The 72089-nt window shown below is 36.7% G+C and overlaps 1 long non-coding RNA gene across 3 annotated transcripts; it reads right to left on the bottom strand.

Moving 5' to 3' along the window:
- Positions 1–59251: 59251 nt before the first annotated feature.
- Positions 59252–61767, bottom strand: LOC131646311 (uncharacterized). Of its 3 annotated transcripts, none has more exons than XR_009297410.1 (6): positions 61126–61767; positions 60904–61040; positions 60634–60680; positions 60401–60495; positions 59720–59838; positions 59252–59642 (listed from the first exon to the last, which is right to left on the bottom strand). It is a non-coding gene; the product is annotated as an uncharacterized LOC131646311 (long non-coding RNA). The 3 variants fall into 3 exon arrangements; XR_009297409.1 differs by having other exon boundaries at positions 59253–59642; positions 60401–60680; positions 61126–61235; positions 61386–61767; XR_009297408.1 differs by having other exon boundaries at positions 59253–59642; positions 60401–60680.
- Between the last annotated feature and the right edge of the window lie 10322 nt (positions 61768–72089).

Below are 72089 nucleotides of genomic sequence, written 5' to 3'. Positions count from 1 at the left end.
GACATGGAGGTTGTTGAATTTGGAGTTACAGACGAGCTGCAGCCATCTGGTTAGCTTCACTATGACCTGAGGAGTGTGCCTGGATGATTGGCTTGGCTTGAAACCTCCTGAATTACTCTATGGACCTCCAACTGCAACAGCTCCAAGTGAGAGGTGAAGATGATGATTCTTCACCTACAGAAGTGTTTCAGAGATCTGGATCACCTCTAAATGACTTCCCTAATGTGTTTGAATACTTAATTCCAAAGGAAGAGCTTTGGTTTGAAGAATCCGAGTCTTCTTGCCAAAGAACCTTTGAAAACCTTAAGTATGAAGAAAGAAGAGAGAAAGCAAGAATTTTGTTGCTTTGGTGTGTTTTCTGAATGAGAAAGAGGCCTCTATTTATAAGCAATTGGTTCAGAGCAATTGATCATAGTAAGCTTGCTTAGTGTAGTGAGTTTGGTTTCTTAGCCATGAAGGAATTCAAAGAATATTCCAAGTGCAATGATGAGCTCTTTGATACCACTCCCTAGCCATCGGTTTTGCTTGATCTTAGGGGACCAAATGGCTGCAGAAACGAGCTCCAATTGGTTGGGGGAAGATTCCTTTGATGAATCACCAATTTGTCATAAATTCAAAAATGCAATCATTACATAATCACATGCCTTTGTTTTTGGGAATCTTCTCTAATCCTTATGAAATGATGGAAATTGATGTATGGTATGGTTTCAGATGCATTAGAGGTCGTGTAGCATCACTTAGTGAAGCAAAATGCACAAAATTGCAAAGTTTCACATTGTACATGACCTATAATTTTACTTCATGAGGTCAACTTTGAACAAGCATAACTCCTAGCTCAAATTGAATTTGGAGAAGGTTGAACACAATTTGGAAAGCCCTAAACATCTACTTCAAATCATTAGTTTGGAGTTTCTTCAGAATCCTTTGGCAAATTTGTGAAAAATGAGGCCAAAGTTGGAAGAAAACTAGGTTAAAACACAGAAAAATTTCTAAGTGTTTATGACCTAAAACTCCAAAATTTCCAAAACTCTTAAATGATTGATCTTTTGAAAAAAGTTCCTTTGTAAGATGTTGTTTTATTTTGCAAGATCTACAACTTTCATGTTGGAAGTTTTTTGAGTTGTGTAGGTGAAATTTTGAGTTCTCACCATGCCTTAAAAAACCCTAATTCCCGACTTTTTGCTCATTGATGAATTTCTTTGAATTTCTTTGGTCAAATGACTTCATTATCCATATATTGATGATATTGATCCTTAAAAGTCATGGTTTGACCAAAAATTTCAAAAGTCAATGGTGATCCCATACAGTTGACTTTTTCCTGGTAAGGTGAGATTTTGGACTTTTGTGTAGAATCAAGATCTCCTCCTCAAATGAATGATGTAAATGGATTATATTGAGGTAGTAGAGACTCTTGAATCATGTCTTGGGTTTTGGATCCATGCCCTGATTAAAAGTCAATTATCTTGGTGAATTAGGTCAAAAACCCTAATTGTCGACCAGAGGACAATGATGACTGTAGACTTTGAACTGAGGTGTAATGTTCAGTGGATCTTGTCATATGAGCTATTTGAAGATGATTGATGTCTTTGAATGATCCCCTGGGGCTTTTTAGGGTTTCCCAAAGGTGATCCCTGATTTTAGTCCTTGATAGGCCCCAAACCCTAGTCTGTTGATCTGAGTAATTCTGTACTTAGATGACTGGGTGTCTAATCAATCATAGGTGAAATAATGAAGCTTTTGAGTCTTATGATTGTATTAGAGACTAATCCCTCTATTGATTGATCCTTTGCCTGAGTTTTCTTGTCTTTGAACACCCTCGATTGAATGCCAGACTGCCCTGGGTACTTACTTTGACTTGATGAAAATCCTGAAGATATGTCATCTCAGGGGGGTCAAAAATTAGGGTATGACAGAACCGTACCGTCCAAACTCTGAAACCAACAAATTAGCAGAAATAGCTTTAGCCCGATCTGACGCACCTTGGTATGCAGATTTCGTAAACTACCTAGCTGCTGGTGTGCTTCCTCCTGATCTAAGTTACCAACAGAAGAAGAAATTCTTCCATGACCTAAAACATTACTATTGGGACGACCCACTCCTGTTCAAAAGAGGCCCCGATGGAATCTTTAGACGTTGTGTACCCGAGGAAGAGATAAGAAGCATAATAACACACTGCCATTCTGCACCGTGTGGAGGACACCATAGCACATCTAGAACCTGCGCCAAAATCCTTCAATCTGGACTCTTCTGGCCCAACCTGTGGAAAGACGTTTATTTTGCTGTACTAAGCTTTGATAGATGCCAACGAACTGGAAACATTTCAAGACGCGATGAAATGCCTCAAAAAGGCATTCTAGAAGTAGAAATATTTGACGTCTGGGGAATAGACTTCATGGGACCGTTTCCGTCGTCGTTTGGAAATCAATATATACTCGTAGCCGTCGATTACGTTTCAAAATGGATAGAAGCTATTGCTTCTCCTACAAACGATACACGAGTAGTTATCAAACTTTTCAAAAACATCATCTTTCCTAGGTTCGGTGTGCCAAGATTGGTAATTAGCGATGGTGGTTCCCATTTCATTTCAAGAATACTTGAGAAACTCCTTCGAAAATATGGAGTGAATCATCGAATAGCCACACCATACCATCCACAAACAAGCGGACAAGTAGAAGTATCTAACCGCGAAATAAAACAAATATTGGAGAAAACTGTTGCTATATCTAGGAAAGATTGGTCAACCAAGCTAAATGAAGCTTTATGGGCTTATAGAACAGCTTTTAAAACTCCAATAGGAACTACCCCATTCAAACTCGTTTATGGAAAATCATGCCACCTACCGGTAGAGTTAGAACATAAAGCCTATTGGGCCATTAAGAACTTAAACCTAAACTACACTGCCGCTGGTGAGAAACGACTTCTAGACATAAACGAATTAGAAGAACTTAGACAAGACGCTTACGAAAACGCCAAAATCTATAAAGAGCGAACGAAAAAATGGCACGACAAGCGTATATCTAGGAAAAATTTTAGCATAGGCGATAAAGTACTTTTATTTAATTCTAGACTAAAATTATTTCCTGGTAAGTTACGATCTAGATGGTCTGGCCCTTTCGAAATAACTAACATATTTCCAAGTGGAGCGATAGAAATCAAAGGAGAAACCGTCAAACCTTTTGTCGTAAATGGGCAACGTCTTAAGTACTACCATCATCTCGAATACGATGAAAACATCGAAGTTTTTAAACTTGACGAACTGCCCGCTCTTTCGAAAAAATAGTTTTCTATTTTAAAAATCGTCGAGCTTACGACATTAAACAAAGCGCTTGGTGGGAGACAACCCACATTTATTTATTCTTTTTATTTTTATTTTATTTTATTTTTAATTTTTAACCTTTAATTTTCATTTAATTATTCTATTTTTAATTATTCTAAATTTTAATTTTCTTATTTTTTTCATACATCTTATAATAATTATTATAATTATAGCTGTTATCTTAATTCGAGAAAATACTTCCTTTTTATAATTATAATTATTATTATAACTTGTTACTTAATTTTATTTCATTTATTTTATTTAATTTTATTTTTAAAAATGAACACTAGCCTAGTTCTAACTTAATCTTAATATTTTCAACTTCTAGGTTTTTCATTTAACTACTAACTACGATGCAAGAAGTTGATAATATGGAAGTTGTGTTCCGTGGTAGAGGACAAGAAGCAAGATTTAATAAGCTGGCGGAAAGACACATGGATTTGACTTGCTATCCTCACCAACCAACTATGGTGAAACTTGGTATCGAAGAAGGCATCCTACACCTGCTTAACCAAATTGGTTGGACTGGTTCTCACTTGTTCCGCAAGTTTAGCACTTACCGGAAGCTCACTCTGGAATTCTTGAGCTCCCTGACCTATCTTCCAAACTGTGGACAAGGGGTGAGAAAAGGAGTTATTCTCTTTAGACTCTTTGGTATGGAGTTTAATTTCTGCATCCGAGATTTTGCTGAAATGTTAGAACTACCTCATGGATCAGATGCATACACCAAAGTAGCTGAAGACAATCTTGCTTACTGGGAGTTGGAAAAATACTGGGGCAAGATCACTGGAAACGACAACCCTGAAGAGAATGAATTTCAATCTGAGAACATCCATAACCCAGCCTTCAGATACTTCCATAAGATCCTTGCTCACTACATTTTTGGTAAACCCGATAATGTCACTGAAGTCTCTAGAGAAGAGTTGTTCATCATGTTTTGTACCTCTCAGAATCGCCCGGTCAATGCCATCGCATTCATGCTAACAAACTTCGAGCGCATCACGCATGACGAAGTTTCACCTATTAGGATCGGCGGATTTGTCACTATGATTGCTAATGCTATAGGAATGAGAGTACCTTTGCTTAGATTGACACCTCTTGGCTCCCACAATTCTATGGACATTCACTTCTGCTTTAACCGAGGTATCATCGGTAACCTTGGACCTGATCAGTTTGATTTACTCATTGATAACAAAGTTCTGGATCAGTTCACTTTACCGAGTCCTAGGACAAGTGTGCACAACCCTGCCAACTGGCTTTTCTATGATCAGATTCCTGAAAGAGAACCCTCACCTAAAACCCCTCAAGCCTATGAACATTTATATGAGGAAATGCATGTATCGGAATCTGAGCCTGACACTCCTCCTGGTTACTATGAACCTAATCCTGAAGATGAACCCATTCCTGATTACGAACCTCTTCCTGTTGACGAACCTATATCTGAGTATGAGCCTGAAACTCGTTCTAAAGATTCTGTTGATGATTACACTGTTGATATGACTGATGTCGAGCTCGAGCAACAACAACCCGCTACATCTACCGCATCGGTGAATCAAAGAATGCCTAATCTGAATACGCACGAGCAAGCCATCACTGCGCTACAACAAGATGTCCAACATGTGCGCAACGAGCTACACACTTTGCAAATGCAGTTCTTCGATTTTATCGACACCGTAAATGCTCAGTTCGACGAAGTTTTCAAACACATTCAGTCTAATGAGCATAACAATAGACGTGGCTAGATGTTACCGTATTAGATTATTAGATTTTATTTCTAGTTTTAGAAATTTTTATTCATAAGTTTAGATTTTCATTTTTCTGCATTTTACATTCTGCTTATGTTAACACTCAGTACCGGTTTAATTTTAAATGCGATATTCTTTTGATTACTGCTACTGTGTTATATTACACTGCTATTGACTGCTATATATACTTGCCTGGTTATCATTTTTTGCTGTTAATAGTATTAAAATTCGACACTGTTCTGAACTGATGGACAATTTATGGTATCTGTCAGCACTGTCTGGTCCCTTGCATGCGTGTACCACTTGCCTGCAACAGGAGACGCCCGTCTCCATCTGTGTGGGACCAGCAAAAATCATTCAGAGGACAGGAGACGCACGTCTCCATGCTTTGTCCCCTTGCAGACTGACTGCCTGAGACGCGCGTCTCCCATGGTCAGCAGTCTGCATTGTTGACCACGCTGCAGCACCAACATTACTCCCATTTTGAATTTTGAATTTGAATTTCAAAATTCATCTTTCAATCTTCTTCATTCTTCCCCTTATTTATTCCATTTAAACTCCATAAACCTCATTCATCCTCCATCATTCACCTCTTAATTCTCTATTCATTTCCCACTTCTCTACCCCATTTAAACTTCAAACACCACCATTAATCCATTTTAATTCTCCATTAACCACACCATTTTCAAACCTCACTACAAAACCACACCACCACCACTCTTCTTCTTCACAACTTTCATACCATTCTCTATTTTTTCTACACTACATTTCTATTTTTCATTTCCATACTCACCATGCCTCCACGTTCAATCATCCGTAGTGAGCGTCCTGAGAGACCAGCTCCCGACCTTTCAAATATTATCTTCCGAGATGACGACAATGATGCTCAACGAACAAAATACGTCGCTTTCTACGAACGTTCGGTTGTTCCCACAAAATTTGTGAACACCGAGTGTCTAGAAACTCTGGGTCTCATTGATGGTGTTACCCGTTTGCTCACTAAATCTAGCCTCCACCATCTTTGTACCGAACCCGTACCTACTTATGAGCCGCTCGTCTTAGAATTTTTGAGTTCTTTCAACTACGACACTCCCTCTAATCAACCACTCTCAACCGGTAGCATCCAATTTCGGATGTTCAACCGTGAATATGCTCTAGATCAAGATGTCGTAGCTTCATATTTGCATTTTAATCATGCACCAATTGCTCACCGCTCAATCTTTCAAGAACTCAATGGTCGATCTTGGGAGGATCTCGCTTTTGAATTTTGGTTCAATCTCACTAGAGAAAATCCTACCGGTTGGAGAGCTCTCCATGCTTCTCACATTCAAAACCCCGCTATACGTTATTTTCAACGTGTCTTGGGGCATACTATTTTTGCGAAATCTAACAACCACAAGGTAAACCAAAATGAACTATTTTTCCTCTACTGTGCGCTTAACAATATCCGTTTCAACGCCGCACCGTTTATGTTCCAACACATCCAAGACTTAGTCAACGCCCCCGCTACAAACCCATTCTTGCTTGGCGGAATTATTACTTCCTTGGCCTGTGCTTTAGGTCTTGGTGACGAGCTCCTCTCACTCTCACATCTCATGAAGCCTGCTCAGTCACTCGATCTCACCTACTGCCGTGACTCCCACTTGGTTTCACCCCGCCATGATGGCCGATACACTTTGGTCGTCAACAAAGTTCTTATTCCTTATGTCATCCTTCCATGCCCTGAAAGAATCAACATCCGTTATGTTCAACGTTGGAGGCTTATTGAAGACAACCCTCAAGATAACCAACACGAACATCCTAATGAACCTATGGATGCAAATGAAGAAGAACTCAACCAAGGGCAAGCTGATGTCAACCAACCTCCTCCAAACAACCCTCCGCCTATCACTCTTGAAGCCATGTATGCTGCTATTCAACGCCAAGATCAACTCGTTCAAGCTATGCAGACAAACCAAACTGAAACAATTAGGCTCATCCGAGAGATGCAACAGGAGCACCGTGACTATGCTATTAGGAACGAAAGTCAATACACTGAAATTGCTACATATTTGCATGATCTTGACATTCGTGTGAATGACTCTCCTCCTGATAGACGTCGTCGTGTTCGTACAAGAGGCGCGAGCAGTTCTCGCAACCGCAACAATGAGGAGTAGTTCTTATGCACTGAGGACATTGCATCATCTAAGTCTGGGGGAGTCATATTATTTCTATTTCCTTTAGTTTTATTTTTCCATTTCTATTTCCTTTAGTTTTATTTTTCCCTTCAGTTATTTTCCCTTCCTTGTAATGTTTTTCAAATTCAATAAAGAATATTTATGGAATTTAAGTCTTATATGTATAATTCCGTAGTTATTTCAATTTCTTCCATTTTCTTGAGCCATAACAAAAATTTTTGCTCCTAAACGATAAACGCAAACCCCACACGTTCGAGAAATACAAAGCTACTCAAACACTCAACGCATTGAAACTGAATATAGTCAATATCCTTATTGTCCCAACACTCTAAAACCCCCAAGTATGCGTAACCGATTTGAATACCCGTTATACCAAAACCATCGACTTTAAGTTTTGAAATAACCCTTAGTAGTTTATTCTAGCAGTCGGCACCGTCTTAGATACAAACTACGCAGAGAGTCGATGAATATAAGTGTATGATCCTCATAATAATTATGTGCTTAACCATAAGAAGAAATGTGCCTACTAAGTAAGGTGATCCTCACAAGATCATTTAACCTAACGGTCGCAAATCTCAAATACAAAGAATTTAAAAACTCATTGTCGATTGGTTCAGAAGTCGTCTGGTACTGAACTTGGTAGGAAGGACTATTGTCCGATTCCCCACAATCTACAAGTGAGTGCTAAGGAGTATACCACATATTGTGCCAGAACTCCATGAGAAGGATCATAGTCACTAACCGACTACTCTGCTATGTGCGTGTCAAGATAATGGGCTTAATGTGATTGCGCGCGAATGAAAAGGGTGAAACATGATGACGAGTCAAAAAGGTCGAGCTATAATGGCATGATTCGGATTGGTATGTATACTGGGAGTTATTTAGTGTTGTTACTATAAGTTTATTGCTAGAATCATTATCATTATTTTCAAATAAGAACACTATGTAGCTAAGTATGACCGAACGACGTGGTGGAAGTGTGTTTCATTTATCTTTATCTTATTATTTTGCTTGAGGACAAGCAAAGGTTCAAGTCTGGGGGAATTTGATAACACGATTTTATATCGTATATTTAGCATGAAATCCATAGATATTTATAGCATTTTCCGTTTATTATGTTAATTTATTATGATATTACGCGAGTATTTGCTTTGTTTCAGGTTTTACTATCTAATTACGACTATTTGCGAAAAGGAAAGAAAATAGAGCTTAAATGACCGATATTTATGCCTAAAAGACGAAAAAGGAGTGCTGAAGCGAAAGAGGGGTGCAATTAGAACCCAAAAGGCCCAAAGGAGACAGTTCAGCCCACTATGGAACCAAAGGCGCGTGGCCCAAACCTGCCCAGCAAGTGGAGACACACGTCTCCACGTCCTCTATGCCACGTCAGCAAAGGGAGACGCACGTCTCCATGTTCCTACATCTTCTCCACTTGAGACGCACGTCTCAAGTCAGTCAAGGCTGCTCCTAAAGAAACGGAGACGCACGTCTCCACGCCCAATCTGCAAAAAGTTCCTCTTTTCACGCAACGTCACAGCAAAACCTCTCCTATAAATAGGACCTGCTATCTCACTTCCAAAGAGTCCGATTTCCTGCCAACGAAGTGCTGCCGAAATTGTACCGCGAACCGTATTTCTTTATTCTGTTTTCATTCAAACACTTATTTTCTCACAACGATTTCTACACTGGAAATTGTTGTGAACTTTTTATAGATCTAGCCTTACGTTAGATTTATCGCTTTTATTTCCTTGTTTTATTTACTGCCATTCGAAGAACGATCCAGCCAACCTGTGGTGGAAGTTCAGTACTCGAAGATTCAATTACCATTTATTTAATTCAGGTTTTTATTTACCGCCTTTATTTATATTTATTTGCATGATATATTATATGCCAATTACTATGCCTATTATTGTGAACCGAACCGATTTATGCATGTTTAACCATATTAATATGTCTGGCTAAATTATTATGATATCGGTATGTAAAGTAAGTTAACCGTAGGGATCCGAAATAAATTGGCTTGATTATGTTTATTTAACTATCACCTGTTTTTGGTCTGTATGTCTAATTTAATTAGTAAGTCTTAAGACCAATAGAGCGAAAGTTTGAGGGGTTAGGACGGTCAAAGGTTAAAATCAATAGAGCGAAAGTTTGAGATCTTTAACTGGATAGTAGACATAGGACATTAGTTTTAAGGATGGCGAAAGCGTATTAAAACTAATTAGAACTTATTTATTTTCAAAAATTGTTTTTACACCCGACGGGATGGCGAAAGCGTACGTTAGGGATATTAGCATGTTCCGAGTCAACAGAGCGAAAGTTTGAGATTAGGAGATTTAAATAGATAACAACTTCATAAAACGGGCATTTTATTAATTAAGTTGTTTCCAAAAAGCTTTTCTAAAATCTAATGGGATGGCGAAAGCGTACATTAGGATTAGGACAGTAATCTAAATCAATAGAGCGAAAGTTTGAGACGAGGAATTTTAATCAATTGAATTAGTAAAGATTTTTAATTAAATTATGCAAAAGCCAATGGACCTTCGGATCACCTTAAGTTAAACGAAATACATACTGATATCTGTCTTTTATTATATTCTTAATTTTTCACTCACTTTCCCTTAAGAACAATCGAAATATTAGTAGCCCTAGCTTTACATAGTAACCTTAGATAACGGTAGATCGATTCATAGTCCCTGTGGATTCGATATCTTTTAAAACTACACGACACGACTGTGCACTTGCAGTTATCAGATTTATAGACACGTAAAGTCGCGATCAACCGACTCCCGAACCCAAATTTGGTTGCGAAGACCATCTTTGTCCATTTCACTTCATTTGAGGGTTTTATCAATATTTTCCCTTTCCCATTGGAATAAATAAAATTTGGTGGCAACTCTGTTCGATACAATTTCGTGGCGATGATTATTTGACCCGCGACACCGACATCTTTACAAAACCACTAGCTATCAAACCCTTCTTTCACATTCGTAGGGAACTTGGTGTCCTTGATATATCGGATAGGTTGCAACTATAAGTAGTTGCATTTTCTCTAATTATTATTATTATCTATGCTCTCACAAATATATTGAAGTGTTCATTCAAGATATGTGAGGGCATGTTTCTCTATCATTTCAACCCTAGATCCTCTTCATGATAATGTATCAACATGGTAAACTTGCTACTTGTTCATAAGTGTGTATGTTTTATGCATAAATTGTCTGTGACATACATACATTCATTGAATCTAACCAAATTTTGAGATTTGCAAAGCATAGGTCAACCTACTCCTTCTGTGAGTCGACCTATCACAAGAAATTTTTTAAAAATCTGAAGCCAATGTGTCAACGCATGACCTGCATAGGTCGACGCATCGTTCGCAGAATTTCAAAATTAGGTTACATTTAAAAAGGGGCTCAAGGTAAAATTCATTCTCTCTTATTTCTCCCTTGCCGTCGACCTCTTTACCAGAGAACCCTAAAATCTCCAACTAACACTCCATCAAACTCCTCTCAATCATTCATTAATGGCTTCCCACAAATCCTCAAGAAAGAGAGCAAGCAGAGGGGACTCCTCTTCTCAACCACAACCTGAACTGGAAGATGCTCTATCTCTAATTCCCGATGCACTTGTTGAATCATACTCATCCCACTTCAGCAAAAGGAAAGTCATTAAGATTTTCATGTTGTTTACGGGAACCCTACGTAGACTACATCTACAACAGATAATCGATTTGCTTGAAGTTCAAAAATTGGGTGCTTTTCTTGAATTGAATCATGATTACAATGGGGATTTAGTTAGGATTTTCTATAATGGGATGGAAGGACACTTCCATGGCAGTTCTTTCAATTTTCAGATGGGTATAACCACATACGCCATCACCGACAACACTTGGAAGCATGTCGGTTTGTTTCCGCTAAGTGAGAATGCGGTAACGATAACTGACACCAACGTGTTGACTCGGTTTGACCACAATGTCACATTGAACAACATGTTGAGGCGTGTAACACCCATAATTTCAGTTGATTAATTTAATTTGGATTTAAAATAAATAATTGGAACTTTAGAATTTAAATTGGATTTAATTGGAAAATGATGGAGTAAGAGCTATTGGGCTTATGGTGTGATGTTAGTAAAAGAGGGGTGCTAATTGGTTAGGCCTTTTACTAAGTTGTGATATTTCATTTTATTTTATTTTTCATAAAATAAGAAAAAGGAACCATTTGGGGAAAAAGGAAGAACACGTGAAAAGAGCAAGAGAAGAGGAAGAGACAAGAACGTGAAACCGGAAGGAGAGCATTCAAGAAATTCATCGAGGTAAGGGGGGGACTTTTCCTTTTAGTATCTCTTATGTGGTCTTAGGTGATAGGTAGATTGATGTATGGTTTGGTTCAATTAGATATTGGGATTGTTAGGTTAGGGTGTTAAAATTGGATTGAATTGATGATAATTGTGTGAACTATTTGGTTAATAATGAGTTTGGATAATGTTTTATGGTGTATAATTGAATGTATGATGATTATATGCCTGTATGTGATGTCTGGAATCGTTTTTGGGTGAAAAGGGAGTGAAATCGCAGGGTCTGTCGCAGACTTGGGGTTTGCTGAAATCGCAGGTCCGCTGAGCGGATGGGGGGTCCGCTGAGCGGAGGTCCCAACGTAGTTCGCTCCTGTTTGACGTCGCTTGAGGTCCGCTGAGCGGGGGTCTGAAGGATTTCGCTTCTGCCTTGCTCCGCTGAGCGAACCTTGCTGTGTGTGAATTTTCCAAACTTCAAAATAACGTATCTTTTGATCCGTGAATCATTTCTTAGTGCCGTTTTGGGCGTTGTGCAAGTAATTAAATGTTTTACATGATGAATGATGAATAATGGTATTAGCCGACTTTATTTTTTTAAAAACTCGATTTAATTACTTGATGAGAATTGAACATTGTGTGCATATGAGATAGGTATGACAATGTGTTTGATGTGATGATGAATTGGTTGTGACTTGTTATTATGATTGTGATGGATGCATGACTGTTTGAATGATGTTGAAAACATGTACATACTTATTCGGTGAAGTGGTGTCGAGATGAGTTGTTCATCGTGATTCGGTGGGTTTTAAGTATGTTATATGTGTTTCATTCATTCATATGCATTGATGTTGGATCCCGGTGATGTTTGGATCGTTGGTGGACATATTTCCCATTGTCTGGAAATTGTGTCGGTGGGCCGTATCTCGATGAGCCGTAGATCGGTTAGGTGGATTGATTCCACGGTTTATTGGTACCACATGCATAGTGTCAGTTGTGTCATATGCATTTTGTCATAATATGATTGTATGGATTTCTGCAGTATGTGTTGTAATCTATTATTGTGTGAATTAATGAATAATAGATGGGAATCTGAATATGTATAATTGGGTGAACGGTATATTATGATGCTTGTTGCTTATGAATTGCATAATATTTACTAATTGAGAATGAGACTCACCCTTACATGTTGTCATTTTCGGATTGAGGAGTAGCGGCATTAGTGCTTGGTGAGGATGACTCATAGAGTTTATCTGTTTATGTTGGGTCGTGTCGGTCATGCTCTGATCTGTAACACTGGGGAACAATAGTTATAGAGTTTTTATGAAATTAATCTACTTTATTGGTGTTGGATTATGATTCCATTGGATGTATTTGATAAATGTTTCTTATTCCGCTGTGTTAAACATAATTACGATTTGGTGAACCGTTTCCTAATGAAGCATGACTTGACCGTGATTGGTTTATTTATTTTATATAATTGTGGCACCCTTGTGTTTATGTTTTACTCTGATATAATTGTTTAAAAATTGCCGCGGGGTTTAGAAGGGTGTTACAAGGCGCCCTCATTCTGACCATATTGTTCAAAGAAATTTGTTCCCTCGGACGGCTACTACAGGTCTACTGAACATAGTTGATAGAATTCTGCAATGGATTGTGTCACGAATTATCCGACCTAAATAAGGTGGATACTCTCGTGTTGACCAACAAGAAGTGTATCTAGTTTGGTTGATCAAAAGCAGAATTCCAGTAAATTGGCCTCGTTTTATAGTAAATCGAATGTTTAAGTTAAAGGAATCCGGAAGAGGCACCACACTTGGATATACATCATTCATCCAATGGGTGCTTAATAGGGTAAATATTCCATCTCAACGGCTTCCCAAGAAGTCCGTCTCAATCGACCAAGAATTCACCAAGAAAACCTTGAACATGATGGGATTCTACTACAACCAAGCCATAGGTAACTACGGAGTTGTACTAAGGGGAAACAATCTTGATCTAAACCGAGAAGATGAGGATGATATGAATATTGATGAAGGGGAAGACAATGAAGGTGAAGATGAAGATGAAAATGTGGGTACTGGATATGCTGGCTCAAATGTTGCTAATTTGCTAGAGGCTATGCGTCTCCAACAAATTGAGAATCAAAATTTTATGAATGAGCGCCTTAGTACTTTGACCACCCGTGTCACTGAGCAAGGTGCCCAATTTACGGCCTATTCCACAATTCAAGAGCAACGGTACAACACATTAATTTTATGGTATGATTGATGCTCAAAGCAACCAACTCTCTTCATTCAAAAACGCCTTTGTGCAACACTACCCATTCTCCCAAGTTCATGCCGCTCAACCTCCACCTCCGGATCAAGAGAGAAATGAAGATGATGATGCCAAGTGTCCGCTTTTCATGCATGAATCGTTTGCATATTTTATGAACAATTTAAGTGTTTTTGTGTTCCTTATTTTATTGTTATGCTGAACAATTTTCTTCCGTACTATGTGTTTGCGTAAGAATATTATTTTGAGCTATGTGCTCATTGTGTGTTTGGCTATTTATGTTATTGTTGCCTTCTTAATTTTGTCATTAAGCATTGTTTTATATGAATGATTGCTTTGTGATTATGATTGCAAAAGGGCTTGGTAATGATCAACCTTGAATGATATTATCCCACCATGTATGTATAATATTGCTTGTCTCTTCTTGATTTTGTCAAAGGGGGAGAATGCATTAAATTAGCACACTACAGCAAACATATGCACCAAGACAGGGGGAGCAAGCATTCTGTTTTACGTAGTGCCTCGACAAAAATTCACAAGTTTTGCCATCATCAAAAAGGGGGAGTATGTGAGGACAATTGTGTAGTTTTCATGATGTCAAAACATTGTGAACTTGATACAACAAATGGATGCAACAAAGAAGAGCATTTTTGGCTACAAGACATCAATAGGTCGACTCACAAGTACAAAAGGTCGACCTACTGCAAACATTTGTGAAGGATTTCATGTAAATGCAGAATGCGTCGATGCATTGCCTCCTCAGGTCGACGCATGGCACTTTGGAGGAACCTCGGGTATGCGCACGGTGACCCTTCAGGTCGCGCATCCAATCTTGGTGACTCAAACATTCAGTATACGAACAGAATGTGTCGACGCATTGATATCTCAGGTCGACGCATGGCATTTTTGAGGAAACCTCGGGTATGCGCACGCCAACCCTTCAGATCAACGCAAGTGTCACACTCAGTTCAAATACAGGCGTAAAAATCTCAACAGGTCGACCTATACAGGGGAGCAGGTCGACCTATCGCTTCTTATACTGGTTTTTGCTGTGTTTTAATTGGCCTATGCAAAGGGTGTGGTATAAATATCCAGTTGATCATTCTTAATCATTTTACTAAGAAACGTGAAAGATATACTCAAGCTTCTTCTCATCTTCAACCTTTCGCTTATTGATCGAAAATCACACATAATTATCTTTTTCGATCGGAGTAAGGAACGTGTGTTGATAAGGTTCGACGATAGACATCTGTCTTGTTCGAGATTCGATGGTAGACATTTATCTTGTTCGAGTGAAGATTGTTGAAGGTGTTTCTTGTATAAAACCTTAGGGTTTTTCCTTCTTCATCAAAGATTTGGTTTGAAGGTTTTTGACGATCGATTCACTTTGGTAATCAATTCAGCCGTGCATAAGGGATTGAGGGATTGAAGATCCGCTCAAAAAATTTGCTACAACCGGAAGATTGAAAAAGGAACGATTGGGGTCTTGATCGGTGAAGATCATTGACATTGACTTTATTCAACTTGAATCAAGGGGAGGATCGAATTGTATTCAGTTTTACTGCATGTGTGTAGTTGGTGATTGGTAAATTCTATCCTTGTTAAACATTTTGCAATCAAATAAAACTTTCCTAATTTCAATTGAAATTAGGGACAGACGTACTCCTGCGAGGACGATAGAGGAACTGCCTTAACAAATCTCGTGTTCTTTATCGTTCTTACTTTTATCTTGTTTCTATTCGTTTTGTTAAATTTCCATTGTTGAGCAAAAATCAAGGTTTGGTAAATATCGATCACCAAGTGTTCGACAAAATTACTCAATCAATTCTTGTTCAAATTTTGGTATAAACGTTCATTGTGAGTAATGTTCTATTAAGCGTGTAATTGACTCAATTGATAAATTCGTTAAAACGTAATTCATAATTCGCCATTTTTCACCTGTTCGGTTTGGTGCACATATCCGTTCCCCGATAACTCGATCGTTCGGAGACGATTAAGTGATTCAGGGAAGTCACGTTTCAAAAGCTAAAATTTTTTTAAGTCGGAAAAAGGTGGTCTATTCACCCCCCTTTAGACCATTCCTATCGTTTAACAAGGTGAAGTTAGTTGAAGGTTCAACAGTGAGACCTACTATTTTCATGGTGATTGCTTCAGAAGAAAATTTCAAATTACTATTGGGTCGAGAGTGGATCCATGGAGTAGGAGTTGTTCCATCAACATTACACCAGAGGGTTGCAATATGGAGAGAAGATGGAATTGTAGAAAATGTGGAGGCTGATCAGAGTTATTATAAAGTTGATGCTAATAGAGTGAGTCGAAAACACTTTGAACAGCATTTGGTTAATGTCGGTCCCTGTTGAAGAGCAGAGGAAATGTATTCTTCTGACGAAAGTGTGTCTCAATATCTGAATTTAGACCCCAATTATGGTTTTATTTGGAATAAAGATGATCCAAATGAACAAATGAATGCTGAGAGTCCGCCTACTAGGTGGACAATGATTAATGACAATAACTGCTGAGACAATTCATTTGGCTCGTATTACTGCTTATTTAGCCGAGAATAAATTGAAAGCGGCTTTGGAAGCCGATTTAGATGAAAATATGGCTTTAGAGGCCATGCTTACCAACGAAGATACTCAATCTAACAAAAAATTAGATTCAGAGTTTGAAAGGTTTGATGAGATTTATGATGACGAACCCCTTGAGTTTGAAAAGGATCCAGACGAACCTCATAGAAGGATGCAAGCTCAAGACCCTCTCGAGGAGATCGACTTGGGAGGAAATTCACTTCGACGACCAATTTATGTTAGTGCAAAAATGAATGTCGAAATGAAGATTAAATTGACTAAGCTTCTCAAGGAAAACAAAGATTGTTTTGATGAGATGCCTGGTTTGAGTCGAACTGTGGTAGAGCATCAATTGCCATTGAAAATGGGGTAAAATCCAATGAAACAAGCTCCAAGAAGATTCGCCCCAGAAGTCATGGAGAAAATCAAAGTGGAGATTGAACGAATTTTAAAAAGCAAATTCATTCGAACTGCAAGGTATGTCGAACGGTTATCTAATATTGTACCTGTCATTAAGAAAAATGGGACACTTCGGGTATGTATAGATTTCAGGGAACTGAATCGTGCCATTCCCAAAGATGAATATCCCATGCCTGTGGCTGAAATGCTAGTTGATTCAGCTGCAGGTTTTCAATATTTGAGTATGTTAGATGGTTATTCAGGATATAACCAAATTTTTATTGCTGAAGAGGACGTACCTAAAATAGCATTTAGATGTCCAGGTGCTTTAGGTACTTATGAATGGGTGGTAATGCCGTTTGGTTTAAAAAATGCTGGTGCCACTTATCAAAGGGCGATGAATTTGATGTTTCATGATTTCATAGAGAATTTTTTGCAGGTTTATATTGATGACATAGTAATAAATTCGTCCTCTGAAAATGAACATTTGAACCATCTTCGACAGTCCTTTGAAAGGATGAGAAAGTATGGTTTGACAATGAATCCTTTAAAATGTGCTTTTGGTGTTCATGCAGGGGATTTCCTTGGTTTCGTGGTGCATAAAAAGGGCATTGAATTAAACCAAAATAATCCCAATGAAATTTTGGAGTTGCAAGCGCCAGGTACAAAGAAGCAGTTACAATCATTGTTGGGGAAGGTCAATTTCTTGAGAAGATTTATCTTAAATTTGAGTGGAAAGACGAAGCTCTTTTCGTCGTTGCTCAAACTCAAGAATGATGATGTATTCAAATAAGAAGAAGAACATCAACAGGCGTTTATTCAAATCAAGGCATACTTGACGAAACCTCCTATTTTAATACCCCCAAATAGAAATAAGAGCATGAAATTGTACATAGATGCGTCCGATTCGATAATAGGGAGACTGTTGGCCCAAGAAGATGATCATGGCATCGAAAGAGCTATTTATTATCTAATTTGAATCTTAGTGGATGCAGAAACTAGATATTCTGATATTGAAAAACTATGTTTATGTTTGTACTACTCATGTAATAAGTTAAAGCAATATATGAAGCCTGTTGATGTATATGTCTCGTCTCATTATGATATTATTAAGCATATGTTGTCTAAACCTATTTTGCATAGCAGAATTGGAAAATGGGCGCTGGCTTTAACTGAATTCTCTTTAACATATGTTCCTTTGAAAGCTATGAAAGGAGAAATAGTAACTGATTTCATAGTTAATCATGGGTTTATTGATGTATCAATGAATATGGTCACTCAGACTATGTGGCAATTATATTTTGATGGATCCAGTCATAAAAATGGTTCAGGTATTTGTGTTTTAATCATATCTCCCCAAGGCATACCTTCAACATTTAATTACAAATTAGTAAACCCTGTTCTAATAACGAGGTAGAATATGAAGCTTTGCTTACTGGTTTGAGACCTCTTTTGGACTTAGGGGCATCTGAAGTCCAAATTAAAGGGGACTCTGAGCTTTTTATTCGACAGATTACAAAAGAGTATAAATATATTAACGAAAATTTAATCATTTACTATGCTCTTGTAATCCAATTATTAGAGAAATTTCACGTAGTGCATATAAATCATGTGCCTAGGATTGAAACCAGTGCAGCAAATGAGCTAGCACAAATCGCGTCAGGATATAGAGTTTCTAAAGATCGATTGGGAGAGTTCATTGAAATCAAAGAAAAAGAAGTCGAACATCACTACCCTACTTTGTCAATAGCAAAAATTGGGGGGGCAGGGAACGTGAAAGTAAAAACGAAGTTTTAGATTTGGAAACTTATGAAATAGGTTAAATTTTTGAAATTTTTGCCATTGACAATATGACAGATGCTGATTGGCGAAAACCATTGGTACAGTACTTAAACAATCCAGTTGGGGTGACTGACCGGAAGATTAAGTATAGGGCTTTGAGTTATGTCATATTGGGGAATGAATTATATAAGAAGACAGTTGAAGGTGTCTTAATGAAATGTTTAAGTGAAGCTGAAGCATTTATAGCTGTATCCGAAGTACATAGTGGTGGTAGTGGAGCACACCAATTAGGCCATAAGATGAAATGGCTTTTGTTTCGACGAGGGTTATATTGGTCATCAATGTTAAAAGATTGTATTGAATTTGCAAAGGGTTGCCAAGAATGCGAGAAGTTTTCAAGTATTTAACATGTACCTGCTAGTGAATTACATACAATAGTTAAACCTTGGCCATTTCGAGGCTGGGCTTTAGATTTAATAGGAGAAATAAAGCCTGCTTCGTCTAAACAGCAGAAGTATATTTTCGTTGGGATAGATTATTTTACGAAATGGATAGAGGCTATTCCATTAGTGAGTGTTAATCAAGAAAGTGTAATTGATTTCATATAGAAATTTATAATTTTTAGGTATGGGATACCAGAGACCATTACTACCGACCAAGGATCATTTTTCACTGGTCGAAAAATGAAAGAGTTTGCAAGAGAAACAGGTTTCAAATTGTTGACTTCGACCCCATACTATGCCCAGGCCAATGGACAAGTCGAAGCTGCTAATAAAATTATTATAAATTTGATAAAGAAGCATGTGGGAAGAAAGCCAAAGAACTGGCATCAAACACTCGACCAAATTTTATGGGCTTGTCGAACTTCCCCAAAGGAGGCAACAAATACTACTCCATTTCGTCTAACTTTTGGACATGATGCAGTCTTCCCTGTTGAAATTTGTCTGCAATCAGCGAGTATTCAAAGAAAACATGATATGGATATAGATGAGTATTGGAATTTGATGTTAGATGAGTTAGTTGATTTATACGAAGAAAGGTTAATAGCCTTGGACAAACTGATAAAGCAAAAAGAGAAAGTGGCGAATGCTTATAATAAGAAAGTGAAGAAAAAAATGTTTGCTTTAAATGACTATGTTTGGAATGTCATTTTACCTATGGATCAAAAAGACAAGTCTTTAGGAAAATGGTCACCTAATTGGGAAGGACCATTCAAAATAGTGCAAATCTTCACAAATAATGCATATGAAATTGAGGAGTTAAGTGAAGATCGTCGAATCCTGAGGATAAACGGTAAGTATTTGAAGAAATATAAACCGATACTTCAGGAGGTAACAATTGAAATTTAACAAAAGGAAAATATAATTGCCAATGGCTCGATAGCCAAATAGTACATTTACATATCCTAAAACAAAGCCACAGTTTACAAAGCTAAAAAATTGGAAATTCATTCTTAAATCCTTTATAGGCATTAGACTCAAAGTCAAGTTTTTGGTTGAGTCGAGCCAAGCTTTGCTTCAAAAAGGAAATATCTTTCTTTAGCATTAAAGCCTTTTCGCCATGGCCGATACCCTTCAAAGCTTCTTTGTTGATAGTTTCAGATGAAGGGATATCTTCAGACAGAGCCAGACGTGCTTTCTTTTCCTCAAGAGCGAGAATTTTTTGGCGAAGTTCTGCAATCTGGGCTTGGTAGTCAGAGATTTCATCATTTATAGGCTTTTCTTTCTCAGAAAATTTTTGGATCTTATCTTGAAATTTTCTAAACCCTTTTTTCAGAAGCTGCACTGAAATCCAACTCTCTATCCATTTCAAGAGCCTTGTTCTTCATTTGTAAGTCAGCATTTTTGCGCGTGACCAAGTCTCGCCAAATTTGGTTGAAGTAAGCTTCAAACCTAAAGAAGTATTGGGCTACATGATTGGGAATTGTCTCTTTGAGTATTTGGTCCAACATTTTTCTTATTTCGCCACCAAGAGAGTCAGATTCTTCTAAAACAAGGAGAAACTCAGGTTCATGAATATGACCACGAAGGTCACAGATTAAAGAAACTATTGACGCATCAATTTTGTAAATACAAGGTCACATTCACAAAGAAGTTTTTGATCCATGGCAAACTCCACAAGCAAACAAACAACAAGGCTTAAGCAAAAGAACTCAAGGAAATGCTAGGTTGGCTAGTCAAGACAAATCAGGTCGACCTGCAATATATCTAGGTCGACTCAAAACTAAGAAAACAAGAAAGTTTCAGAAATACCACAAGTAGGTCGACCTAACCACACTCCCAGGTCGACCTAAACTGAAGAGTTTTTGTCATATCACTGTTAGGTCGACCCACTCACATCCACAGGTCGACCTAATCTGAAGAATTCTTCAAAAAGTTGAATTAACTGATTCTAGGTCGACCTAACCTAGCAATAGGTCAACTCAACTGGCAACAAATTCATTCTGACTCATTCTTACCTCTGTTAGGACGACCTAAGCACCAAGGTAGGTCGACCTATTTGCTAAAAACTTCCCAAATCATGTGTTCACTCTGCTCCAACATACCAGCAACTCACATATATTATCCAAGGTTCAATTATTGCATACAACACCAACGACTGAAAGATACACAAAGGCTTCTCATCTTCGTTCTTCGTCATCTCCAACACAATTACACATAATCATTCTTGCGTTGAGGGTTAGTGATCGAGTTCGATAACGTCCATGGAACGGAATTGAAGATTCCTAGTGGGTGAAGATTTGTGGGGTTTTTGGTGAATAAAATCCGAGGGTTTTGTCCTCCAAGATAGGTGTTTCTTGGGGGTTTTTATCAAGAGGTTTCATCGAGGATCCATCTGAGTGTGAAGATTGAAGAACAAGGGTTCAAGGTAATTCAAGACACTGCAGAAAAGGGATCAAGTGAAGCTCTTGGATCACCTTGATCTGAATCATGATTAAGGGGAAGAAGATTCAAAGGATCGACAAATTCGGTTTATTGTTTATCGCTTTGTTTTCTTCTTTGTATATACTACTTTCAACATTAATGGAAGATTTCCCAATTTCAATTTGGAATTGGGGGCAGACGTAGTCGTAGCGAGGACGATCGACGAACTGCCTGAACAAATATCGTGTTCTTGTCGCTTTTATCTTTTCATTTACGTTCTGTTCATATTTGGTCATAATTGCAAAATTGATTAACGATTCAAGTGTTAAAATTGTGAATTAAGGTTCTACATAAACATCACAATTCACCACATCTTGAATCATCATCTATTTGAACATTATCACCAAGTGTTTGTCTTTTTGCTTATTCCATTATTACTGCATTGCAAATCAAAGCTTGTCAATTTAGAAGTTAATTGATTTTCAGCTGTGAAACGTATTGATTCGATAACATATCACTTCATCGTTAATCTCATTTATCTTGTGGTTTTGTCACATATACGACCCTTGCAATAACGGTCCGGTATAGACGCAAGTCGATTCAGAACCGCTTTCGCTTTAGTTCGAAATAATTCCGAAAAACTCTGTGAGATCTATTCACCCCCCTCTAGATCCTCAGGCCAGCGTCTAACAAGTGGTATCAGAGCTCTGGTTTATTCCGTGCTACGTGAAACACTTATTGGAAAGATGGCTTCTGGACCTAAAGGGGCTCACAATAGAGCTCCAGTTTTCAACGGTGAAAACTATGGCTATTGGAAGGATTGTATGTGTGTCCACATCAATGCAATTGATAGGAACATCTGGACAGCTATTGTCAATGGTCCCTTTCAGATCACCATGACAAATGCAGCTGGTGCAGTTGTTCCAAAACCAGAAAATACTTGGGATGCTGAAGATGAAAAGAGATATGCATACGATTGGAAAGCGAGAAACAATCTAATCTCAGCTCTAGGAGTTGATGAATACTATCGCGTTTCCCATTGTAGATCCGCTAAAGCTATGTGGGACACATTGCAAGTTGCCCACGAGGGAACGGATGATGTCAAACTAGCTATTTCCAATGCAGTTGCTACTAACAAAATCTTAAGATGCTTGAACAGGGAATGGCAACCCAAGGTTACAGCAATAAAGGAAGCAAATGATCTAAACACCTTAGACATTACCACTCTTTTTGGTAAACTAGAGGAACATGAACAACACCTTAAATGCCTTGACATGCATGAGAAAAGGGCAAAGAAAGAAAAGAACATGGAGAAAGAGGTAGAGAAGAAGTCAATAGCTCTAAAAGCTTCAAGCTCCAAGACCTCAAGACAAGAGCTAGAGGATAGTGATACAAGTGATGACGAAGACTCCGTTGATGAGGAAATGGGACTGTTTGTGCGAAGATACAACAAATATCTAAAGAAAAATGGAGCAAAACATTCTGACAAAGGCTTGATCAACTATAGAAAGCAAGCAAACAAGTTCAAACAAGATGACGACAACAAAAGAAAAATCAAAGGCCCTTGCTTTAATTGTGGGAAAGCCGGTCACTACAAACCGGATTGTCCATTCCTTAAGAAGGAAAAAGAGAAGAACCAAAGCAAAGGTCATAACAAATCTAAGAGAGCCTACATAGCATGGGAAAGTGATTCATCTAGTGAAAGCTCATCAAGCGATGAAGAAAAATCAGCAAACCTATGTTTTATGGCTCATCAACACAAGAAAAAGAAAGCTGTAAGTCATCTTGAACCTGAACTCGTAGATAAGGTATCTCATTCTCAACTAAAACTTGCTTTTGAAAAATTACATAGAGATGCAATTAAAGCTTTCAAACGTTTGGCCTCAAATAAGAAAATCTTTTCATATCTTGAATCAAAAGTTGAGAAAACCGAAAAGGATATGGAAGCTTTAAAACAATCTATGCTAGACATTCAAAAGGATAAAGTTGAAATAGATCCTACATCATGGTTTGGTTGTGAGACATGTCACATTTGGCAAAAAGAAGTAAGAGATCTAAAAGCCAAGTTAGACAAGGCTCTACAACCAAAAGTGACTTTTGCGGTTGATCCAAATAAGTTCAAAAGATCGTATACTCCTTTATATAGTAAATACACTTTTGTACCAAAAGTATCAACTAGCAAAACAGCATATTCTCATCATATTACCTGTCATTATTGTTGCAAAAAGGGTCATACCATTGAAAAATGCAAATTTAGGAGGATTTTAGTTCCTAAAGGAGTATTTCAATGGTTGCCTAAGTGCAACAACTTCTATACTCACCACCTAGGACCCAATGAAGATTGGGGACCTTCTATTCTAAATTAATTTTGTAGGAAAAGTGTCTTGACATCGCCGAAAGGTGGTGGTTCCTTGATAGCTGATGCTCAAGACACATAAAGGGAGACATATCACTTTTTGGTATGTCATCTATGAAGAACTATTCTTGGCAAAGGAAATGTAGGTGACCTGGCCACCACTAATGTATAAGATACATCACAAATACAAGTTAACCCGAAAAACACAAAGGACGCATTACTTGATGTGCAATTGGCAAGTTGCATTGCAAGGAAATATAAACCTATTCTAAGCAGAATAATGTTTGGGACCCTGTCCCGCATCCGGGAGAACATCAAGTAATCGATACTAGATGAGTTTTTCGCAAAATCAAGCAATCAAGTTGTGAAACATTCTATCAGGACAATTCATCATCAAATCTAGGAGTATGGCACACTGACAAGAGGATTCCACACAATGATGACAAAACACCTACATATTGAGAAAACGGTAACATGTTTATTGTTCACTTCCAAAAATTTTATTGATACTATAATATGCTATCAATTAACATGCTTATAGTGACTTCATATATGTTTATCTATATATCTCAATTACATATATGTGTCTATCATCTCCATTCATAACATATCATGTTTTGGGCATACAAGCAAGTAACTAAGCATAAATGCATCATATAGTAACATCCCTAAGGCATTTCAAACATTTGAAGCAACTTAGGTCGACCTAACCTGCATCTGAGTCGACCTACAGAAGAAAACTTTCAGCAGAAACCAAAAATGCCCAGTTACGTCGACCTACCCTCTTTTTAGGTCGACCTAATCTGCAATTTTTTAAAGGCTTCTCTTTTAGGTTGACCCAGCCTTCATTTAGGTCGACCTACTGCTTCAAAAATTCCCAAATTTGGGTCTGTTGGTCGACCCGACCCATACACATCATTCATAATCTTTCCTCTTTTCATTCCCACTCATTCTCATATCATTGTCTACGGCCAACCCTAATTCCTCAAGTTCAAAGAGTGTCAAAAATCATCCCTCTCACACAAATCATCAACAACCATGCCTCCAAAATCAAGAAAGGGAAAGGAAATTGCCTCTGGTTCATCATCTCAACCGGTAAGTGCTCTTGTTCATCCTGATTGTAGGGAAAATTTTGAGAAATGGCAGATGAAAAGAAAAATTGTTAAGCAATATACCTATGATCCAAATCTTGTCGAAAACATGCATATCCCCGATGTCGCTGCTTTGATTGAACATCAAAATATTCATCCCTTAGTGCAATGTGATACTCCGTACTGTGAAAATACCGTCAGGGCTTTCTATGCAGGATTTACAAAAGGGGATGGTTGTAATTTCCGATTCAAAATGGGCTCTAGGTCGCATGTTGTTGACAAACGGGCTTGGATTAGTATCTTTGGTCTCAAAATTGTAGGTGATGAATTCTGTATGGAAGACGGGGATGTACCGGGAAACTATGACCATGTGGCCTACATGAAGTCTATCCTCAAAGACCCTTCCGTGTTTGAAAGACCTAATGAAACAATAACAGCCGGTCACCTGAAGCGAGATCCTAGGCTCCTAAATTGGGTCATCTCAAGAATCATTCAACCAAGAGCAGGAGGGTACTCAAGAATTGAAAGGAATGAAGTTGTGCTCATATATCTGCTGCAAAACAGAACGCGTATACATTGGCCTTACTTCCAAGCTGCTAAGTTTCATGAGGTCCAACAGAAAACTACAGCCCTGTGTTATGGATCAATCATTCAAACAATTGTCAATCTTTTCGGCATGCGGCTTGATCACTTACACTACATCAGCATACACCAATCTCAAGAATTCTCACAAACCACCTTGACTATTATGGGATACCATTGGAATCCAGTTAGGAAAACCTACTATCTCATTCAAAAGGGAACAAAGAAGGTTATTTACAATTATGATGATCCCACGGAGTTTGGAAACAATGCAGGAAATGAAGAAGAAGGACTTGATCAAGACAATGCAAATGATGATGATCACCACATGGAAGATGTTGCACAAGATACGGATGCAAATTGGAGATATGTTCCTTCACAAAAAGAGGATATCCCTTGGGGATACACGGCTCCGCCTCCGCCGGATCAAACCAACATCATTTCCATGTTAGAGAATATGCAACTCCTACAACAACAACACTTCGACACACAACAGCTCCAATACCAACAAATGCAACAGCTCCAACAAGATCGCTATGAAGAACAACAACGACAATATCAATCGTTGTACAACTTAGTTCAAGACCACAAAAGCGATTTTGAGACTTTTGCCTCCAACTCGACTCTAAGACAGAATCAGTTTGAGGAAACGGCATTGCATCGTCATGCCAACATAAGTCAAAGCTTCAATACTCTAAACCACTCTGTGCTTGATCTGTTGGAACAAGTTGAAGAAGACCGTCCTCAAACATTTCAAAGAGGAAGAGGAAGACGGGGAAGGCGTTAGGATGCATATCTTTTCATTCCATCATATCATTACATCTCATTCCATCATTGTCATGAATATTTACTAAAGATTTCTAAGTACTTAGTTTAGTTTTCTTTTAAATTTGTCTGAATATTATGTGTGCTTAGTTAAGTTTTTTTTTTGGATATTATGTCACCTCTACTTGCTTCTGTTAACGATTATGTGTGCTACGTTCCTGCCTTATCTATTTTATACTTTCTCTTGTTTCTATTACTCGTGCATTTCTTTTTTTTTGATGTTGTCAAAGGGGGAGATAGATGCTGAGAGTACGGGGAATAGATGCTGAGAGTACGGGGGAGCTTAGTTATGGATGCTGAGAGTATGGGGGAGCAATCACTACTTGTTCTCCTAGAGATGTCACTGATTGTTTGCCATCATGAGATGTCATTGAGTGTTTGCCATCATCAAAAAGGGGGAGAATGTAAATACAAGGTCACATTCACAAAGAAGTTTTTGATCCATGGCAAACTCCACAAGCAAACAAACAACAAGGCTTAAGCAAAAGAACTCAAGGAAATGCTAGGTTGGCTAGTCAAGACAAATCAGGTCGACCTGCAATATATCTAGGTCGACTCAAAACTAAGAAAACAAGAAAGTTTCAGAAATACCACAAGTAGGTCGACCTAACCACACTCCCAGTCCCAGGTCGACCTAAACTGAAGAGTTTTTGTCATATCACTGTTAGGTCGACCCACTCACATCCACAGGTCGACCTAATCTGAAGAATTCTTCAAAAAGCTGAATTAACTAATTCTAGGTCGACCTAACCTAGCAATAGGTCGACTCAACTGGCAACAAATTCATTCTGACTCATTCTTACCTCTGTTAGGTCGACCTAAGCACTAATGTAGGTCTACCTATCAGCTAAAAACTTCCCAAATCATGTGTTCACTCTGCTCCAACATACCAGCAACTCACATATATTATCCAAGGTTCAATTATTGCATACAACACCAACGACTGAAAGATACACAAAGGCTTCTCATCTTCGTTCTTCGTCATCTCCAACACAATTACACATAATCATTCTTGCGTTGAGGGTTAGTGATCGAGTTCGATAACGTCCATGGAACGGAATTGAAGATTCCTAGTGGGTGAAGATTTGTGGGGTTTTTGGTGAATAAAATCCGAGGGTTTTGTCCTCCAAGATAGGTATTTCTTGGGGGTTTTTATCAAGAGGTTTCATCGAGGATCCATCTGAGTGTGAAGATTGAAGAACAAGGGTTCAAGGTAATCCAAGACACTGTAGAAAAGGGATCAAGTGAAGCTCTTGGATCACCTTGATCTGACTCAAGATTAAGGGGGAAGAAGATTCAAAGGATCGACAAATTCGGTTTATTGTTTATCGCTTTGTTTTCTTCTTTGTATATACTACTTTCAACATTAATGGAAGATTTCCCAATTTCAATTTGGAATTGGGGGCAGACGTAGTCGTAGCGAGGACGATCGACGAACTGCCTGAACAAATATCGTGTTCTTGTCGCTTTTATCTTTTCATTTACGTTCTGTTCATATTTGGTCATAATTGCAAAATTGATTAACGATTCAAGTGTTAAAATTGTGAATTAAGGTTCTGCATAAACATCACAATTCACCACATCTTGAATCATCATCAATTTGAACATTATCACCAAGTGTTTGTCTTTTTGCTTATTCCATTATTACTGCATTGCAAATCAAAGCTTGTCAATTTAGAAGTTAATTGATTTTCAGCTGTGAAACGTATTGATTCGATAACATATCACTTCATCGTTAATCTCATTTATCTTGTGGTTTTGTCACATATACGACCCTTGCAATAACGGTCCAGAATAGACGCAAGTCGATTCAGAACCGCTTTCGCTTTAGTTCGAAATAATTCCGAAAAACTCTGTGAGATCTATTCACCCCCCCCCCCTCTAGATCCTCAGGCCAGCGTCTAACAAATTTCATATTCAGGGATAAGAGTCTGAATAGCAGTTTCTTGAACCAAAGAAGTATCCCTAAGCATTTGAAGTCGCAACATAGCCTCTAAAGGGTTGGTCTTTTTCGAGTACAAAATATCTTCTTGACTAAGAGGATTGTCAGAGGTATTTTCTTAAGGATGATTGATGGGATGATTTTGAAATTTGGTTTTGAGGGATGTGTCGACTGTGACACGAGTTGGTTGGATATCAGCATGGGTTTTAGATGGCGAAAGAATTGGTGGATTTTGGGCAGAACTTTGAAGGTTCGCTTCTGGGTTAGTTTGGTTCACTGGAGGGTCGATGGTAACAGTTGGCGCCGGCGTAGGTCGAGGTGGAGAATTATTGGAAGTAGTACCACTCCCGAAAGCATTTGTTTTTTGTGGACTTGGAAGAGAGTTGGTTGGACTTTTGATGGTTGCTTCGTCTTTTAGAGGAGAGTCGTCAACAATCACCAAGGGTTTTTGTTTAAAGAGTAACTCATGTATAAGATAAACATTTGTCAAAAGAAGACCAAAACAATAATGAGATGATTATACCTCAACATGTGCCTCTGTTGGTTTTTTGACTCCTTTGGGAGGAGGTTTCTTGGTGTTTTTCGTAATGGTCTTCTTCTTTTATGACGGTGTTGGAGGATCGGAGAAAATTTCACTTTCGACAGGTTGTGGAGGTTGGGTCTCCTCTGGTTCATCTTTCACAATCAACTGAGAAAATAGAGTTTCTTCTTTAAGTATAGGAAAGATAAGGAAATAAGAGCCATTTGAGGGAAACATACCTTTCGTCTTGTAGTTTGTTTTTTAGGGGTAGGTCCAGTAGTAGTCGAAGCCGCTTGACGTTTTTGCCCCTGAAATGAACATTAGTCATTAAAAGATAAACGAGGATGAGTAATGTCAGTAAGTAGCCAAATACCTGTTTAATGGTAAGGTCTTCGGTTTCGTTGACAGGTTCGTCACCAGAGAGATCTAAAAAGGATCAATGATATATGTGAACAAATAAGGAAAGTCAATATGATAAATATGGGTAAGGAGAATAAATATACCTTTGAAGAGTTGATCCTCCAAAATGTCATAGGCAGTATTTAATCATTCATATAAGTTGGTGTCGAAAAGGGAAAAATAAATGTTCCACCACATTTCAAAATCTTTTGTCGTAAAATAAGAGTTTTGAAAAGTAAAATTGGGAAGTTCCAAACTTTGCCTGCTCAGAAATTTGTGGCAGTCGATATGGTTCTCAGCTGTAAACTTTCGACCAGACAACATATATCAGTAGCTCGACTATAAAAACTCTTTGGTAACATTTGGCTCAGGCCAAATTGTCTGGAGACTAAGTTTGGTTGATAACTAGTGAACCCATAACATTTGCCCGTTGCTTCAATACGGTCTGACAAAAGTGTAGGAGTTAAAAATGCAGCCCAAACACCATTCAATTGGGCACGCAATGTGGGGGTATCACCGGGTAAGATAGATCTAAACCAAGTGGGTCCAAAGCACCTATTGGAAAAAGGGGCCATGGACGAAAGAAAGACTTTGCATTCTGCAAAAAGTTTTATAAATTTGAAGAAATCGGTGCGGTTTGAATCGTATTGAGGAGTTTGAAGAGATAATTTCACGCCTTCGATTTTTCTATCATGAAGGACCTCAAGGATGGCTGGAGAAACAGTGAAACCCAAAGCATGTTCAAACGTGGCATTTAGCCTGCGTTGCAGAAGCCAATAAGGACCAGACAATGAGAGTTGTTTTGGAGTCTCAATGAGTCGTTTAATTCTAAGGAAGATACTATACTCTATACTCTATACTCTATACTATTATTTTATTGTTGATTGTTGATTGTTGATTTTTGATGTTTTTAGGTTATGATGTCAAGAGAGATTGATGAATTAGATAAGATTATTGTTTTGTAGTGATTCGGTTTCGCGAATGGCAAGAGACCTGTTAGATTTGTTCTCCATGAAAACCTGGAGGTGTTCTTGGTCTCTTGCCGCGACGATTGCTTCTGTTTTGGCATTGGCTTCTGTAGTTCATTTGTTCTTGTTTCCGTTGACGCCGTCTTTAGATTATTTTAAGTTAGCTTCAAATTCATGTGTTTCGAGTAATGCATCGGTGGAGTTGTTTAGTAAGCGTGGTTGGGATGAACCTGCGATTGATTTGAAGATTCGGTTCCCGGGTGATTTGCACGGTTCGGTTGCTTATAAGGGTGCACCGTGGAAGGATGAGATTGGTCGGTGGCTTGCAGGTTGTGATTCTGTTACAAAGGAAATCAACGTTTCTGAGGTGAGACAAGTGATTTTCCAAGTTGTTATTTTAGAAATTTATGGTGAAGTTTTATGATTGTTATTGGCATTGAGTTAATTTGTGGTTACCAAAAGTGAAATTTCTCGGCTTTGTAACATGAATGGTTACAGATAATAGGTGGAAATGAGTGCAAAAATGACTGTAGTGGTCTGGGAGTTTGTAATCAAGAGTTGGGACAATGTCGATGCTTTCATGGTTATGCTGGTTAGTTCTGTTCCCTCCTACATTCATTTTATTGACTAGGTACATAATGCTTGATCAGAAGATGCAAATAGTAGAAGATAACTCATTTGTTAAAACTTGTAGTTCTAGCTTTCACATATAGTTTATCATCTCTCTTAATACATCGGTGATCATATCTACTATTTTTCCCAAGGGCTGATTTGAAAAACTTGAGAACCTTAAATCTACTATCATATCTACTATTTCTTCAAGAGGAACTCAACTAAAGCATGGTAATCTCTTGGGGGATCTCTTCTGTGTGAAACTGGTAAACAAAATACGCAGGATCTTGAAACTGGGAGTGTATTAATATTATAGATTTTATCTTGCCACTTAGGTAGATTTAGCTGTCCTGATAGTGTTTTTATTTGTTTAGATACAATGCATTGCTAGCAATAATGATTGGCACTGTCTAAGTTTTCCCACACTCACTTTTTTATTGTGGTGAATATGCAATATGAATGTAACTATTGCTGTACACAACCTATACAATTTATTAAAATTCCTAGTGAACTGTGTTGCAGGTTCTGAAGCCATGTTTGCAGATCTTTGCTACTTTTCTGTACGATCAGTGCAGGTAAAGTCGTACTAGTATTTATCAAAGTATCGTGCTTCTTTCATATCTATTATTTCCTGTGTACTAATATGTGATACTGATGGTGCTACTTTGCATCTTACGTTTATCTTTCTTGTTTTGCCATGCCTGCTATTGGGTTATTTGGGTCAAGCTGCATACCTTATGGAAAACCATGCTGATATTGGTCAGGCCTTTTGGTCATCTGTTCCGAATAATAGACTGTGGAGTTTAGGGTTAGTTTGATTATTCTGCTTAAGAGAAAAAGTGGGTCTGGCGGATTGGATTATTCTCGACGAGGTGACCGATTGGAATTTGAATCTCTTCCACGGAGTCTTCGTGTTTAATGCCCGGTGACTTGGGTGTAAGGTTGACCGGAAAAAGAATGAGAGATGAGGAATATATAAAGGAGATTTGTGAATTTGGATTATGTGCCAAGTGCCATCACCAATCTGAGGCGTTGGTGGTAGTTGGATCGAGATCAGACAGTTTAGATTTCAATTTTGGTATTATAGTTTTACAAAAAATGTCAAAACCGAATTTGAAATATTGACAATCCAATCTTGATACAATAGTCACTAATGCAACGAATGAGTGAGAGTTCCGACTAAAGACCGTCCAAATTCAAGAGTTATGACTCTTATTTATGAGCCAGGAACTAAGAATTGAGCTGCAAAACCTGCCTTGAGAAAGAGAGCACAATATTGATTTTTGGCAATTGTATAATAGTTCTGATGTGTTTTCTTTCCATTCTCTTATTGTTAGGAATTGTAAGAGTAATTTCATGGTCAATATTCAAATATAGTTTTAAGTTACATCATTGAAAAAGCTAACACCTTTTATCTGAAATAGAAAAACATAACAAATTACATTTGTTTCTATTATGCAGAGAACAATGAAGCTCATCTTGCTTTGGGGACTACCCTGTTTCATAGCGGAATGTGCATACAAGATATGATCAGCTTTGAAGGTACAATAACGCTAATAATGTTTTTATTTTATTTTTATTTTTATTTTTATAATAATTGAAAATGATGGTGTACATTAACTTTGGTTGTTGGTTGTAGATGTATTGAAGGAGTTTACTTCTAAGAAATGCGGTAAACTTGGGAAATTGCTTAAGGAAAGTGGTAATCATGGGGTTCAGATGAAACACAAAGATTCTAGAGCACCGAAGCTAACCGTCAAGCATGGCGTAAAATTATATATGAAGAAAGTGTTATGACTTAGTTAAAATATAATTTTTATGTGTATGATTTTATAATACTTGAAATATTATGACTGTCCATGATTTTGTATACTTTTTGGTTAATATTAAAAATATTTTGACTTAGTTAAAATATGATTTCTATGCGTATGATTTTATAGTATTTACAATATTATGACTGAAAATAAAATATAACTAAATGGTGTTTATGAAATAGGGTGTAAATAGATATAATTGTTCATTTATAAATGGCGTATTTACACCCGATTTTTACTAAAATAGGGGGTAATTAAGAACATATTTACACCTAATTTTTATTAAAATAGGGTGTAATTAAAACATAATTAAGCTCAATTACACCCGATTTTTATTAAAAAATGGTGTACTTAAAACGTAATTAAGCCCAATTACACCCGATTTTTATTAAAATAGGGTGTAATTAAAATGTAATTAAGCCCAATTACACCCGATTTTTATTAAAACATGGTGTAATTAAAACGTAATTACGCTCAATTACACCCGATTTTTATTAAAACAGGGTGTAATTAAAAACGTAATTACGCTCAGTTACACCCGATTTTTATTAAAACAGGGTGTAATTAAAAACGTAATTACGCCCAATTACACCCGATTTTTATTAAAACAGCGTGTAGTTAAAAACGTAATTACGCCCAATTACACCCGATTTTTATTAAAACAGGGTGTAATTAAAAACGTAATTACACCCGATTTTTGATAAAACAGGGTGTAATTAAAAAAGTAATTACGCCCAATTACACCCGATTTTTGTTAAAAATAACGGGTGTAAATTCGTTAGACATTTCTCACCCTGTGGATATACACCCGATTTTTATTAAAAATAATGGGTGTAAATTTAATAAAAAACGGGCGTAAATTAACATTTTTGTACTAGTGTCATTAAATATTTTTATTTTTTATTGAAAATCAGAGTAAATAAAATTAAAAAAGGAATTATTAATTAATTTTTTGATAAAATAAAATTAATATATATCAAATACATTAATATATCTATAACATTTCCTATTAAAAACATAGTTATTAATTATTCTTTTGTTAAAAACAGAATAAATATATATCATATATTTTAAGAACAGGAATATTAATTATAGGGTTAATGAACTTTTTGGTCCCTTTAAATATTGCATATTTCGTTTTTAGTCCCTTCAAAATTTTCCTTTAAGAAATCGTCCCTTCAAATTTTTTTGTCTAAACTATTGGTCCCTAACGTCAAATTTGCTAGAGTTTAGCTACGATTTTAGCCACCGATTAGCTACGAAATTTGACGTTAGGGACCAATAGTTTAAACGAAAATTTTTGAAGGGACCCTTTCTTAAAGGAAAATTTTGGAGGGACTAAAAACGAAATCTGCAATATTTAGAGGGACCAAAAAATTCATTAACCCTTAATTATATATGTTAAAAACAGAAATATATGGATATACTTTAAAAACTGAATAATTTTTTATATATGTTAAAAACAGAGTTATAATTATAATACTTTATATTTAAAAATTGTATTTATATACCTTAAAAAAATTGGATAAAAAAAGAATAAATATAGATTATATATTTATAAACAGAATGTTAATTATATATGTTAAAAACAGAATTATAATTATATACCTTAAAAACAGAATTATTTTTCTTTGCTGAGATTTGATCTCCTCCTCTTTGTAATCGCTTTGTTTAGAACTTTTTATTCTATTAATATATCTCTTGATTACAAAAAAAAAAAAAAAAATGTTAAAAACGGAATTATAATGAAATATACTTTCTACTAAAAAACAGAATTATTAATTATTTTCTGGTTAAAAGAAGAATTAATATACAATATATATTTTTAAAATAGAATCTTATTTATATATGTTATAAACAGAATTATAATTATATACTTGAAAAACAGAATAATTTTCCTATATGTTAAAAATATAATTATAATTATAATATTTTCAATAAAATTACATAATAATCGTTTATACATGTTAAAAAAAGAATAAATATTATAATTTTTTTTAATAAAACACAGAATAATAAAAAACTAAAAATATAAAATAAAATAAAATTTTCCCTTTTTACTAAACCACAATTTAATGTATATTTCTATTAACATATATATTTTTATTATGTTTTTTAATATCTAAATAAATGTATATATATATATATATATATATATATATATATATATATATATATATATATATATATATATATATATATATATATATATATATATATATATATATATAAAAAGGGGATACATGGTACGGTAATCAATTAAATATTTTATCCAATATTTTATATTTTTATCAAATTGACTCATTAATTTTACTCATAGATAATTTTTTTTTCCAACTCCTATATAAAGGATGTTCGTCTCCTCTTCACTTCACCCATTTTTTAAAACTTATATTTTCTTAGAAATTTATCTCTCTATTTTATCTCTTTCTCTCTCTAGAAATATTTTTATTTTACTTAAAGTTGTCATAGTGCTTTTAAGTAAAATCTTGACTGTGAGGAAGATTATGTAAGTGATCGTGTTGTTTTAGTTGATTCTTGAGAGTGCGGTTCTATTGAGAGTGCGGTTCTATTGTGGAACATAGATTTTACGAGAAAATGGAGTTTGTCGTAAAATCTATGTTCCTGGTTTATTAAGCTTTGCCAGGAAATTTTTTGTTTTGGTTATTGAGATCAGCTTGAAAATCTCTAATAAGATTTGTTGCTTAGCTTGTGGTAAATGTTGTCTATGGTTGGGGATAAATGTGTAAAAATCTCAAGATCAGCTTGTATTAAGATTCGTGGGCATAACTTATAAAAGCTCAAAATTGTATAGTCTAATTAAAAGAAGACTTCTTGGGGACAGAACTCCCACCATATGCAATTTTTTAATATCTTATCATTTAAACCCATAATTCATATAAAATAAAAATGCCAACGTGGAATTAAAAATGATAATTAAATAAAATATCAAGCCACTTGAACATTCACATCAGCACAACATAAAAAACTGTCACGTCACATATTTTTGTTGACCAAATCTGTTGAGGGCCCAAAATGAAAGAATCTTCAAATGGCAAGGATGGAATCTGCGTTTAAAATTCTGGTATGACAGACTCAGGATGTCACTCACGATGTCAACATAACCAGATTGTAAACTTCGTTGGTTCTATATGACACGCTGATAAACCTGATCTTGATGTTATACACGGTGTTATAAAGTCCACGACTGAACAAATAATACATTGCAGAAGATAAATAACACAGTGAATTGTTAACCCAGTTCGGTCTAACTACCTACTATGGGGGCTACCAAGCCAGAAAGAAGATTTCATTATCAGTTGTATTATTTTATGTAAACAACCTCTGGTTTACAGATAAACAACCTCTGGTTTACCTAGTCACTACCCAATGCAATCTTCATCTTAGAACTCCATCTAAGACAAAAGAACCTCTGCTCACTCCCTAGTGATACCTAACTGTTACAACCCTATAACAGCTATTTACATAATTAACAATAAACAATAACTTGATCTTGCTGCACAGCTTCAATCAAGACACAATACTCAACTCTTACCTACGGGTTTCGAGTGAGAACAATAACTTCTCTTACCTACAGGTTTCGAGAAGGACATGGCAGCCATCCCACAACCTGGGTGGTCTACCTTTACAAACCCTAATGACTACATCTTTTTAATACTTGGTTTGCTTAAAAACTAGGTTACAAAGGTTTCTATTTATATCCTATTACCAATTGGACTTGGGCTTACAATCGCAACACTACTAGTTGTTACAAATCAGCAGATATATGCTGCTAAAAGAAAGATCTTCAATCACAAGTTTCCTAATTTATCTCCTAAATTAGAAATGGCTGAATCTTCAATATTCTGATTTGATTCTTCAATATTCTGACTTGATTCTTTTGACCATTAAATTTGCACCCCATAGGATTAGATAATATTCCATAGAATATTCTGTATTTGTTGAGTATCAGACTGAATCTTCATTCCAGTTTTGCAGGCGCAATGTCATGAGTTGATGTCATGACATTCCATATAACATCTTGCTTTTGTACCTGTTTTATTCTTTTATATTTGCAAGACTTATACATTATATCATATTATGCTGCCATTATATTTTAGCCAAACATAGATGCCAATCAGCCAATAAAAACATCAACAATCTCCCCCTTTGGCTTATTTTGGCTAAAACTATACATACATTATATTGCAGCAAAACAAAACTTCAACTTTAAAGACAACAAAGAAGAACAGATCTTTTAGATTCCTCGAATTGGGCTCTTCTGTTCTTCAAGGTCTTCATAGTATCTTTGAACCACATCATAACATCTTCAGTCCGCACAGTCTTTAAATAATCCTTTGTTTCTTTTGACAGTTGTAGACTTCAGAATACATTTGGATGACTCTCCCCCTTTTTAGTCACAATATGACAAAGAGTTCTAATAATGTCATAACATTTGGATGCACATCACCATCAACTCCCTCTGTAAAGTACACACATTGTGGTGTATATAAGGAAGAAGATAGGGGAGGAATCCCTTGCTTCCCGTAACTCAGAATACAAATCACAATTGTATTCATAACTCAGATCACAAATCATAATTTCACAAGGTCCTTTAATGACCATACATAAAAACGAAAACTTTTTGGTGATCTCACATAAGAACTCAAGACAGAAACACATAGCATCCTCAACCCTCGTTTCTCTATTTCTGGCCAGAATTTGGCATAACAACTTATCACAAAACCAAACCAAGACACAACTTATTTGGATACAAACGAACCTCATACTGACCGAAAATTATACGAGATATGCTGAGACTGCAGGGCAGAGATGACACCATTATATAGCTACTTGAATTCTCAGAAATTAACTATGGTCTTGGTCTATGGTTAAAGATGTAATTAGGAAACATTCCCAAAAGAAATTACAATTTCCAAGTCAGTTTTTACTGTTTATTCTGGAAGGAGTTATCTTTAAACCCAACGCATGCATAGTCAGCAATTAAGCTTTACACCGGCCATTGATGCGTATAGATAGTATCAATAAAAATTTCCCTGTTTGACTCAGCAGATACTATGTCGTTAAACATGTCATGACATCCTGTCAGACATTGTCACCTTTTTACTACTCATGCACACAGACCAAACCTCTTCCACTAACCTTGAGAAAACCATCAAAAAACAATGACCTTCAAAAATGACTAATAACTCCCCTTGTCCAAGATAATCCGTGCTTCTTTAAGCAAAACTTGCACTAATGAATGGAAACATAAGACTCATCTTCATGTTTTCAAAAGCTCACTCTCTATTCAACCAACCAGTTCAACACACTCATTGTTGCACTCTTTCACCTATTATTCACAGATGCTCTTCGGACCCTCCTGAGGGATCTGATGATACAAGTATGCTTCACAAATTTAGATCAGCACATCTTCCCTTGACATGAACAATCACTATTCCTTCTGTAGACGATCACTTGACACTAAACATTCATCAACATCAGTAGAAGACTTCATCATGATAGTAGTAATGTATTGCCAGAACATACCACTAACACCTAGATCAGAATCTGCCAATTCTTATCCACATTATGTCAAAATTGCCACTTTAGCAATAATGTTGTTTTTTCAATCTTCATATATACAGTCGGCAGATAAGGCCATCTCTAGTTGTCATTCTTCAGATCACCACATTCAAAATTCTGAAGATGATGTTCCAACATCCCTTGGGACATCCAAACATAGTACATCTGCCTGAGAAAAACTTTTATGTTTGCAGCAATGTCGCACGCTCGCGAAAAATGAACAGAGTCGCCACCAATATATTTATCCCATAAGGGAAAGGAATATCAGAAAACCTAACAAAGGAAGGAACAGGGTCTTGCGACCAGAGAATCTAGGTGCGGGAGTCGGTTACGCGAGGGGAAGGTGTTAGCACCCCTCACGCCCATCGTACTCGATGGTATCCACCTATGTCTGTTTCTATCTAAAGGGTGTGTACTATGTCTATGTCTATATGCGAAATGAATGCAAAATGTAGGGAAAAGAAAGAATTGTACTCGCACGGGCCCTACCCCGCTGCCTACGTATCCTTTTCAGGAATCAGAGTTACCGTAGCTCGGCTAAAGATTTTCTGTTTGTTTTTGTGTTTTTTAATTGGGCGGAGTCAACGTTCGCACTCTTGCATAAGGGATCGACCTACGATGCGTACGAGTGGAAATGACATTGCCCTTAGGTGCCAACGAGGCAAAAGAAAAAGAAATGATTGGTTTGTGTCTTTTAGGATAGATGAGTGATGAACAGTTCCCAATACCGGGCCACTCACCACTTTCTCTACTTTGCTTTAGTCTGAACCATTATTGGATGTTTTATGCGTTTTTTGATTGTGTATTTTTTAAGGGAATTTACTTTTCGATTCGAATCACATAAAATGCATAATGATCGAGAAGCAGATTAAGGAATGAATCCTACTCACTTCCATCCCATTATGTAATGTTTGAGAAACAGATTAGAGAATGAATCTCACTCGCTTCTCTCCCATTAATTAATGTTTGAGAAACAAATTAGGGAATGAATCCCACTCGTTTCTCTCCCATTAAGTAGTGACCGAGAAACAGATTAGGGAATGGATCCCACTCGCTTCTATGTCACTAAGTGATTGAGAAATAGATTAGGGAATGAATCCCACTCATTTCTCTATCACTTGCTTAATGTGATTCGCATCTTCCGTTTATTAATGTTTTAAAGAGTTGAAAAGAAAAGAATGCAATAGGGAACTAATCCTAAATTCTAATCTAAGTTGTCTATACAAGTCTAAATCCTAATGTTAACATGGGGTAGATTCTATAAGAAGCATACAAGTGGTAACAAAATAGGCCAAAAATATGGCCAAAAACAAGTAACAAGATCACACAACAATTCTACAAAAAATAGCATGGACATGATACAAAAACATAAAGAAAACAATTCAAGCATTAATACAAAATTAAACTAAAACTACTATTTTTTATGAGTTTCTAATGAAAGTTTTAGTATTAAGGGAATTCTAATTCAAGTCTAAATTGCACTTAAAGAACCTAAATTCTAATAAACCTAAACTAGTATTTTTATTGTTTTTATGAAGGAGAAGTCGAAAGATTAATGTCAAAATTAACCTAAGATCTACTTATTTTTATGAGCCTTTTTATCTAAAAAATCTAGAAAGGAAAATACTAAAAAAGAGAATCAAATCTAATTACAAAAACATGAAAACAGGGGGGTTCAGTCTGAAAATAATGGTGTACACAGCAGATACGCAGGCCCAGATACATTGGCCCAAACAAAGTTTTTATTGTCAGTTTTTTTTTGAGAGAAATCCCTGGGCCAGGGGTGTGATACTGAATTGTGGTGTGCAGAAAGTAGTTCGTTTAGAGCCCAGGAGATTGAGGCCCAGAGTGGCGTTTTTGTTTGTTCAGATTTGTGTACCCAAAAAATCGCTGGGCCCTAGGGGAGGTGTGGACAGAATGCAGATTTTTGTTTCAGATTTTTGTGTGTCAAAAATGGTGGTGATGGGCCTATGGGGGTGTAGTAGCAATTTCGTAGACAAAGCCCAGCAACACTCAAACCAACTCAATTATTCAGATTTCACCCATTTTTTATTATTCAAATATATCATTATAGTTTCTAATCAATGACCAATTAATCACATCACTAATCAACTTAATCACACTAATCTTATGCCAATTTAATATGTTAATGAAATGCTAATATATTAAAATTAAGTAAATGATGAGAAAGAAAAGGGGATTAGGTTTACTTGAACATGGCGATTGGACTTCTTCTTCTCTCACGAACGCGCGGCGGCGGTGGCTCCTTCTCTCCGATCAAATCACCGGCCACCGTGGATCAAGAATACGAAACCGTCATCGTCATCTCGTCTCTCTACCTCTCTCGTCCTCAGTTCTCCGATCTATTTGCTTCCAATTCCTCGATTCTCTTTCGATTTCCCCTGTCTCTGTTGAATTCGCAAGTTGATGTTGAATCATTGTTGGCAATCCGAATGCTGAGCTGTGTTGTTGACCATTGAAGGAGCTTGTCAAGGCGGTGATGAATTGCAATGTTTGAGTTGTTGTTCCGTTTTCACAAGTTTGCGATTGTATGCAAGATTCACGGTGAGGCTCACGGGATAACGACGGTGTCGAAATATGGTGCTTATTGTTCGCGTGCAATTCGGTGAAGGACTGTGAAGATTGAATGAGTGTTGCGAAGATGAATGAAGGTTCAAGATTGATTCCCAAAATTGTTACCAATCCCGATTCAGTTATGAGGTCAGCTCCTTTTCAATTCTATTACCGATTCTCGTATTCTTTCTCTTCTCCTCTTCTGAATTGTTGCTGCGCTTCTGTTTTGTTGATTATGAAGATGATGGTGAGGTCCTGGAGATGATGAAAGGTGGAGAAGAGAGAAAGATAAAGATTGAAGATGGTGGAGATTGAAGGATGATGGTGGTGGGGAAGAAATTGTGGAGGAAGAGAGAATCGAGAGAGGTTGTGGAGATTGAGAGAAGGTGATTGAAGAATGGAGGAGTGAAGAAGATGGTGCGTGTGTTTGAAGACTGAAAGTGGTGGAGGGAGGTGAATGAGATGGTGTGTGAATGGCGGAGAGAGATGAATTTTTAGAGAAGTGGTGGAGAAGGTAGTTTACATAGAATGAGAGGGCTGAGAATTCTGAGAGCGAGATTGAGGTTAGCTCTCCTCTTCTGATTTTTCTGTTTTGAGTCGGTTGATGGTTAGAAATCAGTTTTGAGTCGGTTATGAATTCTGTTAGGTTATGGTTAGTAAGTGGTTAGGATTCTGTTATACTGCTCAATAATTCTGTTAGCGGCTGTTATGATTAGCGGTTAGGAGGTTACAAAGTTAGTTATGGATGTTTAGGAATCGGTTAGGACTGGCTGCAAGTTTAGGTTTGTTAGTTTCTGGACTTATATGAACTTGTATGCTGCTGACTCGTGACTGAAGTATATGGTTGTGCTGTCTTGTTTTTTTTCTTATTTTTCTGAACTGTTTCGTGACTGCCACGACTGGTTAGTGATATGCAGCAGGTTGTTTTGTATGTGGATTCAATGGTTTTGACTTTTGTTTTTATTTGCGTTGCTGAACCGATGCGGTTTATTCTGAAATGCAGCCCGGTTTTCCTTTCCGTTGTAATGTATGGCTGGATTTTGGATGCTGCATGTTTAATTTATGAATGGGATGGCTAGTGATGAAAACTGAACTCATTCATTTTCTTTGTATTGCAGGGAACCGGCACCCGGGTCTGAATGCCTTCTGATATAAACCTCGAGGACACTAACACACACCCCTTGTGACTGTATTTGTAAGGCGACTTAGCACAAACTGGTGCTGCCAGTTTTGCTGCATCCTCTTTCATAGGAACACAAGAGCTTTGTAGTTTCTTTTTTGTACCTCACTGGCATATTTTTTGTACTGGATATTCTTACCTTTGGATAGCACTGATGTGGTTTATTGTATTCCCCTTTTTTATGAACTTTTGTATTTGTAATTGAATGAACATTGATGGAGTTTCGATGGAAGCTTGAACTATGAGGCAACTGGGATCTTGCTTGGCATTAGGTTTAGAAAAGTGTGGATTCAGAGTCAGAGTTAAGGTCTCGGTTAACAGTTGACCAAAAGTCAACTGTTGACTAAGAAGTTAACTGTTGCTCAATTTCTTTTGTAATTTTCAATGTCCAATTCTGGCTTTTTGTAATGACTTATGGTATGGTTAACTTGCATTGTATGAATCTTGACTTGAAATATTGGAAATCTCTTCAAGTAGTAAGGCTCTTATTTTCCCACTTTTTCTATTTGAATATTTGAATTTATGCTTGCAACCTTGAATAGAATTTTCCTATGAGTGAATTGTGAATGATACTCGAGCGGATATTGAATGACGACTTGAGTCTTGTATGAACACTCACCTTGAACTCATAATTATGCACCGCTTTGCCATTAGTCTTCCAACATATTCCATATGCACTTAAACTTGCAACACGAGCCAATCAATGAATACTTTATGCATACCATGAAAGAACTTGAACATAGCCAATCTTAGATCAACTTCTTGAACCATAAGTGACCCAATTGATTAAATGAAGTATTTTGATTTGCTAAAGCCGTATCCTCAATACAACTCAAGAACGCATCGTGTCTTGATTGAAATGTCTCCTTTAACAAACGACCTTAATATGACACCCTGAGGAATCCTCTGATGAAGATAAGAATTGAAGCACAGGAGAACATCTTAACACGAAATTCAATTGTCCTTTGCTGATGGACTTTAACAAACTCGAACACCGCGAATAAGAAACCCTAACTCAACGATCCTCGGTCAAACTTCTGATGGATGCACACCTTGTAACTTGGTGAAGAAGAAATCCATGAATCAACCCTAGTACGTATTTCAATACATACAGGGAAACCAGTTGAGATAAGCTTATATGAAGTAGCAACCCTAAACTTTCAAACCTTGATCCCAAAGCCAAGTTATTGACTAATGAATGCATGAGTTATGTTAATGACCTAATGGGAGGTATGTACATGAGACTATGAAATGCATGAGCCTAAGCCAGATAAAATTGAAAGGGTAGGACAAATTTGGGGTATGACAGCTGCCCCTATTTAATCGTCTTATACTCGAAGGTGAGATTGGCGCTAGCCTTTCGAACATTCGAGGTAGAAGATGATTAAATACCAAAGTACCAGAAATTTGTCTCAAAGAGAAGATGGTGTAAGTGTTATTCTTATTTTTGTATTTTTGTTTTTGATATCTGCTGGGGAAAGAGAAATTTTTGTTTTTATGATAGAAATATTTACAGTGAGCCATTGGATGAATGGTGAGAGCTTGTAACGTAGCCCAAGGTGCCAATACAAGGTTCTCAAAGGAAATGTTTACTACATGGAAGTGGTCGGAGCAGAAGTATGTCTGGTGGGAAGGTAAGGTAGACAAGTGTTTTAAAGGAGATACAGACGAGTATCGACAGAATGACACATACGAGCATCAAAAGGGAGATACAGACGAGTATCGAAAGAATGACACGTACGAGTATCGAAAAGAAGATACAGACGAGTACCGAAAGAATGACACGTACGAGCATCAAAAGAAGATACATACGAGTACCAAAGGAACGACACATACGAGCATCAAGAGAAGATACATACGAGTACCAAAGGAATGACACATACGAGCATCAAAAGAAGATACATACGAGTACCAAAAGAATGACACATACGAGCATCAAAAGGAGATACATACGAGTACCAAAAGAATGACACATACGAGCATCAAAAGGAGATACATACGAGTACCAAAGGAACGACACATACGAGCATCGAAAGAAGATACAGACGAGTACCAAAAGATTGACACATACGAGCATCAAAAGAAGATACATACGAGTACCAAAAGAATGACACATACGAGCATCAAAAGGAGATACAGACGAGTATCGAAAGAATGACACATACGAGCATCAAAAGGAGATACAGACCAGTATCGAAAGAATGACACATACGAGCATCAAAAGGAGATACAGACGAGTATCGAAAGAATGACACATACGAGCATCAAAAGGGGATACAGACGAGTATCGAAAGAATGACACATACGAGCATCGAAAGGAGATACAGACGAGTATCGAAAGAATGACACAGACGAGCATCAAAAGAAGGATACAGACGAGTATCGAAAGGATGACACAGACGAGTATCAAAAGAGGATACAGACGAGTATCGAAAGAATGACACACACGAGCATCAAAAGGGAGATACATACGAGTATCGAAAGAATGACACATACGAGCATCAAAAGGAGATACAGACGAGTATCGAAAGAATGACACATACGAGCATCAAAAGGAGATACAGACGAGTATCGGAAGAATGACACATACGAGCATCAAAAGAAGATACATACGAGTATCGAAAGAATGACACAGACGAGCATCAAAAGAAGGATACAGACGAGTATCGAAAGGATGACAAGACGAGTATCAAAAGAGGATACAGACGAGTATCGAAAGAATGACACATACGAGCATCAAAAGGGAGATACAGACGAGTATCGAAAGTATGACACATACGAGCATCAAAAGGAGATACAGACGAGTATCGAAAGAATGACACATACGAGCATCAAAAGGAGATACAGACGAGTATCGGAAGAATGACACATACGAGTGTTTGAGAAGCTTGATAGATGGACTTACTGGGGATTGGAATTTAGTCTTGAAATGATTTGCCAAGACGGAAGGCAAAGGATACGCAACACGGGGGTTGGATCTGAAAAAATTTTCCCGTACGAGGGAAGGAATCGCGGAGGCTAGGGATGACTAGGCTCGGCAATAAGATGACAGTAACCACGGGGGGTTACGGGGATATTGATGCTTACGAAGCATAAGAATTACATTATTCCCTCAGGCCAAAGGCGGGGTGTAACTCTTCAATAGTGGCAATCGTTTGAATCGCCACACACCAAGTATGATTATTCAAACGATTAAAAAATGAGATGGGTTGAACGCCCATCCTCATTCGCGCTCTAATCTGCACGCAGCATACGGGAAATAACCTTGGAGACAACGATTCTGACGAAGAAAGACATTGTATCCGATCCATACCGGAGAGGGAATATGAGACTTCTTCCGGGGATTGAGAAAACCAAGTATCGGCACCGTGGCTTGGGGAGATTTGTAGTGTAGTAGCAGATATCAATCGAAGTATGTAAGGACAACCTTTTATGTGGGGAGGTATCGTTGTCTTGAATGGATGCTGATTTGTATTATCTGGCTTATGCTTTGTGTGCATGTTTGAATTTTTCTATGGCGTAATGCTCCATTTTGATGGATATGCTACGCTTTTGAGGATGCAATGTTATATGCAGTGAACACTATATGCAAAAGTGCCAAATAAAGGCATTAGAGTGATAAACACCAGGGAGAATCCCCTTAGTGTTAAGAATCATGTGGAGGTGCCAATAGATATTGGACTTTGATTTGTAAGATGCACTTTTCTTTGACTTGAAGAATGATTTCTGACTTCTCACCATGTGCCACTGCTTGGAGGATTTTCAGCTTAAGGAGATTCCCTTGATTCACCATGTTGGGGATGAGAAATCCAGATAAGGAACCTTGATTAGGGAAGTAGATCAACTCCTAGGAGAAATAAACTCCTATGCTTGAGGAATGGAACAAACTCTCAGGAGAAATAAACTCCTATGCTTGGGGAGAGACCAAATTTCTAGGAGAAATAAACTCCTATGGTCGGGGGGCGACAAAAAACTCAGAATTGTGCCCCAAGCTTCGTGACTTATGGAGGAATTTGCCCCAAAGGATCCTTGGAGAGATTTGTCGAATCTCGACTTAACTGCCCCAGATTGGTCAAACTCAAGAGATATTCCTCGACATGATTGCCCCAGATTGATCGAAGCTTGAAGAAATTTATCGACATGATTTCCCCAGATATGTTGAATTTGAGAGGTCAAACCTCGATTCAATTGCCCCTGATTAGGTACATCTTGCTAGAATCCTCAGGCTTTCTTTGTTTTGAAGTCAAACAATCAAGGAAACAAACTTTACCACGCTCAACGGAGTCTTCAAACTCTTCCCCTCAGGGTAATCAAAGGAAGCATTAACTGTTCATGCCCAACGGAGTTTTTTGGATAACTTTCCCCCTGATGGTCAACGTTTGAGATGATTAGCTTTTCCTCCTCGGAGTTCTCAAGTCTCTTGTACTTTGACATGATCAAGTTACTCACTGATTCTCATCCTGAATTTTTTGATGTTTAAGCAGATGTTTTGTATGTAAAAGAATGTTAATTCTAAGAATGATAATTCTAATGCAAAGCGTATGTTAGTCTTGAAGTTTTTTAAGAAACTTTTTATGCAATGAGGTGGCCACCTCTTGTGAATGAAAGATAAAGCAAACATACGATACCAACATGAGTATGAGTCTCGCTTCATTGGGAGTCAGTTAAACGCTATCTCTTGGGAGTGCGCTTTCAAAATAACCCTACTTCAATTAGGATTTTTAAGGGTTGTAACTTAGTCGGGTTCACGGTTTTTAGAAAACAAAGGATTTTTAGGCTCAAAATTATTTGGTACCCACCCCCTTCGTGATGTTCTCCAATCCTAGGTTCAATTAACTCGACATGAGTGTTCATTCCTCACAAGGCATTTGGAATGGTTGAGGAATCAATGAGGTTTTTTGGACATGGCAGTCACTCACTTTCTTATTCTTCTGATTGATCATCACACGACTTTGTTCCTTTGATAATGATTTTTATTTTGTAATCCTTGTTTTTCGTTTCTGCTTTCCCTAACTTTTGCCTGGACAAATTCTCTTGAATTTTATTTTGGAGTCCAGCGGGATGCCCTAACTTTTTGCCTAAGTCACTTGTTTTCAAGTTGTTGACTTAGCGGGCTCTTTTTTTTTTATTCTCTTTTTTTTTGAACAAGTCGTGTGATATCGCGTTGCTCTCGATTTGTTTGAAAGATTGTGACTGCCTCATTCTTTGATTGATGAGGGATAACCATTGCGGTATTATCATCTCTTGATCTCTTGATGGAATAAGGATAATCATTGCGGTTTTGACATTCCTCAACCTTTTGAAGGATAACCACTGTTGTATCCTTAGATGCATACCCTTTTGGTGAGTTTTGAACACTCAATCAAGTTAAATGAACACTACCCTGCCCCAAGGTTAAAATAAGGGTTTTTTATGATTAGAAAAGAAACTCCTACTTCAAGGCTCAAAAGGGGTTAACGAGGGTCTATCTCCCTTATATCTCCGGTGTTTGGGGATTTGAAATAATGCCTGTACATCCTCAGTAGGGTTTTTATTCAAAAACACATGATTAGAGATTTTGCATTTTTATTTTTCATCATTCTCCCTCCGCTCTTTGCCTAAGCAAGGGATTAATAAAGTTGGTATCGTAATGCCAAAAACATTTTATGAGTGATAACGAATGGATTACTTCAAGACGAACATAAACAATGTATTATGATTTTCATTCAGAAATTAACAAGTTTTTACATGTTATAAATGCTTAAACAAACAATGAAATGTTACGAATGAGAATGCAATGAGAACTGAATGGTTGCCATTGTTGAGGAGACTTGACTCCGTCTGGACTTATTGAGCTTGAATACTTTCTGCAGTTCCTTCCAAATACTTTAGATTACTTCAAAAGAGAACTCCAACGAAGTCACCCATGAGTTGTAAATTTTTGCCTCACTTTAGGGATTCGAGCAATGCGAGTGATGCAATGCTCAAGATAAGAGCACGTCTTGCTTATCCCTCAATCGGGAGCCCCGAGTATAGATGTTGAAGAAGTATTCGCCTTCATAAATGGGAAGAATCTGGTATGGTCATCAAACTCAAGAGAGCTACTTGTGGTGAGGAAAACCCAATATTCGTATCTTAACCGATTGAAGTTCTGACAAACGAGGAAGCAACTGGGCATAAGGCCATCAATTTGTTTCTTATATTTTTCTCTCTGTTAACAAGCAAGGGCCACTGAGAAGGAAATCATGAGAAAAGGCAACTGAGATATGAAGTAGAACCTTGAGGATGAGAAGCATTGTGAAGAACACTCTTGATTACCACACGGAAGAAGATTCTGACGAAGTCACATAGGAATTTGTAATGCTTTTAGGGATTCGAGCAATGCAAATGGCGCAATGCTCAAGATAAGAGTACGTCTTGCTTATCCCTCGATCGGGAGCCCCAAGCAACTTCCACACATGTACAAGAGATGATTACCAATTTAGTTTCCATATCCAAACCAGTCAGAGTGGGAGTAAATGACCCTTGCAGTTTTTTGACATCAAGCGCAAACCAACAATACCCAAATCAACAGAGTCATGACTTTTTTATGGCTTTCAATCTTTTCTCCAAGAGGTGGAACCTTTTGTCAATCTCAATAATCGGAAACTTGAAGACTTCAATGATCGAATTGTTCTCATAATGTGTTTCCTCCTTAAGAGTGATAGGAATCTCAACTATGCTTCAAACATTCTGATACATAAGACCTCCTCATGGGTGAGATCTACATTTGCATTTGGCCTCTGAGGAATCTGTCTCAATTCTTCTTGTCAAAGAGAAAACACTTGAATAACCTCCACACACTAATTCATGCCAGTCTCCATTCCCGTTCTTATCTCAGTCAAAACCCCACAGAGTTGTTCTATTGTTAACTTTCAAGCACATAACGGTGAGAGGTCAAATCTGTTGTTGATGTCAAAGTCTGAATAGAAAGGGATCCATAAGCTTTTGAAAGAACCATGAAATGCTTGATAGTATGAATGCATGTTTCATTTATGAGAGATCCTAAAGTCTTTTCCCACACTTTCATCTTTCTTTTTTGGAATCAAAGCTTCTCTTTTGTATAGAATATCTTTTCTTTTCTTTTTCCTTTTTTTTTCCTTTTTTTTTGGAAATAGACTTTAGGATCTTTCATGAATGAAGTGGATAAAGCAATGATGTTATGCAACGCAAAGGCATGGGATCAAGGTCCATATAATCTTAGTAACCACCATACAAACTTCTGAATAACTGATACAGGTCAAATGTCACAGGATCAAAGGTCCGACACCTTTTTGAATACCAGGAAAACCAATAGTCACCAACAGAACAGAATAGTCACCAACGGTACCTGTCATGTATATCCCACCCCACTCACAGGTGAATCTAGGTCAAGGTAGGTCAATGGCTTCCAGCGTTATCAGTTCTCCTGAAACACCATCATTGTCGCAAATACATGCCAACAACGGTATCTCATTTGAACCTCGACTGATCGTGGGTCTCATGATCGCAATCAACAGAACCTGACATTCTGTTGGCGTCATGACTATCCACTCTATCCTAGGTATCCTATGTGTCAACTCTGGCCTGGGTATTGGGCCTTTTACCTCATAGAATCATCCCCACCCAACCTGCAAACAGAGAAAATATGTGGCCCCCACGGGGACCCATAATATAGTCCAGAATGCGGGAAAGTAAATATGATATGCAAGCAGAAATAAACATGATGTGCAAGCATATATACAAATGATGACAGCATATAAACAGACAAAGAAACACCCAATAAACGAAACAAACAAAGGCTAGGATCGACTCGCTAAGGATGGACCAGCACAGGTCTATCAACATCCCCAGCAGAGTCGCCAGCTGTCGCACGCTCGCGAAAAATGAACAGAGTCGCCACCAATATATTTATCCCATAAGGGAAAGGAATATCAGAAAACCTAACAAAGGAAGGAACAGGGTCTTGCGACCAGAGAATCTAGGTGCGGGAGTCGGTTACGCGAGGGGAAGGTGTTAGCACCCCTCACGCCCATCGTACTCGATGGTATCCACCTATGTCTGTTTCTATCTAAAGGGTGTGTACTATGTCTATGTCTATATGCGAAATGAATGCAAAATGTAGGGAAAAGAAAGAATTGTACTCGCACGGGCCCTACCCCGCTGCCTACGTATCCTTTTCAGGAATCAGAGTTACCGTAGCTCGGCTAAAGATTTTCTGTTTGTTTTTGTGTTTTTTAATTGGGCGGAGTCAACGTTCGCACTCTTGCATAAGGGATTGACCTACGATGCGTACGAGTGGAAATGACATTGCCCTTAGGTGCCAACGAGGCAAAAGAAAAAGAAATGATTGGTTTGTGTCTTTTAGGATAGATGAGTGATGAACAGTTCCCAATACCGGGCCACTCACCACTTTCTCTACTTTGCTTTAGTCTGAACCATTATTGGATGTTTTATGCGTTTTTTGATTGTGTATTTTTTAAGGGAATTTAATTTTCGATTCGAATCACATAAAATGCATAATGATCGAGAAGCAAATTAAGGAATGAATCCTACTCACTTCCATCCCATTATGTAATGTTTGAGAAACAGATTAGAGAATGAATCTCACTCGCTTCTCTCCCATTAATTAATGTTTGAGATACAGATTAGGGAATGAATCCCACTCGTTTCTCTCCCATTAAGTAGTGACCGAGAAACAGATTAGGGAATGGATCCCACTCGCTTCTATGTCACTAAGTGATTGAGAAATAGATTAGGGAATGAATCCCACTCATTTCTCTATCACTTGCTTAATGTGATTCGCATCTTCCGTTTATTAATGTTTTAAAGAGTTGAAATGAAAAGAATGCAATAGGGAACTAATCCTAAATTCTAATCTAAGTTGTCTATACAAGTCTAAATCCTAATGTTAACATGGGGTAGATTCTATAAGAAGCATACAAGTGGTAACAAAATAGGCCAAAAATATGGCCAAAAACAAGTAACAAGATCACACAACAATTCTACAAAAAATAGCATGGACATGATACAAAAACATAAAGAAAACAATTCAAGCATTAATACAAAATTAAACTAAAACTACTATTTTTTATGAGTTTCTAATGAAAGTTTTAGTATTAAGGGAATTCTAATTCAAGTCTAAATTGCACTTAAAGAACCTAAATTCTAATAAGCCTAAACTAGTATTTTTATTGTTTTTATGAAGGAGAAGTCGAAAGATTAATGTCAAAATTAACCTAAGATCTACTTATTTTTATGAGCCTTTTTATCTAAAAAATCTAGAAAGAAAAATACTAAAAAAGAGAATCAAATCTAATTACAAAAACATGAAAACAGGGGGGTTCAGTCTGAAAATAATGGTGTACACAGCAGATACGCAGGCCCAGATACATTGGCCCAAACAAAGTTTTTATTGTCAGTTTTTTTTTGAGAGAAATCCCTGGGCCAGGGGTGTGATACTGAATTGTGGTGTGCATAAAGTAGTTCGTTTAGAGCCCAGGAGATTGAGGCCCAGGGTGGCGTTTTTGTTTGTTCAGATTTGTGTACCCAAAAAATCGCTGGGCCCTAGGGGAGGTGTGGACAGAATGCAGATTTTTGTTTCAGATTTTTGTGTGTCAAAAATGGTGGTGATGGGCCTATGGGGGTGTAGTAGCAATTTCGTAGACAAAGCCCAGCAACACTCAAACCAACTCAATTATTCAGATTTCACCCATTTTTTATTATTCAAATATATCATTATAGTTTCTAATCAATGACCAATTAATCACATCACTAATCAACTTAATCACACTAATCTTATGCCAATTTAATATGTTAATGAAATGCTAATATATTAAAATTAAGTAAATGATGAGAAAGAAAAGGGGACTAGGTATACTTGAACATGGCGATTGGACTTCTTCTTCTCTCACGAACGCGCGGCGGCGGTGGCTCCTTCTCTCCGATCAAATCACCGGCCACCGTGGATCAAGAATACGAAACCGTCATCGTCATCTCGTCTCTCTACCTCTCTCGTCCTCAGTTCTCCGATCTCTTTGCTTCCAATTCCTCGGTTCTCTTTCGATTTCCCCTGTCTCTGTTGAATTTGCAAGTTGATGTTGAATCATTGTTGGCAATCCGAATGCTGAGCTGTGTTGTTGACCATTGAAGGAGCTTGTCAAGGCGGTGATGAATTGCAATGTTTGAGTTGTTGTTCCGTTTTCACAAGTTTGCGATTGTATGCAAGATTCACGGTGAGGCTCACGGGATAACGACGGTGTCGAAATATGGTGCTTATTGTTCGCGTGCGATTCGGTGAAGGACTGTGAAGATTGAATGAGTGTTGCGAAGATGAATGAAGGTTCAAGATTGATTATGAAGATGATGGTGAGGTCCTGGAGATGATGAAAGGTGGAGAAGAGAGAAAGATAAAGATTGAAGATGGTGGAGATTGAAGGATGATGGTGGTGGGGAAGAAATTGTGGAGGAAGAGAGAATCGAGAGAGGTTGTGGAGATTGAGAGAAGGTGATTGAAGAATGGAGGAGTGAAGAAGATGGTGCGTGTGTTTGAAGACTGAAAGTGGTGGAGGGAGGTGAATGAGATGGTGTGTGAATGGCGGAGAGAGATGAATTTTTAGAGAAGTGGTGGAGAAGGTAGTTTACATAGAATGAGAGGGCTGAGAATTCTGAGAGCGAGATTGAGGTTAGTTCTCCTCTTCTGATTTTTCTGTTTTGAGTCGGTTGATGGTTAGAAATCAGTTTTGAGTCGGTTATGAATTCTGTTAGGTTATGGTTAGTAAGTGGTTAGGATTCTGTTATACTGCTCAATAATTCTGTTAGCGGCTGTTATGATTAGCGGTTAGGAGGTTACAAAGTTAGTTATGGATGTTTAGGAATTGGTTAGGACTGGCTGCAAGTTTAGGTTTGTTAGTTTCTGGACTTATATGAACTTGTATGCTGCTGACTCGTGACTGAAGTATATGGTTGTGCTGTCTTGTTTTTTTTCTTGTTTTTCTGAACTGTTTCGTGACTGCCACGACTGGTTAGTGATATGCAGCAGGTTGTTTTGTATGTGGATTCAATGGTTTTGACTTTTGTTTTTATTTGCGTTGCTGAACCGATGCGGTTTATTCTGAAATGCAGCCCGGTTTTCCTTTCCGTTGTAATGTATGGCTGGATTTTGGATGCTGCATGTTTAATTTATGAATGGGATGGCTAGTGATAAAAACTGAACTCATTCATTTTCTTTGTATTGCAGGGAACCGGCACCCGGGTCTGAATGCCTTCTGATATAAACCTCGAGGACACTAACACACACCCCTTGTGACTGTATTTGTAAGGCGACTTAGCACAAACTGGTGCTGCCAGTTTTGCTGCATCCTCTTTCATAGGAACACAAGAGCTTTGTAGTTTCTTTTTTGTACCTCACTGGCATATTTTTTGTACTGGATATTCTTACCTTTGGATAGCACTGATGTGGTTTATTGTATTCCCCTTTTTTATTAACTTTTGTATTTGTAATTGAATGAACATTGATGGAGTTTCGATGGAAGCTTGAACTATGAGGCAACTGGGATCTTGCTTGGCATTAGGTTTAGAAAAGTGTGGATCCGGAGTCAGAGTTAAGGTCTCGGTTAACAGTTGACCATAAGTCAACTGTTGACTAAGAAGTCAACTGTTGCTCAATTTCTTTTGTAATTTTCAATGTCCAATTCTGGCTTTTTGTAATGACTTATGGTATGGTTAACTTGCATTGTATGAATCTTGACTTGAAATATTGGAAATCTCTTCAAGTAGTAAGGCTCTTATTTTCCCACTTTTTCTATTTGAATATTTGAATTTATGCTTGCAACCTTGAATAGAATTTTCCTATGAGTGAATTGTGAATGATACTCGAGCGGATATTGAATGACGACTTGAGTCTTGTATGAACACTCACCTTGAACTCATAATTATGCACCGCTTTGCCATTAGTCTTCCAACATATTCCATATGCACTTAAACTTGCAACACGAGCCAATCAATGAATACTTTATGCATACCATGAAAGAACTTGAACATAGCCAATCTTAGATCAACTTCTTGAACCATAAGTGACCCAATTGATTAAATGAAGTATTTTGAGTTGCTAAAGCCGTATCCTCAATACAACTCAAGAACGCATCGTGTCTTGATTGAAATGTCTCCTTTAACAAACGACTTTAATATGACACCCTGAGGAATCCTCTGATGAAGATAAGAATTGAAGCACAGGAGAACATCTTAACACGAAATTCAATTGTCCTTTGCTGATGGACTTTAACAAACTCGAACACCGCGAATAAGAAACCCTAACTCAACGATCCTCGGTCAAACTTCTGATGGATGCACACCTTGTAACTTGGTGAAGAAGAAATCCATGAATCAACCCTAGTACGTATTTCAATACATACAGGGAAACCAGTTGAGATAAGCTTATATGAAGTAGCAACCCTAAACTTTCAAACCTTGATCCCAAAGCCAAGTTATTGATTAATGAATGCATGAGTTATGTTAATGACCTAATGGGAGGTATGTACATGAGACTATGAAATGCATGAGCCTAAGCCAGATAAAATTGAAAGGGTAGGACAAATTTGGGGTATGACAAGCAATATACTTTTTCTTCAGCTTTCTCCCCTTAACATTAGCTGATGCACATGAGGAAGAAAATACACTCCACCCCCCCTCAATCTGAGAGTAGACACATCTTACACACCTTCCTCTCCTAGATCATGAGAGGTGGCTCAACTACTAGACTCATTCAGAACACCAGACAACTAGAGTTTAGGAGTCAATTACTCTGACTATCCGTAGAGATAACAATCCTTTATAGAAAGACTTATAACACAAGAAAAAATTTGTGTTCATGACTCGAAGCAAGACTCTAAACTTAAAAAAATATCTTTACAAAACAACTGTAAAGAATAACCTCAGACTAAACAATGTCTGAACACTACCATTATAACCTATGCTTGTCACAATTTGACAATCATAACCTAGACTCTAGACTTAGCTCGTATCCGAAAGAAGAACATGAGAGACTCAAACAAGACTAAAAAAATGAAATGGAAAAGACTCTAGAAACCTGAGCAATTTAAACAACATACCCGGACTTTAACAAATGTCTTAATCAGGAGATGTTATTTGAAACAGAACTGCATCAGGTGGACTTGTGCAATGGTTGGAACATGCACTATATCAGAACGAGTGATATACACCATCAATAGATGTTTTTAGATGATAATCCAAAGAATGAAACATGTTTTGAGTTATGTTATGATATCTTGTATGACATTGTTCTTCTAGCTTAAAGTTTAGTCTTTGAGAGACTTTCCATTTGATTAAAAGCAGAATAACATTGTCCTTGCTGATCTACATACTCTCTAACTCCCCCTGAGATATACAAATTTAGAACATATTTGATGTTCATCCTTGAAGCACCCTTCATTTGGAATTTGTCACAGTTTCCAAATTTAGAATCTTCAGTTTGCTTGCTACACAAGATTCAGATTGCCACACTCTGCAACTTGGAGTAAAAGAAACTATAATTGTATAACCATAAATCAATCTTCAGCAGATAAGTCTGAATCTTATCTCTCTGGTGTCTTCAACAGTAGTGATGATGAATTTTCATGTAGATCTTTTTCTTCATCACATACTTCTTCTCTTCATACAGTTATTGCAAATATCCAGCTCTCATCATGATGTTTAACACTATTTGTATGCTTCCCCATATACCATTTCCAAACTTCCTAAACTTGTGAAGATAACAGTGAACATTAACATTTAGTTCACACTAGTCCTTGAATACACAACTGGAAAGGGCTTCTCATCTAATAAGTACTAAGTCTCCCGTCAAGGTACTCATTATTTACTCAGTAAGATTTACTACTCACACTAGTTCATCTAGACTGACTTCTTCTTCTCAGTCTTGCATCCAGGTTCTAAACCTAATAAGTATTAAGTCTCCCGTCAAAGTACTTATCAGGTAGTCAGTTAGAACTTACTACTCACACTAGAATATTCTGACTGATCACCTCCTAGCTTACTCTTGGCAATAACCACAAAAACAATGAAGACCTTGAGAAGATGTTGTAACATCTTATATGGCATCATCTTTCATGGTTTTTTGGTTAACATCTCCAACATTATAATTTATAGCACTTGGGGTGGAAACAAATAGAGTGCAATTCACAGCAACATCCAGACATATCAAGGAATAGAAAAGCCAACATCTCAATAAGCTTTTCTTTAGACTTTCATTTAGATTCTGAGATGATGGATGCCATAGTATGTACCTATAGAGGAGATTCCCTCATTTGGGTTTCTGGAACAGACTCAGTTATGGCATAACACTGTATTAGTCAGATTCTTCTGAGCCATCTGACTTCCTTGATTCTAAATAACACTACCCTTTCTGGATAACAACTAGGGCAATCAACATTCATGACCATATTTCACTGTGGTTGAGACACAGTATTCAGCTCCAACTACTGCTCTATGGTTATGAATGAAAATCCAAATATCTGGTTCCTTTTATCAGAAGAAGATACCAGATATAAGCTCATCTTGATTTAAACATAAAGGATCATAAAGGAATACCTCTATGAGTCTTCTTTAGCACAGTGCTTTTACTTCTAAACTCCCATAATTAAAGATTTGGAGTAGAAGTACATGTTGATCATGTCCTGATCAACTTATAATCAGATGTATCCTCTTCCAGGTCAGGAGTAGGTTCCAAACCAATATACTCACACTACATTAGTTTAGCACCAGAACATCTGTTCTTCAACTGGTCGCTGCATATCAGTACTAATGTCCCAACATCCAGTAGGACATTTGTTCCTCCTTCTAGGAACACTCTAGCCTTGAAACTCTTCAAGGTTCAAACTTACAAATGATTATAAATATCATTGATCAGTTGACATTCATCAGCCTTAATAAACTATGCCATTATGAGTGGACTTGAGAGATTACTCAAGTATCTTTGACACTTTAATTATAGATGTAAGGTTCTGGCATACATTCAGTTGAATATACATAACCCTAGAATTCTTCTAACATAAAGGGGTTGCACCAGAGGCTATGTAGCGGAAAATAGCCATATACCAACAGAACTTACACAATGCTTACTCCATGAACCAATTGTAAGCATGACATCCAAGAATTGAATGAAACTCAATCCTACTCCAAACATCAAATCCTGATCATAAACCTTAATTATAGATGTTACCTTGTTAGAGTCTTCACTCCCGCTTGAAGCTTTTGATAATACTCTTCTCTATAAATAATGATTGGACAACACAATTCAAAGTCTTCACTCCCGCATGAAGTTTTTGAATTACATCTTCTTGTCCAAGCATCATTATCTTCCTTTCATATGTTGATCAGGTTGGTCTAGGTCTTCCACATATTGGTCCATCCTCCACTTCAAGGGACCATACAATATGAACACTCCTTGTTCAAACAATCTTCTACCTTCAGCTCAACCAGAAAGTATCTCCCGTGTTTCTCATCTAGAGACAGATAGGATGCCTGCTCTGATACCAATTGAAATTTTGGTATGACAGACTCAGGATGTCACTTGTAACACCCCGAATTTAATTAAATTGGTTAATTAAATTATTGGAGGATTTAAATATTTGATTTAGTCAATTTGGATTGTCGGTGTTATTTAAGGGCGTATTTGGAATTATATAAATTGAAGTCGGATAGTCAGAAAATAATATTAAGAATAATATTATTTATAAGTCGGAATTATTATATAGAAGGAATTATTATTATAAGTGATATAATTGATTATTTGAGTTATATCTCTTATTGGGCCTAAATTGATTTTGGAGGATATTCAATAAAGAGAGGATTTAAACACTAAGCCCAAATGAATTTTATATTAGGGTTTTAGAGGTTTTAAGAGTGGTGTTGTCATAATGAAGAGAACAAGAATAGAGGAGAAAAGAGCATAGAAGAGAAAGAAGAGAGTATTGTAGATTCTTGAAGAGGGTGGATTAAAATCAAAAGGTAAGGGTGTGAATCCAAGTGATTATAAGTAGATATAAGTGGGTAATGATGATTGAGTTAGAAAATGCATGATTTGGAATGGGTTAGATATCATGAAGTTAGGATTTGGGGATTTGTTATATTCTTGAAAACCCTAACATGAATCTATGTTTCGATCCATGAAATTGATGATTTATATATGCTATGATGTTTCAATATTGAATTCCATGAATGGGTATGTGTATAGAACATGACTTAGTGCATATGTATGTTTAAGTTTCACTTGAAAATGGTTGATTTGGAATTTTGGTGAAAATTAATGGAGCTTAGAATCTTGTTTTTATGATCCTAATAGTTGTTATATAATGTATATAGGTTGTATAACTATTTATTTCATTAAAAATGATGGATTAACATGGTTTTATGGTGAAAAATTTAGGCTGGACAGTAGTATTTTCGCAACAGCAAACAGTATTTTGGCAACAACTGACAGTATTTTCGCAACAGCAGTTTTCTGGTTTTTGACATTATTTCCGTAACAACAAATTTTCTGCTTTTTGACAGCATTTTGAAAAACTTATAAATTCAATAACTTTTGACTCGGGTGTCCGTTTGATGCGCCGTTTGGAGCGTTGGAAAGCTAAAATAAATTCTTATCTTATTAAATTAGATTGAAAACCATTAGATAATAATTTAATATGACTTATATTTTTTTTGTATGTGTTTGATCGGTATGAATTGATAATGATGTTGTATGCTACATGCAATTAGTTGTATGTATTCGAACTGTATGATTCAATGATGATGCCTTATGATGAATTAACAATAATATGCTTTTATTAAGAAGTTGAATTAACCGTGTCATGTCATATCTTTTGATCCGTAACTTCTTTTATCACTACGCCAAATAAGCTATTTAATAGCGTTTTTTGTTTTGTTTTTTATAGCGCTTAAAAGTGCTATTAACCGCGCCGCTATTGTAATTTTTTTTGTTTGATAGCGCTTTTAAAGCGCTATTAAAGTACTGGTTTTTAATAGAATTTTTCCTTAAGCGCTGCCGAAGTGGACATTTTGTGCGTTTTTTTATTTGATTTTGATAGCACTTTCAAAATAAGCGCTATTATAGGGCACATGTTTGATAGCACTTTCAAACAAAGCGCGCGCTAATATATGGCACATGTTTGATAGTGCTTTCTCTTAAAAGTGCTATTAATGGATGTTTCATTAATAGCATTCTCTACAAAATACTATTGTAGTACACTTTTTTTTTTACACAAAATCAAAGATACATTCAATTCAATACCAAGTAACACTTTAAATTACTCATTGCATACATATTATGATCAATCAATCCCAAATAATATTTTAAACCAAATCCACTTGTTTACAAATATTATAGCATGTCTAACCAAATACATCGGGTTGTGCATTTATTGTCAGACTCTTTGTATTTTAATAAAAACAATGAGACAACAAATCAACATAAATAATATACAATCTAATTGATACAGCATCGTGATATAGAAAACACTGCGTACTGCTTACTAGTGCATCAATTCCTTCCAATACTGGAGGTTTGATCTTGTCGCTGTCAACTTAAATTAATAAGAAATGGGATAATTAAATGCATTTACAAGAATAAATAGCACAAGTAGTATGACTGAAGGGAAATTCATTCCCTTTCAATCCATCAACAACTAGTATATTACATACATATATCATCATACTGATAATCAATGGTGATATCTTCAAATGTTTCAGTTGGATTTAGTTTCTGTGACAAGAACCAATAAAGTGTCAAATCATTTAAGAATTGAATCTAAAATAACTAGAGAAAGTAATTAACTGTACCTCTAGCCATGCATAAGATCTTGTGAGCTCATAGGATGCAAATCCACCATTTCTATTATGTCATATATTGAATGTGGAGGACCAAAATGATTAAGCCAACTGGTAGAAGTTATAATTATCTGCATGGATAAAATAAAATTAACCGCATCGTAGAACTGTTCGGTTTCCATTGCTATATGTATGTAAAATTAACCGCATCGTGAGATTGACATGTGTATGTAATATACTAGTTGTTGCTAAATTTAAACAAAATACCGCCAACAAGATCATCAAATAAACCCCATATATCCGTGAAATTACATTCAGTTTTAAGAATATCTGAATTGAGATCATACCCTGCCTATCCCACAGAAATGAGCTGTTTATCACAACAAACATAAAATTTTTGAAGTTCGAATATTGTTCATTAATTCCAACAAACAAAAACAACTGCAGGAACTGAGTTATTCACATGGCACACTATCTACACAAGGGCCTCATGTTACATGACAAAAGAATGTATTTTTAAAGACGTTGGCATATTCTAATGCTAGTTCATATAAATAGAGTTTCAATGACTAAAGTAATACACAATTAGTACGTTAAAAGATTAAAATATAAAATATGTACATGATCAATTAAAATAAACTTAATAATGATATGCTTCCACATTCTAAAAGATAAATGAACCAAGTTTGTTACCTTATATTCAATTCAACGAGATGAAGTCTTGGCAAAACTTTTTGTCCAGTAGCGATCAGTATTGACAAATGTTTAATAGTCTTTGAGGTACTGAACTGTCCACAGATATATGCTATTTATATAGAATGACATAATGTCTCGAGAAAAATATGCAATGCCAATATAAGTTGATCTAGTAGAAACTAAAGGAATATGCCTTTAAATATCCTGCCGTTGGAAGGGAAAATCTGTACCATAAAACTTGCTCATAAAGCAAGACTTGCTTTAATTAAAGGGCTGCCTGCAAAACCAAAAGAAAGGATAAGTTAATTGTTGTCTACTTGGTACAGCATAGCAGAAAAAGAGAAAGAAAAAAGGAGAAAATCAGCACTAAGTCAACTTAACTTAGGAGTTAAGTTTGTTTTTACCCTTCAGCTTTTAGCCCAAGGTTCACCCACTATTCTTCTATAAAAGGGCAACAAGAATCAAGCAGAGGGGGGGAGGAAACACAAAAAAAAACTGACCTTGATTTTCTGTTGAGTCTTCACAGAATTTCACAATAAAATCTCTCCAAAACTCTCTTCAAACATACCCTGCACCAAGGAGAGATCATACTCTCTGTAGAGCCTTTCCCAAATGTAGAAAATCTTCATACACAAACCTGTAAAATCATTTCACAAAACCAAAAATTAGACACAACAACACAAACCAAAACTTATTCTGATTTCCTGCTAAACATCACTTACAGCACCATAGCAGCCACATCCAACAAACCAATTGAAAAAGCTGCAGCATCAATTAAATGATTCAATGAGCCATTGAACTCATCTTCTTCATCACCTCTTCATCACCTCACCTGCAATGAACCAGACCAGCAGAAGTAAAACGATTGCAACTCAACTCCAACAACAAAATGAAATCGAAGTATTAACAACAGTTCAAGATATTCATCAACAACACTAAATTTCGAAGACATAAGAAGAAAGGTGGGACCACAAAGGCTTACCCGAGTTACTGAACCACCGCCGGAAAAGGAAGTCTCGTCGGACAAGCTCCGACCGTGTAAGATCTCCTTCTTCGCTTTTTTTTAAAATACCACTGTGTTCATCGAGACTTGATCGGTAATAGCCCCCATGATATTCGATTGAACTTGCACTCCATTGCTATTTAATCTAATTTTGAAACTCTAGGGTTTTGATGACATGAGAATGTTTCTGGTTTTTGCTGTTTGAGTCATGGAGAACGATGAAAACATAGGGAGACCGAAGGTTGTTGTTGATTGAGCAAGAGAGAGATCGATGGAGAGAAACAGAAAGATATAGCAATCAAAGAGAGGGAGACCGAGAGTTTTCGTGAATTGAAACGAAAGAGAGGGAGTTATTGGAAAGAATGAGGGAGACCGAGTGTTTTTTTTTATTAATTATTTATTATATAAATCAATAGTGCTTTAGGTAAATGCTAACAAAAATAGTAGCCTTTTATTTTATTAATTAATAATATATGGTAGTAAAATAATAGCGTTTTATAAGAAAATGCTATCATAAAAAAATAATATTAATAGCGTTTTAAAGAAAGTGCTATTATAGAGAAGTTTAATAATAGCGTTTTGTGACAAAGTGCTATCAAAATTAGATTGTTTGTATCCTATAATAGCGCTTAAGTATAAAGTGCTATTATATAGAAGTTTAATAATAGCGTTTTGTGACAAAGTGCTATTATAGATATGTTTTATCCTTTTCAATATCACTTTTTTTAAAAGTGCTATTAAATTAGGCGATACAAAAAATCAATTTTGGCGTAGTGTATGTGCCGTTTGAAGCATTAGGAAGCCAATGTTATTATCTATGTGATAGGATAGAATTGGTTGGCACTTGTTGAATTAATTGATGTTGTTGTGTGAATAACATGTAATTATGTATATGTGAGTTATGAATTGATGAATTATGAATAACATTTGTTGATATGTTATATGGTATGATATTCATGAGGTGTGCGAGTGAGTGTATGCTATTTAAATGCAATTGTGGAGAATGATTACTTGATGACTTAATCATTATGTGATAGTGTATGTTCATATATAATTGGCAAAATGAGAATTAACATGAGATAGTATGGTTACTAGTGTTAATTGGATTTTGTGAATCGTAATGGATTAATTGGCCTTTTATATGTGAATAATATCTATGTGTTGTGAATGTTGTGTACAAATTGGTGGATAATTGATAGAGTTGGATTATTGTGGTATGCGGTAAGTTAAGATTGAAGAGATAATCTTAATTGCATATATTGTTATTAATTGTACATTCATTCATATCATAGTCGGCTTTATTGTGGAAGCGGTGAAACTGTGGGTTCACATGGTATTAGACGGTGATCCTTGAATGGAAATAGACGTAGATTACGTTGATCCTTAATTGGAAACATGCGTAGTAGCTTTGATCTTGTCCGGATCGGAAGGGGCTTGGATTCTAGAGTGAATTCGGAAAGCGGTAAACTATATGTTTACATTTGGTGGCTTCGTTCTTGTCCGGATCTGAAGCGTGGCTAGATTCTATATGACCGGAAGCGGTGGAACTTTGGGTCCACATTGGGTACCACATGCATAGAGTCACATGTCTTGCATTGAGTCACAATGAGGTTATGTGATGTTTGAATATATGCATTTATGTGATTGTTATGTGTACATAAGATGTGAATATTTGAAATTGGTGATGTTTTGATACATAATTGGTTAAATGTATGAATATGTGATAATGATGGACTATGTATATATTTGAAATAATAGTATTAAATCCTGTGAGTATTATACTACTAAACCTTGTGTATACTTGAATATGTGAAATTTATTGGATGATATCATGTACATGATTATGACTTGTTGTGTGATGAAAAGTATGTGAGACTAATGAATTGTAGAAGTATGATGTGTATAGTAGCTATTGATACTTGCGATGTGATGATTTTATATGTCTGAATCCTAGCATGTAATTTGTCATACACCCACTTATATGATTTGATATCCCACCATTTTCTCTTATTTCGTCGTTGCCTTTATATTGGCAACGTGCAGGTATTCAAGTATGAAGATTTAGTTGTCGTTACTCGAGTCGGTTATCGCTCTAATACGTAGCACTTTGGGGGGAACGATTTATGTCATTCATGATGTTGCTGTTTAATTGTGTTATCATGGTTGAACAAAATGATAAGTTAACTGAAGATATTTTATTCAATACTTATTTAAGTGATTCCGTTGTGTTTTAATAAAATAAGTTATTCTGTTTCCAAGGTGCTATGTATCCGCTTTATGCGACGAGTTGATTTGTTTTAATTATGTGACGCCTCTTTTGTTTATTGAGAAATTTTGAAAACTCTGATTTATATATATTTGTCGGGTAGAAATGGGGTGTTACATCACTCACGATGTCTAAGAGGAAGGAGTCCATGAGTACTAGGACCATGTTGGTCAGTCAACATAACCAGATTGTAAATTTCGCTGGTTCTGTAATACGACACGCTGATAAACCTGATCCTGATGTTGTACACGATGTTATAACATCCACGACTGAACAAATAATACATTGCAGAAGATAAATAACACAGTGAATTGTTAACCCAATTCGGTCTAACTACCTACTCTAGGGGCTACCAAGCCAGGAAGAATATTCACTATCAGTAGTACTATTTTATGTAAACAACCTCTGGTTTACAGATAAACAACCTCTAGTTTACCTAGTCACTACCCAATGCAACCTTTATCTTAGAACTCCATCCAAGACAAGAGAACCTCTGCTCACTTCCTAGTGATACCGAACAGGTACAACCCTGCAACAGCTATTTAAACAATTAAAAATAGACAAATTACTTGATCTTGCTTCATAGCTTCAATCAAGAACATAATACTCAAATCTTACCTACATGTTTCGTGTGATAACAATAATTTCTCTTACCTACAGGTTTTGAGAAGGACATGGCAGCCATCCCACAACCTGGGTGGTCTACCTTTACAAACCCTAATGACTACATCTTTTTAATACTTGGTTTGCTTACAAAACTAGGTTACAAAGGTTTCTATTTATAACTTATTCCCAACTGGACTTGGGCTTACAATCGCAGCATTACTAGCTGTTACAAATCAGCATATATCTTCTGCTAAAAGAAAGGTCTTCAATTACAAGTTTCCTAATTTATTTCCTAAAATAGAAACTGCTGAATCTTTAATATTCTGATTTTATTCTTCAATATTCTGACTTGATTCTTTTGACCTTTAAATTTGCGCCACATAGGATTACATAATATTCCATAGAATATTTCGTATCTGTTGAGTATCAGACTGAATCTTCATTCCAGTTCTACAGGCGCGACGTCATAAGTTGATGTCATGACATTCCATATAACATCTTGCTTTTGTACCTGTTTTGTTCTTTTATATTTGCAAGACTTATACATTCTATCACATTTTGTTGCCATTATATTTTAGCCAAACATAGATGCCAATCAGCCAATAAAAACATCAAAAAAAAATTTTACAAGGTTGATTTTGAGATTCGCCCCAAATGGCAGGGGGAAAAAATAACGTTTATCCCTTAAATGTTTAAATACACAGTAAAATAATTTATGTATTTTTTAAATATATTAAATATCTTTTCTTAGAATGTTTGAAATTTCATTTGGATATATTTTTTTAAAAAAATATTCATCTCATATCAATAGGGGGAAATGGTTTATATATATATAATAGAAAATAAAGATTGTATTTAATCAAAAAGCAGTTCAATACACAAATGCAACCCATAAGGTCCAGCGAAAACAACAAACTCAGGCCTATTAGACGGAATCTTGGCAATAATTTTATACAAACACCCCACTAAACATTCGGGTCTAATCTCACCAAGAATTTATGGATTTTTTACCTTAGGAATTAACGCCAGAAATATGCTGTTATCGCCTTAGGAAGATTGGCCCTAGTGTGAAACTCCATAATGAAGTTTATAGATGCCCAAAGAAATAATACTACAACACTTTCTCAAAAAACTAAAGTTGTAAGCGTCTGAGCTAGAGCATTTGTCATCGTCGCAATTTTGCACAGCATCCTCAACCTCCTCTATATTAAACATAACCTCTAAAGTATTCACCTTCTCCCTTGTTAAACTTTTAAAGGGAGTACCGTCTAGCACAGGTTTTCTCATTGGGGATTCCTTAAATTTCACCTCAAGAAATGTTTAACTTTCACTTTAATTCCTTCAACTGACTCTATTCTTCCCAAAGGTGTGTCAATTCTCAACAAAGTGTTTCTCTACAATCTTGTCTTCATTTATATATGAAAAAAATTTGTATTTGAGTCTCCTCCATTCAACCAATTCTCCCTAGACTTTTGCTTCAAAATACTCTCCTCGTAATGAAGGCTTATCCAAATTTAGTTGTAGTTTCCTTACATTTTCCTGCCAGCATATCTACCAATCCAGACTCTGAGCTTATTAGTTCATCACAAGTATGAATCTCGTCAACCAATTTTTCGATTTTCAAATCTACCCAACCAAGCACTACGTTGTCTACAACTTCACGCTACCTTTGAGCATGAGAGTCTTTATATTCTTTGTATTAATTGTGACATGTCAGGATGAAATCCAATGTTATGATTGTGTTGTATTATTAGCGCATACTCTTGACTTATGCTTGTGATTGGTATGAAATGATTATTCTGAATATGCCAAGTAGGGTGGATAACTGCTTCTGAATTCTATATCTGACGATTTATAATTCTATTTAATTTATGATGTAGTCTCACCCTTACTCTTATTTTTCAAATTGAAGCTAAGTGGCTTAGATGTTTGGTGAGGATGGCTTTTAAGGAGTTATCGCTTTTAGTCTAATAATTAGGTGTTGATGCCATGCTCTGAATACTTGTAACACTGAGAACGCATGTTTTTAGAGTTATCATACTCTTTTATTTCTTTATTATTTGGTTTGAATAATTATCTTTTGTTGGAATAAAAGGCTTAGATGCTTATGAATGATGTTTCATGGAGTATCCAAATATTATTGATTTTCCGCTTTGATAAAACATGAGTTTGAATTAATTATATGTTGTTTTCTCAGTAGAGCATGAATACACCTAGAATGTATAATTGTTTTAAATAGTGACGCCCTTGAAATTCATGTTTAACACTGATTATGCACTATGTTATTCGGGGTATTTAGAAGGGTGTTACAATAGTGGTATCAGAGCAGGTCGGTCCGTCTGGCCAATCGTTGAGTCAGTTGAGTTGCGCGTCAGTTGAATACTGTCGGCGTATTATTCCTTGGTACGCGACATGTGAGGGAATCACTGTCGGTACTTGTTTGTTTTGTTGCAGGAGTTGGTTTGAGCAAAGTGGGGGAGAAGCCTTGCTTTTCGGAAGAGGTTCAGTTGCAAGTTTGCAAAGAGGATTGTTGTCGTGATGTTTCAGAAATCGAACTTTGGCGATGGAATGTGTTGCTCAATTTATAAGAAGTTTGGAAGCAAATAGATATAATAAGGGGCTGTTTAGAATGTGATTGATTTGAAGAGGATGAATTTTGGAGCGAAATTTCCATAACCAAAACGCAGGAAAATTGCTGAATCGTTATGAAACTTCGAAAATTCATAACTGGAGTTATGGACATCCAATTTGAGTTCCGTTTGAAGCGTCGGAAAGCTAACGAGATGAACTTTGTTATAAAAATGGTTGCAGCAGCTATAACATATTTAATTGTGACAGGATCATGTTGGAAAGAGGTGAAGTTGCGGTTATGCTTGTTCTTAGAACTAGACTTGTTTGTTGGTACTGCACGGGATGTCAGTGTCAGAGTTGAACGAATTGAAGGAATAATTAAAGGTTTGTTGAGAAACAATTTTAGGAATTAAATGTACCATTTGAGGAGTTTTGGAGATATCGTATAGAGTGTCGCTGCAGGATGTCGATGTTGCATTTTAGATGACGTTGGAAAATTCATATCTTGAGTTCCGATTGTCGGATTAATGTGTCGTTTGAACCTACGAAGGGGAAAGATTATGTTCTACCTTATGGGAGAGTTATAAATACACTAGAGTGATCATATGAGGAGAGATTCTGAAGTCGGTTAAGGAAGCGTGAAACTTGTTGAATAGGAATGCCTACTACCGCGATTGTTTGAAACAAAGTTGACCAGAACATGTTGTTGATGAATAAGTTGATGAGATGTTCGGTAATAAAGATGATTTGAGTGCCGATGGATATTAGTGAGGAGTGAATTAGTAGTAAAGGTGAAATAAACTTTAGAACGGTTGAAGTCGTATTTGTGATACCAAAGCAACGGCATGTATAAAAGAAGAATTGTAGAGGATTTCTAACACCTATTAATGTGAGGAAGGATTTCAAGAGTTGAAGAAGAGGTTGACTAGTGCTCCTATCTTGATTTTTTCGAATCCGGCAGAACTGTTTGTGGTATATTGTGATGCGTCACTGATGGGTTTGGGTGGTGTATTGATGCAAAACCAACAAGTAGTAGCTTATGCGTCGAGACAACTCAAAGTGCATGAAAGGAATTATCCAACTCGTAATTTAGAGTTGGCAGCTGTGGTTTTGTTTTGAAGTTGTGGCGACAATATTTGTATGTTTCAAGATTCGAAGTGATTAGTGATCATAAGAGTCTGAAGTATCTCTTTGATCAGAAACGGCTTAATATGAGGCAATGGAGATGCTTAGAGTTTTTAAAGATTATGATTTTGGTTTGAATTACCATCTTGGTAAGGAAAATGTCGTGCTAATGCGTTGAGTAGGAAGTCCTTAAATATGTCAGTGCTAATGGTGAAAGAGTTGGATTTAATTGAACAATTTAGAGATTTGAGTTTGGTATGTGAAGGCACTCCTAATAGTGTTAGATTGGGTATGCTAAGGCTGACTAGTGGTATTCTTGACGAGATTACAGAAGGTTAGAAAGCTGATGTTGAGTTGATCAATAAGTTGACTTTGAATTACCAAGGTAAAGGCGGTGAATTCAGAATCTACGAGAATGGTATAATGAGGTTTGGTGATCGGGTTTGTGTTCCTGATGTTTTTGAGCTTCAAAAGAATATTCTATTAGAAGGACACTATAGTGAATTATTGGACTATGACGATGTTAATGAGTTTGAATGCAAACTCAGAAAGGACACTATTATGTAGTAACGATAATTTATGCTTAAATATGGTTGTCGGCTATCTATTGACAAATTGAGGACTTGGTAACCCTTAATCTCTTGTTGATAGTAGACGGAATCATATATATGGCATGAGATTGTTTGTTACCTTAATGGTATAAGATGTGATGAATACTAAGACGTGAGAATAATTACTCACCATGTTGTGTGAACTTATGAAGAAGTGAATATGAAAGAGCGCAATATATTGGACGGTGACTTAAGACAGGTAATCGGAGTCGCACAGCGAAAGTTTGATGTGGAGTGGTGTTATGAGTACTACTCATGGGCAGTGAGGAATTAATATGTCAGGAGCCTACGTAGAGAACATGTATTGATCTATATATTGGATTTAGGATCTAGTGGATGTAAGGATGTTGTACCGGAGAATTAGAACCCTTTTGAATAATTGCCGAGATGATGAATATGTTATTGTGGTGGTACGTAGTTAACGAGTATGTATTCGGCGAAGTTAAGACGATGAGTTGATATTATATGATGCTATAATAATTTGGTGTTGTTGGAAGGTGTTATTGTAGATTTATAAATATAATGAGGAATTATACTCTATGAAGGACGAAGTTGATTTAATTCTTAGAGAAGAGTGGGACTCAATTTGAGCTATTCTGTAAGCAATGGTATATTGAGGCCGATAAGTGTGATTATAACTACTTGTGTGTACTCGTTCTGATGGTTGGAATGTTTTAATAGATGTAGTAACTCAGGAATTTGTTTTTGAGTGCTTGTAAGTATTGCTAAATGGTAAATTACTACCATGTATGGTAAAGGAGGATTTTAAACGAATGAGTAAAGAGAGTCGGAATTGGGTAAAACTAAGAAATATAATTGGTGATGATGATTGTAGTGAGTAATCAGAATAGTGCAGTAAAAGCGGAATCTAACGTGTTGGATAATTGCCGGTGTGACTTGATAGGAGACAAATAGTTGAAATTCGATGGTATAGGAATATTATTATTGAGTTTCTTGAAGGAAGCAGTTGGTGAAAAGTGTAAGTATTATTTTATCGCTCAGATGGAAAAATGTGTCTAAGGTTGGTACGTTCGGTAGATGGAATGCGTTACTGCAGTGTTGATCAAGTGTTATCATACCATGGATTGTGTAATTATATTATTCAATTATTGGGCATATCGTATGGGTCGCACCTCGACGTTTCATTTTCGTTAACCTTTTGAAGATATAGCGAGTGGTACACCTTTGGGGTGGTCGAATGCAACGTAAGAGCTGAGATTGAATGCATGAGACATGCTTTCTGTTGGTTATGTCAGATGAATTTTGAGGATCGACTAGGGAAATGTTATCTGGGAACTGGAGAGTCAGATGAAGTACTCCTATCCGAAACTTTTCCCTTGAAGTATGTTTTTGAGGACGAAAACTCTTTTAGTGGGGGAGAGTTGTAACACCCCATATTTTCTAATTTTAATTTAATCGGAAATTAAATTTTTATTTAGAATTATTTAGTATTTAGGTTGAACTAATTGGAGCAATTATGGAATATTGGTCTTTGGGTCAAGTGTGGTGTTTAGTAATGAGGGAGTGTTAAGTTCTTGAGCCCATTACTAAATTATGTTATGTTTTCATAAAACAAGGAAAGAAGAGAAAATTGAGAAATAGAGGAGGAAAACCAAAGAGGGAGAGAAAAAGAACTTATGGACAAAACTCATTTTCGTATTTATGGTGCAACCCTCACAAAATGAGTCATAACTTTCTGCTCGTAGCTCCAAATCAGGTAATTCTTGAAGATTCGGATTCTAAACGAAATTTCCTTTGAATTGTTATATTAAATCGTGTCAGGGAAGTTCTTGATAAGGGAGATAAGCGAGTTTGAAGATTGGAGATTCTTGTTGAATTTGAAGAGAGAAGGCTTACAGGTTTGAGGGAGAAGAAGGGGAAAAGTCTAGAATCTTGGCTAAGGTAAGGGGTGACTATTCTTTATTAACTAGTATTATAGTTTTGATGATGGTAGAATAGATTAAGAGTTTGAATCTCTATTTAGGATGTTAGGGTTTATGAGATTCTGACACTAGCATGCCCAATTTGATGAATATGATGCAATTGGTTTGTTATAATTAATGGATGATAGTTATATTGCATTATTGTTGTGTTAGAATCATGAAAACTGATGAAAATTGGTTACTATGATGTGTGGGTTCGTATTTGGTGTTGATAGTGAATGTAGGAATGAAGAAAAGTCATAAAATTGGGATTTTCTGCTACTGTTCACGCTGGAACCGGGTTCTGTCTGGTGACGACCCAGGTTTCTGTATAAAAAACAAGAGAGGTGTTTCTGAAGGATTTTAGGAACCTGTTCCCACATAGGGAGGAACCGAGTTCCACAGATTTTTCTTAAATTTTACTTAACTTTAAAAACTTCTAATTTTTAAACCGTAAGTCCGTTTTAGACGCCGTTTTGGACGTTGTTTATTAAACTAAATACTCTACCATGTAAAATAAAGAAAACAAAAATTAATTAATTTTATTTTGAAAAGTATCGATTTCTCCAGATGTGGTTTATTCTTGTTTTGCATAATTGATGATGTGCAATGATTTGTTGTTTGCATAAATGAATGTATGCAATAATGTGTGTTGTTATAATGTGATTGCTTCTGCTTGTTATGCAAATGGATGTTATTCATGGTAAATGTTGTTATCATGTTTTTTGATGAATGATGTTGCATGCTTTGTGGTTTGCATGCATATGCATCTTGGTGACACCGGTTCCCATTGTGTGGAACCAGGTGTGTATTTTCAATAGCCAAGCCCGGGATATGGGAGGTGAGAGGGATTTTGTTCTGGTGACGCGGACGAGTCGATGAGATTGTATCCAATTGAGGGATCAATGATGGTGACATGGTTCACTTGTCATTGGTACCACATGCATAAGAGTCTGCATAGTCTTAGTATAAATTGTGACATGTAAGGATGAAATCCGGTGTTATGATTGTGCTGTGTTATTGGCGCGTACTCTTGACTTGTGCTTGTGATTAGTATGAATTGATTAATCTGAATATGCCAAGTATGCACTACAATACGGAAGGGCTTTAAAAGCGCTTATTTTGGGCTTTAAAAGCGCTGCCAAAGCCAGCGCTGGCGTAGTTAACAAAAGCGCTTTTGAAAGCGCTCTGGTAGACCCCCCCTATAAGAGCGCTTTTTCCAGAAAAGCGCTCTGGTAGCCCCCCCCTATAAGAGCGCTTTTTCCAGAAAAGCGCTCTGGTAGCCCCCCTATAAGAGCGCTTTTTCCAAAAAAAGCGCTCTGGTATCCCCACCTATAAGAGCACTTTTCTGGAAAAAGCGCTCTGGTAGCCCCCCCTATAAAAGCGCTTTTCCAAAAGCGCTTTCGTACGTTGCGTTTTTTTTTTATGCTTTTTTTTAATCTTTGGCAGCGCTTTTACTAAAAAGCGCTTTAGTAGGTGGCCCTTTAAGAGCGCTTTTTAAAAGCGCTGTCGTTGCTAAATGAGGTATTTTAAAGTGCAGCCTGTAATTTAAGCCTCCCAGTTCGACCAGTAATATATATTT

This window comes from Vicia villosa, linkage group LG2 (assembly GCF_029867415.1).
Source record: "Vicia villosa cultivar HV-30 ecotype Madison, WI linkage group LG2, Vvil1.0, whole genome shotgun sequence".
In the NCBI taxonomy this organism is placed as follows: Eukaryota; Viridiplantae; Streptophyta; class Magnoliopsida; order Fabales; family Fabaceae; genus Vicia; species Vicia villosa.
Note: the sequence above shows the minus strand (reverse complement) of the source record. Positions and strands in the feature narration are given on the sequence as shown.